The following is a 72,089-nucleotide window of genomic DNA, read 5'->3' on the forward strand; positions in this document are numbered from 1 at the left end:
ATTAATGTTACTGGATCTATTTTTCTGTCTATAAAAAAACTGAAAATAAAATATTTTAAATAAATGAACATAAGAACACAAGAAAGGCCATACTGGATGAGACCAAAGGTCCTTCTAGCCCAGTATCCTGTCTTCCAACAGTGGCCAATGCTAGGTGCCCCAGGGGGAATTTACAGAACAGGTAATCATCAAGTGATCCATCCCCTGTCACCCATTCCCAGCTTCTGGCAAACAGAGGCTAGGGACACCATCCCTGCCCATCCTGGCTGATAGCCATTGATGGACCTATCCTCCATGAATTTATCTAGTTCTTTTTTGAACCCTGTTATGGTCTTGGCTTTCACAACATCCTCAGGCAAAGAGTTCCACAGGTTGAATGTGCATTGTGTGAAAAAATACTTCTTTTTGTTTGTTTTAAATCTGCTGCCTATTCATTTCATTTGGTGACCCCTAGTTCTTGTGTTATGAGAAGGAGTAAATAACACTTCCTTATTTACTTTCTCCACACCAGTCATGATTTTATGGCTCTATAAATATTTCCTTTCCACTCTTCCTACAACATTTTTTCTTCACTGATAACACGTCCCTCCATCTTCATTCCCCACCACTATTTCATATGGACTCCCATGCTGTCATGTCTCCCTTGATGATTCCTCTCTGGCTTGGTTTTATCACCAGTTTCTCTCCTGAATAGAAACTAGCTTACACAGCATAGACATCTAGCCCTCATGATCTCCATGCATAGATCGGAATACTATTTACATGTTTATCTTATACTGGACTGCCTTGGAAACTTCAATATCCATTCTTCATAGCAGTTATTGCTTACATCAGGGTCTCTTTCTTGTATAGTTGGGCACTTAATGCCATGCACTCTACTAGTCCATGAAACACTCAAACTGCAGTTCACTGATAGATTACACAGCAATTAATACCCACTCAGAACCAACTCTCTCTGTGTCTGGGGTCACCCTGCTAGCTCTCTCTCAGCTGATCTCTTGTCCTCTGGCTTTGTATCCAATAGCCTCAGCAAATCACCCAGCTCCTCCAAAGCACAGTCAGCATAGTTACCTTGAGTCACACCTCAGTTCACACTCTAGAGAGTCACTTCACTTTAATGGACGGCAGTTTAGATGAATTTAGAAACAGCTATAAGTTAATGTTCACAGAGTTTCTATTTCATACTCACTGTTAAATGTCTCAGCAAAAGTGATTCTCCACTTCGGAAATTATCTGTATTACAGTAAAACCTATAGGCCCTAACAAAGGCAGGTTGCCTCATACAATGGGACCCGTTAAAAAACATAGTAAGAGATGAGACAGACAAAGGCTAGAAGGGAAAAGAGAGGAAATGACTTGCCCAGGGTCACAGAGTGGGTCAGTGATAGGACTAGACCCAGCTCTTCTGACTCCCTGTCCAATGACTTGTCCCTAAGACCACTTGGGCTTCCTTTAAAGGCCCCTTTATTATTCAGTGGTGATTACTGCACATTTGATGAAGAACAGTTTACTTTTTACAATAATTCAATCTGGGACCACTGCAACCCATCCCTTCCACTTCAGGTTGTTGATAGTGCCACAGCTAATCTTTCTACAATCCTTTTTGTACTATCCACCTACAATTTATTAAGCCAGGATGTTTAATTTTTAAAAAATGACTTCTCACTCCTGAAAGAAATGGAGATGGTCATCCTTTGGAACTCTGCTGTTTCCTGTGTCCCAGAGCCCAGGCTCTAAGACATTATCGTTGTTTGCCTTGGTAATGTAGTTATTGACCGGGTGGTGCTCAATGATTGCTGTGCTGAGTGCCAGAGAATAAGAATTGGCATCTGGAATACGGTTTTTCACCTGCAATGTGTGCACTGCAGCTATACGAACAGTGGAAGGAACAAATGGGGCTGAAAACACTGAGAAGACATATTCCAGTCCTCTGCACTGCACAGGGGTTGAATTTATTAATGATGAAGTGCGCAACTTCAGAAGCATTGAAGTTATATCCCATAGGAAGCTCAATTGTAAAGGGTGCTTCTTTGATAGGTCCAGAATGTAGAATTCAGAGGATCCAGTCCTATCTCAAAGACTTTGTGTTATCAAAAATGAAATGCAAACCATTTCCCATCCTAAACCAGTAACAGAACATAAATACGTATGTCTGGATACCACCAGTAAAGACACTGGGAAGTGTGACAAAGCTCTGTCCTTGCCTCCGTGGGTCTCCCGTTTCCTGGCGGATTTCACTAGCCTCAGAGGCTCACTGTGACCCTCCATGTAACCCTTCTTTCTCTAGAGACAAGGGTCACAGTCTACTGAGCCATTTTCATCATAAGTCAGCAAGGGAGGTGAGGAGAAGTTATCCTTCCTTGCACAATCTCTGTTGTCTCCCAGTCTCAGTGATTAATCAGGGGGCAAAGGTGGGCATGGGGTGGGGGGGAAAGCCCAGGCCCACCCTCTACTCTGGGCTCCAGCCCAGGGACCCTAATAGTATCAGCTATGGTAGCTGACCTTTTAGAAACATGACATGTACAATTCCCTGGGCTACTTCCCCCACAGCAGCCCTCACTTCCTCAAGCTCCACTTCACGCTCCTTCCTTGTGCCTGATATGGTGTGTACTACTCAGCCTCTTAAAGAGCGCAACTTCCTTCCACAGCTCCTGACATGCACCCCCACCTGACTGGCTGGGAGACTTTTAACTAGTTTCAGCCAGCCCCTGATTGGCTTCAAGTGTCCCAATCAACCTAGCCTTCTCCCTGCCTTCTGGAAAGTTCTTAATTGGCCCCAGGTGTCTTAATTGACCTGGAGCAGCTTCCATTTCACTTAACCTAGTACCAGGGATTTGTTTAGCCTGGAGCTAATATATCTATCTCCCACTACTTTTCTATAGCCATCTGGCCTTGCCCCGTCACAGAAGGTAAGTGCAATGTGGTTATGACATGGTGAGAGAATACAAAAATAATTTCTGAGCAGGCTACCAGATGGCCCGCACTGTAAGACTAGTAGCACTTCAGGTACACCTACACTTTGAACTTGGGGTGTGATTTCCAGTTCAGGTAGACTTACCTGCATTAGCTCTGATCTGTCTAGCACACTGTAGCCACGGCAGCGAGAGTGGCTAGCCATCCCCAGCTACCTACCTACTAGCCCAGACAAGCTCATACTAGGGGCCCCTCTTTCCTCCCACCGCATGTGCCACCCCAGGCACATCTCTATTCTTAGAGTGCTAGCTTGATGAGTTATTACACCTCCAGTTCAGAGTGTACACACACTCTTGGGGGCATGGTGCCTCTCTCTCTATTTGTTTCCTCATATGGCTTTCCCATGGTGAAGGAGGTAATCAAGTGATGTGCCTATGGTCACACTGTGCTATTCCTTCTCCTTGTTTCTGAATGCTAAACTATATTAAAGACAGCTTGAAATATATCAGTATTTTCCTGCCATATCATCTCCAGCTAAACAATTTATGTCACTGCCACAGGGGTGTTTTATGAATGGGAGGTGAGGGATTCCCATGACAATCTGTTACAATGATGCGGACCATGCTATAAAATGTTGGTGAATACCTTATTTTTGCATCATTGCACAGTAGAGCCTAACTGCATGAAATTCAGTGTCATCCACTGTATGCATCAGCTTCTCTATCACAGCACTAAAGAGGCAGGTCACTATCTATTCTTTTTAATCTCATCTCATTTATTATGTACTTTTGTACAATGGCTTGGGTGAAAGCAGAAGCTGGACTAGCTGAAGAGCTTGGGTCCCATGTAATCACCAGAGCATGCTGCTGCGGGAGTCTGTAGAGAAAGACAAAGAAGTCATGTCGGAAAGATAAGAGAGAATGGCTTCATCAAAAGGCGAGAGAAGCTGAAGCAGCATCTGTGAGAGGTTGCTCTAAGAAACTGCAATTCCATTTGATGGATGCAAAGAAGGTGAGAAATTAAATGTTTCACTGTTAGAAATTTCAGAAGCAGAACTAGAGAAAGCAATTAAGCAGTTAAAAAATGGCAAGCATCCAGCCTGCTGTCTCTGTCACTGCTGCAAGGGCCACGCATAAGGCTGCTTATGCTAACCCTGTGCCACCACTCCCCTGAGGAAATGGCCCCTAGGGTAGTTGCTATGCTTTATGCTGCCAGCACAGCATAAAGTGGCTGAAATAGGGAACATTATCTGCCCCCTTCACTTCTGGATTCAAGGTGGGTTTTGTTTTGATTTTTGTCTTTTGACAGGATCAGCCCATTTCCACTGTTACATGAAACTGTGAAAGCTTCTTGAGGAGCTAACTTGTTGCCTGTTTCAACCACAGTCTGATTAGTCTACTTCCTTCAGTGCTTAATTTTTGTCAGGATTGAGCCCCGGCACCTCTGGGCTTGGCAGTTCATAGTCCCAGCACCTCTGGACTTCCTGCATCACATATGAATGTAAAAAAATTGCTTGAGCCCCAGCACCTCTTTCATTACAAATTAAGCACTGACTTCCTTCCCCTTACACTGGGCACTTCATCAGTCAGCAGTTCTCACAATCAGTGAGAATGCAGGGTAGATAAGCACTCCTACCATACTGCTTTCTATAGCTTTGAGCCTGTCCTTTGCATTACCATAGTTATGCTCACTTGCCAGGTTTTACTACCAAAGCCTCCAAAATAATCCCAGTTGTGCTGTTATTTTTTTTTTTGGGGGGGCGGGGGTGTCATTTACAGAGCTAGACCAAAGGGCCACAGAAAATTTACCTCAATTACAACATAGCGGTTTAAAAACCTTCTTTAAAAACCTGCAAATAACTTTAAAAGCCCCCCCCCCCAAAGTCTTGCAGCGCTGGCAATATTTTCTTCTCTCTCTTGCTAGGCAGTCTCTCTTCAACGCTGTGCTAAAGATAACATTTTATGCCCAGCTTCCACAAATCAAGGGCTGTGTGCTCCAGTGCCTTGCCCTAATATAGGCACTTTCACCTATGCACAGTGAGTGTAGAACATCACCACTTGTTAAAGAGAGTGAATACTGCTGGGGTGGCATTTTATACTGCCTTGTGCTCAGGTGCAAGTGATTTAGCCGTAAAGCTGTAGAAAATGAGGCCCTCAGAATTGAGTAGCCTCAGCAAAGAGCCACAACATAAATTATCTGCTGAATCAACACCTCCCCCTGCTAATACAATAATAATACCTGTTTTTTATATTGTACTTTTCATCAGTTGATTACAATACAAAATTGCTACTGTCCTTAGTGACCATTTTCCCTACCTTGTGCCTCACAAAATTTCTCTTAGGTCAGTACATTTTAATTCATTTCACTTTCTCACTAAATGCCCCTCTTTACCATATTTGTCTGTATTGACAAGTATGACAACAGATGAACAGCAGCAAATGTCCATACACGCCTCTGAAAAGTAACAGCAGAAAAACACCACAGCCATCATACAATTTAGTACCAGAAGGTTTTAGTGGGGAAAGCTTTTCACTCTGTACATATGTGATATCGAAGTTCTGATGGAGACTTCAGTCCTGCAAAGAGCTCTTTCTGCATACAGCCTTATTGACTCCAACAGAAGCCCATGCAGGCACAGGGATCTAGCTATACAGAACTCGTTGCAGGATTGGCACCTCAGGCCCAGAGCTGATAAGGGACTTAGATGTGGCAATGCTGAATTTTGCAAAAGTCTAACTCTTAGGCACCATGAAAATCACTGGAATCCATAAAGACTGTGTTAGGCCCCTTGATTCCCTATACAATGCATGGGGAAAGCAGGCACCTAAAAGGGTGATCCACAAAAGACTACTGATAGGTGGGGAGCTGCCTACGCTAGCCAGAGGAAGATGGCAATGGAAGATGTGTCCTAAGCTATTCCCTTTTCAGAAAGTGAGGCATCTAAGTCTGGACTGCAGGGAGGTGCCTGTCTTTGTTAGTGAGCCACAACCATGGAACCCCTCTCCTGGAGTTATGTGTTTCAGGCTCCTAAGCCATTTCTTGCAAGACATGATTTAGACACTTGGCTACCACCACACAAATCTTGAGGGAGAAGACGGCAACTTCCTTATGTACCTTAGCCCAGTGCCTATGATCTAGGACACCATGAGTCTATTCCCCCTTCTGCCTAGGAAGGGTAAAGGCTTTGAAGAGGGGTTTCCTACTTCTCTGATGAGAGTAACTGACACTGAACTATGGGCTATTCTAACGTGGGGCTGTGTTGAACTATTAGTTGGGCCACAGAGCAAGTGAGAACCTCTCCACAGCCCAGTGATTAGGGCACTCACCTGAGGGGTGGGAGATCCCTGCTCAAATATTTTCTTCTCCTCAGGCAGAGGGAGTAAATGAACCTGGGCCTCCTACATGCTGTGTCAGTGCCCTAACCACTGACTTAAAAATGATGAGGGAGGCAACCTCTTCCATCAGTTCACCACTCACAACCATTTTGTGTGGAGCTAGGTGTACTCAGAGCACGTCTACCCGATCAGCCCCATAGGCAGTACCGGATTTACCATGGCGCCAATGGCTCCACAGCGCTGGGCCCAAGCTCGGAAGGGGCCCCATAACACTCACTTCCTCCCCTCTCGCAGCGCTGCAGAAGTGGAGGTTCTGAGAGTGAGGAGCCTCGGAGCAGCAGGGATCCAGCCTGAGAGCTGAGAACCCACGGGGCCCTGGGAACTGTAGTTCCTCGGCCAGCTCCCTGCCTATAGAGCTGGCCCTGGAGCAGGGAAGGAACTACATTTCCCAGCATTCCCTTGGCAGCGATCAACGGGAAAGGGAGTGGAAGCTGAGACCCCATGTGCTGCAGCTTGCTGTGGATGCAGAGCTGGCTGCTAGAAGGGGGTGGCACTGTGAATGGGGAACAAGTATGCCCAAGGAGTAGAAGGCTTTGGCCCAGATATCACCCTCAGAAGACTTCTCCAGACTGGATTAGGGATGCTGGTGTGACCTTGCCTGGCAGCCCCCAAAGAAGGAATTGGGTGGACTAAATGGACAGTGCACCTCTCCATCTGAAGCCTAGCAAGGGAGGTATGTGGATCCCACCAGAAGTTAAAATGAAAAGTAAGTGAGAGGAGGCTCTACTAGAGGACCTGGGCAGCTTTAGATACAGAACCAGGCATGTAGAAGGATTTCCACATCTGAGCCATGGAAGCAGAAATTGGCTTTTCCTTTCCAGGTTTATCTAATATTCAGAAAGGGAATCTAGCATCTGCCTTCCAGATTGAAACATCCTCAAAATTCAGGAGTGCTCAAGCTCAATTTAGGCTGCTGTTACTTCATTTCTCCCAAATCAAATATTCCAATCCACTCTAATTGGCTGTAGAAAAAGTAAGATAAAATTGAGCAACAAATGCTGGCATTGTCCCAGGGCTGGAATTGCTATTTTCAACAGCCATTACCATTTTTTTTTTTAGTTTTGCTTGTTTAAAAGGAAGACAGTAATATTGCACTGGCAAATTCCCCACAGAAATGAAGAGTGGAACAAAAGAATAACAAAGACACCTCAACTTTTCCTCATTTATGTAGGACAGTCTTATAATATGGATCCAGACATCCTCCAATCACACAAGCTGAAACTTGTTCCACTTTACTGCAGTTTTGTAACCATGCGGGAACCAGTCCTGTCTGTGATCTGTGCACATCCAAAATTCCTGCTGAATTCAGAAGTGCCTTGCTTTTGTAACCATACTGCCCGATATTTTCAGCCTTTGTAAGCAAAGCAGGTTTACATTTAGTAAGTGGGTGGGAAGCCTCTCAGAAAATGTTAGGTACTGTAGGAAGTGTTGCTTATTCACTAGGTAATGTGAGACCTTCTCACAACAGTAAACCAGTGCAGCATAGAATGCACTTTGCTCCTCGAGTCTAGAATGGGGTCCTTTGCTTCTATACACAGCCTATTAAAGACAACGAAAACACTCCCACTCACTTCAACAGGCTTTGGACAGAACTGGTTATACACGGGGTAACTCCACTGTCTTTATAGGGTCCTGGTCCCACAGCAGGGGGGGCCATGTGAGCTGGTTAGGCAAATTACACCGTTTTTACTTGTTTGTTGCCTAAAGATGTTTTGAAATACCTGGAGAAGAAAGAGGAAAGTATGATAATAATAAAGTTATTCCATTTTAAACCCTTATTTCATATGCACCTGTAACCCTTCTGCCCGTCAGAGTTAGCAGCAACGAGGGCCGGGTTCAGTATCTAGGGATTCCATTCCAACAACACAATGCAAAACCAGCTCGAGCCCCCACCCAGTGACCTGGGACAAATATATACCACCCCCGCTGGGCGCCTCCAAGAGGCAATATTTCCCCTCTTGCAAGCACATAGTCTGAGTGTAGCAAAAAGCCTTTTAATAACAGAGAGAAACAATGTGGCATTATGTTGGGGAAACACCACCAACAGGATTCATAACACAACCCACGAGCAAAATCCACCCCAAGCAAATTGGGGCATGTTCTTTCCCTTTGGTTCTTGAGTCTAGCAACCCAAAATCACCCAAAGTCCAACGACCCAAAAGTCTTTGTCCTTGCTCAGGGCAGGCCCAGAGTTCAAAAGTTTATCTGCAGAGTTTTTACCTCCCAACCTGGGTGGAGATTGGGGGGGAAGGGTGTTAGGGGGCACCTTATGTGGTCCAACACTGGTGGCCCCACCTCTCCATGGGGCTCTGCTCTGCCAGCCGCTCCGCTCGCTGTCCCGCAAACTGCTCTGCTCCGCCAGCCGCTCTGCTCACCGTGCCGCAAACGGCTCCCCCACTACTTAACACAACACTCAGCGATTTCAGCTCTTTTGTAATTTCAGCTTGTAGTAAGGGAGCCACAGTGCTGGTGCACCATTAGCCCAAAGTGAATTCAGCTCAGCAGCCTGTAACTAGACTCCAAATGGAATAAAAATTAGCTCTGATATTCCACAGTGGAGAGAGGAGGAAGTGCAATTAGCATGTAAGGCCCTCAGCAGCAGGGCCCATACCACCAGGTATTAATACCTGTTCCCAGCCTCTCTCAATTCACAGAGTTTTAGAACCCATGTCCCTTGCCTAGCGAGTGCTACTTAGTTGATAGTGAGTCCCTCCATCATAACAAAAGGCCAAGTACAGTTCCACTGTCCTTGATTCCCATAAACAGGGTAATAATTTATTCTTCCTGCCCCAATAACAGAGACACTGGGGATCCCACAGCAGCCAAAGTGACCATTTGGGCAGCTCTGGCCTCATTCTAGGTGGAGTGGGTGTGCCTATGCAAATGAGATCAGCCCCTGAAGTTCTTTTCCACAACTTGCCACACCTCACCACCAGATGTCAGGGTGGAGCTCATCCTGACTCTGCTTACACACCTAATACCCAGGATTTCCTCTTACTTTGCTAGATAAGTAACAATATGAGTCAGTTTAGTGTCCCTGATAGGAAGAAAGCAAAAAGACAGTGGTGCACATTCAGTCCTGAGTTACTGTGAGTGTAATGGGAATACTCGCAAGGATCTGCCCCAAGTGAAATTTGAACTGTAAAGCCGTAGAACTTTCAGGATGGTGTCACGTTTCCCTCACGTGGTTAAACAATTTCAGACCCATTTACAGGCTCCAGGCTGAACAACATTTTAATTTTGGCAAAATTCTACCATCCAGTATCCAGGTGGCTCAGTCTAGTGCTTTGTGTGCTACTCCGTTCCATACAGGTTCTTAGAGCATGCTCATCACCATAGTATCTGAGATAATGTGAGACATTAATGTTCATATTCTTCTTCTTCATTCTTTCCAGTCACCGACTAAAGAAAATAGCAGTGTGCTGGTTTCTATAGTTAAGACTAATTTCATACAAAGAAGGGACACCAATTTTTCTTCTTTTTTAAACAGGAGCTTAGATTCTGAGGGAATCACAAACTTTGTGGGAAAACTTGTTGACATACCTACTCTTACTTCTCTTTGAGGAGATTACAGAGACCTACTGCCCCTAGATTAACAATCCATCAGGTTTCATCACCCATAAGGGAGTGTTTTCAAAGACAGGTTTTAGTTAGCAAGCAGGATTATATGTGAAAATATGCCTTAAGATCACAGCCGCTGAGAAACTGGCATTTGCATTTCTGAATATTTGGCAATGCTTTGACATCAGCATAGCAAATAGCATACCCCATGGTGCTCTTATATTTCAAAATTAGTGTACGATATCTCAAGTCAAATGGCATCTCATCAGATAAACACTTCAGCTTGCTTAAGTGCTCTAAAACATTCTAGAGAATTTTCTTTTTGATGCAGAAAGGCATATCTGATTAGCAACGCCACATATAATTGGGACCTATTATTCTCTTTGTTTCTCAGGTATGCATCTTCAGTTGTTTGCATAACAAAGAAAAGGAATGGTTTGTTTTTAAACATTGTCAGAAACTGACAAAAATGTATCCTTTCATTACTAATTCTCTGGTCTGATTCAAATATGTTTTGGCAATTGCAGTTCAGTCCCTAAGGGGCTCTAGAGCAGTGGTTCTCAAACTTTTTTCATGGACCACTTGAAAATTGCTGAGGGTCTTGGCGGACCACTTAATGATCTTTCCAAATGTTGTTTGTACTGTTAGCTAACTATTGTAAAGCGCTTTGGATAAAAGAACTATATAAAAAAACCACAATTATTAGCTTTTTTTGTTCTAAAAATAAAAAGCACCCAACCCATATTTTAATATCAGTAGTCTTACCTTTCTAATGTGATGCATGTGGCCTCTCTCCCCTGCCATGGCAGCCCCCGAGCTGGGCTGGGAAGAAGCGGGGGGTCTCTCCCTCTCTCCCCCACCGTGGCAGCCCTCAAGCTGGGGTGGAGGGGGGTATCTCCCCCACCACAGCAGCCACATTGCTGAGGCTGGGAAGGAGGGCCATCTTTCTCCAGCAGCTGCAGCCCTAGAGCTGGGGAAAGTCACCTCTTTCTCTGGCCGTGGCAGCCCTACATGTCCCAAATTCCCCCCACTCCCTCTTCTCACCCCACTGCCCCCTCCCACCTACACCCTATTCCCACCAGAGCCACCACCTCACTTCACATGTGTGTCTTCTCCAGGATCCAGGCACCTAATTAGTGGAGCCAGGCCTGCACAGCTTCACTAATTAGCTGGGTGGCCCTTCATTGTCTTGTGTTCAGCCACCAAGGCGCACAACTTAGAGGGAACTATCCACGGACCACCTGAATGGAGTTCCGTCTGCAGACTACAGTTTGAGAACCTCTGCTCTAGAGGATAAAAGTTCACATCACAAAAGCCACACCCACTACATGTACATATTTGACCTAATTTTATAAAACAGTCAGATTCTATTTGGAGAATCTCACAAATAAGTAGCATAGAAGCGAAATCACCTGCTATTCTCTTAGACTGAAAGGCAAGGAGTGTAAACTTTCCCTCTGAAATTCATCCACTTGAGGGTTGTTCTCTTGTATGTGCCAACTTAGAACTACTGTGCCCTAGATTTCTATATGATCAAAAATGACTTTAATAAAGAAGCCATACTATTGTCTTACGGTACTCACTAAATACCTTCAAACCAGGTGTTTGTCACATTTTTACTTAATTGCTGTTTTGAAAATGTTTAACCTTTCATTTTTTGAAAAGAGAAAAGCAGCAATGATTTATTTTTTAAAAATCTTTGCTTTCTTTTAACCAATCCACTAAAATAAAAAAAGGCATTTCCAAGTCGTTCAAAACAATGAAGCAAAGAAACAAAGGGTATCCCCACACAGGAATGGAAAATATTTGCTTGTGGTCTGCAATTGCTGGTATTTATGAAACAGAATATATATACATACATTTATTGACTTGAAGTACAGTCCAATTTTTCCCTCATCTCTATTTGAGAGCCTCAGTAAATATACAGACCATTGATAACCTTGCAGTAGAGGTAAGTCTAGGGCATTATTAACCTACTGCACTAGAAGCAATGGGATTCACCAGACCACTGAAATATAACAAATGGAAGATTAAGATAACAGCTCTGCGCATATACACTTGCTGTGTGGAGACAACTGACTACGAGGAATTCTTTCACGGGTGCCATATGCCCGATACATTGAACTCATGGTTTCTAGTAGCCCCACTTCATGTCTGTATATGTCTGGTACGAATGAAACAGGAGGGTGAAGCTGGGAAATACATGTGTCGCTATATAGTTCATTCTATGTGGGAAGATGTTGAACAGCATGGTAAAGTGATGGGGATTGATTCGGTTACTCTGAAAGAAGCATGACAGAAAATTTCTATGCAGCTATATTGGGTATGATGAGGGGATTTTGTCTGATGACCATGTACTGGCAGCAGCCCTTTGGAGAAACCTTTTCAATAAGCACGGAGGGTCCCAGGCAGCTAATGGAGTATGTGTGCAAGCGGTTGCAGTACCTGGATGCTATAAATGGAGAGGACCGGCTACTGACTGGTGAAGTGGCTTGGCACCCTCTTGTGGAGAGTAATGCCCAAAGCATTCTGAAGCCAACTTCCCCAGTGTATAATAATGAAGGACTCTGGGACCTTCAGTCAATGAACAAGGTGTTAAAAGTCAGCTTGTACCTAAAAGTGAGGTTCTTATTCTGTGGGGTACCCAAGAAGGGAAGAAATAAATATTTGCTGTTGAAAGAATATATTTAAATAAATAGCCTTTTTGTATTGATTTTACATGTTGGTAACCTGACAGCAGTACTCTTTTGAATATTCTATCTGGGATTAGATGCTGCTAGTTCACTTGAGGAATGCCTGGCTGTTGCAGAAGCATAAAGTTGACCTTGTAGGTAGGTTCTGAGAGACAGCGTCCATCCTTTGAAAACCAGATATCTTACCAAAAGTGATAGCTACCTCAAAAACCGGGTTCTCTGCTCTTTAACTGGCAAGAGGGGAGCTGCTTCACACAGATACGACATTACTCTTTCTGCTCCATGAAAAGTTGCTAAGCACAAGGCCGAGTTCTGCGTGTTCTCAACATTGATATGCCTCTATCCTGGCTTTGAGGGGACAGAGTCTATTTTTGCATTAAAATGCTTGGGAATTGGCTGAGAAGATCTTGAAGTGATTTTTGATTAAAGCCCAGGTTAGGGTCAGACTGTGACTGGCCCTTTGCACAGATGCACAAGGAGAGGTAGGTGCAAGGAGCTGGAGCCAGGGCCAGGCATGTTCACAGTCCTTGCTAACCTCCTTGGGTACTAGCCACCAAGAGGGAGGGGATAGGGCCATGGTAGGACTATGGCTAAAAGTCACTTTAGAGTTTAGAGCTGTGCTCTAGTGATTGCTTCAGTACAGTAACATCTCAATGGTCTATTCATGTTCTCTAGGGGATAAAACTATGCTCTACCCACAAAGAAGAGGTTCAAGACCTTTTCTAGTTAACATTTTAACTAGTTAAGCAGGCAATAGTTACCCCAACAGTATTATTCAATGAAAATCTGCACCAAATAAATCAACAGAAAGTAGGGCTTTATTGCACAAACTAAAGGTCAACATGGGGTTTCTAGTTCAGCGACTGTGTTTTTTAATAGGTACGTCTTAAGGATAAAAGAAGCAGTACACAGGTATGTCTAATAAGTCTTTATTTCCAAACAGAAATTGCAAAAATATTCCATTACAGAACAATATGGAACTGGTACAGTGTCCTAAGAATGCATCATAACTGTGAAACCAATGTGTTTTTGACATAAAATCATTAGGCACTTTAAAACATAAAACAAAGTATAAATTAAAATCAACTGACTGATGTCTCAACAATACAACTTCACCTCAGTTTCCTGTTATAAAAGCAAGTGGTGATGCACACGTACAGTAGAGGGGCATTGCATGCCTCCTCCTAAATGCTACAGACAGACAGTTATACATTATACTGTAACATCTTAATATGTAAGAACAGACAATAGCAAGTGCATATCTTAAAGCATAAGAATGTACAATGATAGATTTTTAAGAGACCTTTTTGGAAATAACATTAGCAGAGCCTACACCATCAGCATCATTTTTTCTGGTGAAATGCACAGTCCTAACAGCTCAAAGAATGTGTAATAACTAGTGTGATATTCACATATAAAAGAAACAAAATAAAAGCAAACCCAAACAATACACATTTTGGAGACATTGAAACCTCAGGCAAGGGACAAGTTTTAAACCTTTCTGAGGCCATAGTTATGTGTTATGATGCACGGAATTATCTTGAAAATGAAAATGTATGTTCACTTATAACCTTATAAACTGTCAGGTAGTTTAGAATCTCCCCATTTACCACTCTCCCTTAATTTCAGTCTGTGCATCACATGGACTAAAACAAAAGTAGAGATGGTCTGTAAAGAAGCTTAAATCGTAAATCTGCTTCAACCAGTATCTCAATTTGCAACCATGATTTTGCACCTATCAGTTTTGCAATTGTCTACAGGCACAGTTAATCTCACCAAGATGTCTAACTGATATGTACAATCAGTTAGCTGGATTTCAAAGAGCTAGATTCTGGAACTGGATCTACCCATACACACCCCTGCACCTGTGTCTATCATCTTGGATTCCGCAGTGTGTGAATTCAGGAGAAGGTCTGCAGGGGTGCACTCGGGTGATCCAGCTGCAGATTAGGATGTTAGGCGACATTATTTGAACTCACAAACTATCCTTGCAAATGGGAGGCTAGGTTTTAAAATCTGTCCCTTAGTATGTCTAAGAGTTTTGTATTGGGTCATTCTGTAATAAACTGGGGGAGTCACAGGAAAGGCAAATTTTGGGGGGAAAAACCCAAAGTTTTTTCCAATGGATTAACTCCTATAAATAAAAAGGCAAATGGAAGAAAGATTCTCTCACTTCTGAAACCACCAGGATAATGAAGTCTCTTGGTGTAACATGGGTCTTTATTTGCTCTGACTTTTCTAGAGGAAGTAAATCCAGGAAGCAATTGTTCAAAATGACAGATGAAGAGTTACTTGTTAATGGAGAATTCAATGAGATAATCTCAAAATTCTGCCATTGGGATGCATCACTTTTTTTTCTTCTATTTTTGGAAAAATAGTTTGTAACTTCTCTGTCTCATTCTAACAATTTAATTTAATTAGGTATTTGATGTAATTAACATTAAGAATATAAACAAAAGGGCCAAATATGAAGCAGTTATAAAAATGCACATATAAAACATGTGTAAATTACAAATATATTAAATATACTTCAATTTCACAGGGGTGTAGGAATATTTCTATAACAGATTAAATTTAAAGAAAAAACAGTAATTTTTTTTTACACTTTATTTAAACAGTCTTTTCCCCAATACTTTGCTCTCAGCTAAGCTCAATGATTGGAATATTTAAAGTTTAATCTAATGTAGAATGAAGAATTAGTGTTATCTGGTCAAAGATGATATTTAGTAAACAAATATCTGAGATTTAGCGGAATATGTACAAAAGGATAAGAAAATTATATATTTGACTTGATCATTCAATAGACTCCCCAAGAGATCATGGAGATTCTGCTGGTAGCAGAAACGGGTTATTAGAATTTTGTCCTATTCTATATTAAAATCTGTGAGTTATAATGAGCAAAGGAACATCACTTCCTGTAAATCAAAAGCACAGAAACAAAGGCTCAGACCAACTCCCACTAACGTTAATAGGGCTCTTTCCAGTGGGGCCAACTTTGCCTCTGCTCTCGCCCCTATAATCTCCACTGGTGTTTAGGGACCATACAGGAGCCACAAGGGGCCAGGGGAGAACTGCTTCATCACAAGACTAGTTTGGGGCTGTCCATACACAACCCCACCCCCACTACAATCCCTGGCATAGGGCATGTGGCTTGGGGCAGGACACTGGAAGAGCTCTACTGGGGAGTTTTAATGGAACGCATCAGACGTCCTAACTCCTTGGAAGGTTTTATGCCTGAATGTCAGCGAGTTGCAGGAAGAAATGTAAAGGGTGACTGAGGTTTTGCAGTTGGTTTCTTTGGCTGACAGGTCCATTTTGTATGCGGGCCAGGATACTCATCTAGGGTGGAGGAGAAATGCCCATAGTGGTGTGCACTACCAGGGTTCTGGGAGGCACAGCATAGAATCTAGCCCATTGTCCTTAGCAGGAGTTGAACTGAACTGAGAAGAGAATACAATTAACTAAACTGGTTTAAAAAAAACAAAACAAAAACAACCATAGGCCTCTGATCCTGCAAACACTTACACACATTCAAACAAGTAGTCCCATTACATCCATGAGTTTACTCACAGTGCATAAAATTAAACACATGGGTAAGGGCTTATCTACTTGGGGAAACTGACTAGTGGTATAACACCCTAGTGTGGGTGTAAAGCCAACAGATGCCCATTCTCAGTGGGCAGAATCGAACTGAGGACCTCTGGAGCTCAGTGCATGAGCGTCTACCGCTCAAGCTAAAAGCCAACTGACTGTTAGCTAAGGCTATAGAGCAGTCAGTCTCTCTCTCTCCACCCCCAGCCCCACCCCGCCACTAGAGGGGACAACACCACACCCAGAAGGTGTGTAGGTTACATACTTCCCCTAGCTGAGGAGGCATGTCCTGAGCTTCAGAGACTTCTTCTGAGTTGAAATCCCGGACAAGCTCCCACTTGTAACACCAACAGACCCTGGTTGTCGGCGGGCAGGATTGAACCTGGGACCTCTGGAGCTAAATGCATGAGCCTCTACTGCATGAGCTAAAAAGCCAACGCCCTGTTAGCTAAGACTGTAGAGCAGACTCATTTTCTCTCTCTATGTGGTCTCGTGCCCGTGCCCTCTAGTGGCACCAGCACTCTATTGCACAATCCAAATGACTTTTTTCTGCAATAATTACTCTTAGTGGAGGAATTTGCAGGATCAAGGCCTTCAGTAGAAAAAGTTAATTGCCAAATGTAAACACATCAGACCGTGGAGCTAATAAATTACACACTTTTGTCCACCTTGTGAGAAATGAACAAAAATGTCAAAACATTTTTAAATTATAATAATTTGACAAGCAAAAATTACAAATGTCACATAGTGGCACCATTTTAAGATTGTGCTTTGTTAAATTTAACCAATAGTCCAAAGATTTTCCAGATAAATTTTGTTTGTGTAAACAATTTTGATCACAAGAAGTTCAAAAACATAGCAATCACTATGTCAAAAATCATTCACTTTTCTCCTTAAGTGTAAAATATTCCCAAATTATAATAGTGCAGTTTAATACTCACAAATCATCATCATATCAAATCCAATACCAAACTTCTGAGATACACACAAATTTTCTCCTTTGGAATCACCACCCTGGAATGAAAACAAAAAAACAACAACAACAAGTGTCACTGTTTCTTGTACATAAGTAAACGGTATATTAGATTCAAAATAAGCCAATTTTTTACAGTTCTTGTAACTTAAGCCTGTTTTGCCTCACACATCTGTATTCAGCCTTATGTTAGACTAGAGTCTCAGACATTTGTTATACAACATCAGACTCAGAATCCTCAGGGTGTGGAAAGGACTGATAGTGAGCTATCTAGTTCAAACATCTGTTCTCTTTAGAGGAGGGCTCTAAGATCACTAGAACATCTACAGTAGTGGTTATTCAGCCGTGCCTACAGTTAGGCCACCGCATGGTATGCCTCTATCACCTTATCAGCAGCTCCTATCAGCTAAGCAGGGTCAGGCCAATGGGCCTGTACATGGGAGATACAAATATAATATAATATTTCTATGTCTGTAGAGGTAACTTTCAGCGTTTCAGATTCTTGCATTTCTTCTGGAAGATGGTTCCCTCCCCTTCCTGATTAAAGTTAGCAGAAATTAATTGTAAATAAAATTGTTTCCATTTACAATTTCAGATCCATTACATCTATTCTGAGGCTTGCTAATTAGACAAGAACAATTTATTTTCATCCCCATTGCAGCCCAGCTCCAGCATAGCACTTCAGCACATGCTTACCTTTAAGGTGTGTGAGGCGTCCCACTGAGTTCATAGAGTCGACTCATGAGCTAAAAGTTAAGCACATGCTGAAGTGCTATGCTGGATCAGGACTTATATGCAGTACTATAGCAATGGCAGCTGCTGCTAAGGTTGCATGGCTCCATAAGGTGCTATATAGTCTTCTCTAGCTTGGCTGGAAAGACATTATTGCTTGCCTTTTTATCAAAACTAGCTGCCTTTGGACCATCTGACTATAGCTGAAAAGCCCAACCCCAATTATTAGGCTCCACAACCACCACTGACCTCAAATATTCAAACTGAGGCTCAGATGAAGGCATATTCAGCTGTACCTTTCCATCTGGCCCTACCTACCGAGGCTTTGCTAGCATCAATGATACCCATCCCCTTCCTCGCCAAGGAGCAGCTCAACTCCATCACTCTGCTCAGCCCCTCCTCCTTTTGCCCCTCTGATGGGCAGCCCAGTAATATTAACCTGCTTAGCCACCTCTCCTCCTCTTACCTCTGAGGTGGCTCAGTCCTCCCTGCTTCACTCCTGCTCAGCTTCTCTGGTCAGCCACCCACCCCAGTGAGCAGCAGCTTAATGCTATGTCAGATACCCTTCAGTCTGGAGCCAGTCTCCTTGTCTCTTTCTGGCAAGCAGAACTTCTGGCACGTTTGCTTATCCAGGTACTTGAATGAGGCTTCTGAACAATAAGATTTTTGCCAGACTAATTAATTTATCATTTGACATTTTTTCTTGAAGCCAATTCTTCTTCCTGCTATTTCTAAGCATGGAAAGGGGCTATTTTTCTCCTCTGGAACCTATGTTTATTTGAATCCTCCAGGCTTATCTGGTTTAACCAATGAGCAAACAAGACTGCTCAACCACAGAGCCATAGCAAAAATGACTTAGTTATCCAATACAAAATAATCCAGATCAGTGATTCTCAAACTTTTTTGATACCATGGACCAGCTCACTGCCTTCCTCATCTGTGTCAGGGAGATGTCAGGGACCAGTGCTGGTCCATGGACCGGTCATTGAGAAACACTTCTAGATCATTCTTTTAATATAATTCCAGGATTCTGCTGCATCTCTCATTTTCTCTCTCTGTGACAAAGTCTGCATGTATTCCAGTGCAAATACGTGTGTGCCTAAGGACGTGCCTGCATGAGGGTGTATTTAAGTAGATGGAGCTCCCATACTGCTCTGAACTGATTCTACACATACTAGCCATCAGCTGGTGGAAAATGGTGCCACCCCATTGACATCAGTGGATCTGCGCCAAATTACACGGCTGGAAGATTTAGCCCACAGCATGAAGTGCAATCTTCCCCTCTTCCTGGGGTTTGCCTTTATGGGTGACTCAAGCTGCAATGGAAACATAAACCTCAGGCTAAGCTTTCTTCCTGACTACTCCTTGCGTTTCCTTGACAACACATCAGTAGCCCAAACCATAATTTCCTCTCTCTAATTTCCTTCCCTTATCGCCAGGGTGGGGTTAACAAGCCACACCTGCTACAAGGATTTATCAGGAACCAGTTACCATCTCCCTGCAGGGTTCGTACACCTGCTAAAAAGGGTGGGTCAACAGGAGAATCCTGCCACTTTGCTACAGTATATGAGATCATTGCTCAATTGAGGTCAACAAAACACAGTGCTCATTTACAGCCACAGAGAGAACACTGTGGGCAAGATTATGGCTGAAACCTCTGTGGGTGCCCCAAAGGGGAAGAGAATATAAGTAACCTGCCTCAGTTGCACACACATTCAGGGGACAGACCCAGACCTAATCCTTGTGCTCGCCAGAGTGGAATATTTTAAAAAAAAATTATGAAGACATCTGATTTTTACAAGATCATTTTTTCAATGAAAAGCTTCATTAAAAATTTCAACCATCTCTACAGGATATCTTAATAAAACATTTCACTTCTTTGTTGTTAAAGGATTAGATTCTTTCCTTTTGGAAATACAAGCCATTAAAGTCAAAAAGTTTCAATGTTACGGCAGTGCAATTTACTCCTCAGATTGTTTTTTTTTTTTTGCAGTTTACCATGCAAATCTGGCCACAGAATTGGTTTTCAGATCCTCAATCTGTCAAGCATTGACAGTGTTTAATTCACCCATACATATGCTTAAGCTTTTTTGTGACTCCTATGTGCTCCATTCTGATGAAAAATTCATAAATGGCTTCCTATTCGTTTTCCTAGCTGGCATACTTACTATAATTAAAGTTATATGGCATAGTTATCATGGTTAATATTATATGAAGTGCAAACAGGGGAAACCGCAGGATGTAAAAAGCATAGCAACTGTATGTGTGATTACAAAATGCATTATGTATTTCTCAACATTCCCTATATGCCATTCCTTTTTACAGTTAGAAAGTATAACCTAGTAAAGTGTGTACCTCCCCATCCCCCATTCTATTAGGTATTGTAATGTTATGTATAAGCAATCCTCATTCTGTTTTCTTCTTTTGAAGATGGGAAGATCTGAAACCACTGGAAGAAAATTGTGCTTATTTGGCTTGGCCCAGCAGTCTGAAAGTTTAAAAGGTAGCAATCTTATCGTTATGAAGCAACTGTGAAATATATATTTGAAAGTGCGTTTTCTAAATAGCACTGAAAACCATTTTGAAATCAATTTCACAGTCTAAGCAGAAGAAAAAGTATTTCTTAGCTTTTGAACTTTCAGATTGCTGGGCAGTTTTCTTTTATATAACTTGAAAAATACTGGAGAAAGATTATATCAGTCCAATTAAAATACTATATTCAGGTCTCATTGTAACCTATTTATTGGTGTTTGGACTCCCATCTTTTGGAGAGTCAAAGCCCTAGTGACTAGGAGTCATTTTGGAGAGTCATAGTGAGTAACAGCACGAGATGTTGAGCTGGAAATTTTGACGTAGCTGAAGGATATTGGCAGGTTGTGTTTTGTCAACAGGTCAAAAGAATCTCACAACCAAATCTTTCCACAGTCAACTGTAATTTGCACTCAAGATCTGGGGCCAAGTTCTGTGCTGCATCTCTTAGGATGCAGAACAAAGAAGATGCAGCCCAGGCAAAGAGGGTACAGTGCTTCATGCCTCTATGATTCTGGGATGCTCTGTGGGCCAGTGCAATCCCCAAAGTAAGTTACAGCAGTCCCAAGAGCTGCTGTAACCTATGGCAGCTTCTCCACTTTCATCAACCAGCTGCTCTGCAGACCAGAACTGCAGCAACATGGAGTACTGTAGTCACTCCCTCTCCTTTTGCCAACCTGGCATAACCACTCTGCAGGGACATGTGAGTGGGGGGCACAAGGTTCCATACACCTGCCATATGTTGCCTCTTCTCTGGGTGAATTTCTCCATGGACTGCTTGGCCCTTTTTATGGTCCCGTACACTGTTGGAGCAGTGTAGAAAGGTTTAGGCAGCACCAGAATCTTGCCTCTTCTCTTTCAGGTGGTAGAATGTGTCGGTCTTAAATAAAATAGCCCACTTTTAATCAAAACAGGACACCTTGGGGAATCCATCACAAAACACAGAAGACTGGCGGGCACAGATTTGGGGCAACAGAACACTATTGATAGACTGCGTTGTGACAATCACGGATGGTGCTGCCAATCCTTCATGTATGCAGCAATGCACCCTTCAGAAGTTGACCATGTGGAAGAAAAAGCTGGAGTTGACCTGAACCTTTGGTACTGTACATGTAGGCAAAGCAGTCAATCCTCCCTCTAACTCTCAGACTCTTTGGGAATAATGTGCATATCTGGGGAACAGCACCCGGTTGCAGAAAAGGCAGTTTTGCCCTGAAACTTAAACGGAAGTGTTTTATCTTTGAGGAATCTGACGTACCTTTTTAGTCTGAGTCACATTTACCAAACTGCAGCTTCACAATGCCCTTCCCATGAAGTTGGAGAATCTGGTTGTATTCTTTGGGCATCGCGTGGAAACCCGGCTTGGGCAGTTGGTTGTCATAATAGTGGTGACTGATTGGCATCTCCTCTGTGGTTTTAGAGAAAGGCCAGAAGCCATACAACTTCACATTCTCACACAGTTCAATAGCAGCACTAGCAATCATAAAACCAGAAGATAATCGGTATGCTTTCACGCCCTTAGTTCTCCAGAACTGGGCTAGACTTTTCAGGTACCTGGGATGAAAAAATATCGCCCTCTGTTTTGCTCTGAACTCTTGTAGAGTGTGGTATACTTTGAAAGAAGCAGCTGTGTTGCTTTTGAAGGAAAACGCTGGCAATAAAAGGAAAGCATTTCCATAACTTGCAATGTTCTCCAGAAAGGTCACCTTCTTTTCATTCAGCTTGTTGTATCTGTCAAATAAAATGACTAGTGAACTTATCAGTTTTAGAGGGAAAAAATGCTTGAATTCAATATTCAACAATTTATTATTGCAGGCCAGATTTTCACAACTGCTTGAGCATGTAATCTGTGAGCACTATTACTACATGTACAGATTAAATGGCAGTAACTGTAAATGATATGATCACAGTTTTGCATGTGCTATTATGAAAATCTGGTCTTATATGAATTATTTAATAATCACAAATTCACTATGCAATTTACTTAATTTCACAGGAGTTGCCATACCAAATCAGACCAGTGGTCCACCTAGTCCAGAATCATGTCTTCAAAGGAAGGTGCGAGAAACCCCACACATTTAAAAATGTGCACATTAGCATATACCATAAAAATCTTTATGCAAAGTAGTCACTACATGTGTGATAGCTGCTTTACAAATGTAGGCTGCAACCATGCAAAGACTTGTGCATGTGCCTAACTTTAAGTATGTGAATAGTCCTCATGGAGTTAAAGTTAAGCACACGCTTAAGTCTTTGCGGAATCAGAACCGTAGCTGCCTTTTAAATACTATTGGACTGGTTTTCCAGGCTGATGACACCCAAAGCTCTCACTGACTCAGCACTTTTGAAGATCAGACCATACTTCTAATGACATGAGATCTGGCAATTCAAACTGTTGAGCCCTCCAAAATTCTGCAATATAAGAAAAATGGTCAAAGTGATTTTGCTTTGGGACTTTGTTTCAGCCCTGCAATAGTTTTTACATCTGTACTGTAAATGCCTTGAAAACACAGTTCATAACAGAATGGCTGATATAACTTCAACTACAGTGTTGTGAGAAGAGCCCCACACTTAGCTTGCTAATTAGAAGGGATTAAAATTAGAGCAGTTCTCTAGACAACCCTTTCCCTCTCCTCCTTCTAAGGCACTTCCAGCTTGCCCTGAAAAATACAATCATTGAAATGGCCAAATCCCAAAGTCCTGACTCATTTTTATTGAGTCCTTATGAAGGTTGATGCTGTTAACTTAAGTCGAGATTTGCCTGAATAAAAACCGGAGTAAAAAACTTAGTGGAACATCATGATTAAGCCCAAGAGCAATAAATAGCTTCGAAAGCCACCAACGAAACTACCTTCTTATGCTAAACCTCTGCTTTTGCTTTTACTTGCAACCCCACTGAAGTCAATGGGCAAAATTCACTGCTGGTATAAGCCACTAATACATCTCCATTTACATCAGTAAGGGTTGCGAGCGCATCAAAAGTGGAATTTATTCCAAAGACTCCAGCTATCTCCTTGATTCAATGACAAACTTCTTTCAGAGAGACAAGATGGGGAGGTAATAGCTTTTACTGGACCAACTTCTGATGCTGAGACACACAGAAGCTGGTCCAATAAAAGATATTACCTCACCCACCTTCTCTCTTTCTAATATCCTGACATATATTTCTAATATCTTTCTAATATCGAATATCCTGACATGGCTACAACAAAACTTCAGTTTTCTGTGTATTCAATTGTTTTCGTCTCACTTTTAAGCCAGAGTCAAATTTGTCTGGTTGGTCTGTTTGAGGAATACAGAGAAGACAAACTGTAAGATGCTGTAAGAGTATTAAGCAATAAATATCAACATACCACACTGATTCATTTGGCAGATAAGCACTAGCTAGAACAGCTAATGGCCCAATGTGAAACTGAAGGTTATACAATAATTAGCAAGTTCTAAGCAGACTTTTGTTGTTGTTTTCTTCCCAAGAAGGGGAAGCAAGCAAAACACTTTGGAGGAAAAAAAAGGGAGATCTACTTTGGGTTGGATTCTTTAGTGTTCAGACAATGCATTACAGAAATTTAGGCCCCAATTCAGGAAAGCACTTGAGCATATTCTTAATGATAAGTCCCACTGATGGGCCCTAAATGATAGTCAATAAGCAATAAGCTCAGTTTTTTGCTTAAGGGCTTTCCTAAATCATGGCTAGAATGCCAGCTTTAGAGAATGAACTTGAGATGAGAAATGCTGCTGTTGCTTCTGGTTAGGAACATGTGGTGGGTGCAAACAGAGGTACTGCTCATCTCTGTATTGACGACTCATTTCTGTCCAAAAGGACTTGTTTAATGGGCTTCCATTTGCTTGTATGGCTTTTACCTGGGAATTAAGGATCACTAATGAAGTAATCAGAATGCATTGCCCACCGTGATAGCTTCCCAAAGGGTTTAATAACAAAATCTAAAGCATGTCCAACAATTAAACAACATTTCACAGGAACAAAAATTGGGGTGATACTTACTTCTGTGCTATGATACTTGGATTAACAGTCACGAGATTTGTTTTATTGCCAACATCTTTGCTAACACTTCCTGTGGTTGGGGGAAGGTTACACCTGAGATTTAGAAACAGTTATTTAAACAGAACCCCAGCACAAATGCCCTGCTGTTATTCTATGCAAATTCCTCGACTGCACCATAACATTTATATGTCACCTCCCTCTAAGCACCCGAAAAAATAAATAAATATTAATGAACCCTTACTACATGCCTGAAAATAAGTATTTAACCGGTTTTACAGATGAGTACACTGAGGTACAGAGTGTCACATTTTCTCCAAATTACACAAGTCAGTAGCCAAGCTAACAAAAACCCAAGAAGTCCCACCTCCCAGTTCCCCTGCTCTAACCACTAGACTATATCCTGCCACTATGTCCTTCCAAGATAAAGTAATGCAGCTCCTCTAAAGGTTTTCTGTAGTTTTGACTAAAAACAGTGAGATTAATACTAAAGATGCAATTGGCATAGTGATATTATTGCCTGCCTCAAAGATGAAAATGGAAAAAAGTATCCAACTACTAATGCATTCCAACTACTGATTCAGTAGTAAATACTCAATTTCTATTAAAGGTAAAAGAAAAAAGTTTTAGTCTGAATTATGTTTACCAACACTTATGTTCTTTAAAAACCTGCTACATTTAGGTTTAGCATCACTTCTATTCAAGCCAATCATCTAAACTAGACATGGCAAGGCTTCTCTTTTGTCTTGTTTACAAGCACAGATGTAAGTCAAAAATAAGAAAGGTGACAAAATCCAGTGGAGATGGGTGTGGACTCAGAGGTCTGCCTGCAAGGTTGTTGCTCATTCACATATTGGAAAGTTTCTGGTGGAGAACAAAGTGGAATTTTACTTCCACAACCTGGAGTGAGACTCAAAAGGAATCTCTGCCACCCAAGCTCAGACCCACGGTGTCAGGTGGGCTCGAGAGCCCAAGCTGCAACATCCACACTACTATTTTTTGTGTACTAGCTCAAGCCTCACTAGCCAAGGTCTATCTACCCGGGCTGGGAGGCTTGCTCTCAGCTGCAGGATAGACATACCCTTAGGCACCTCAGGAGGCAGTTAGGTGCCTATAGGGATTTTCAAAAGTGCCGAGGTGCCCAACTCCCATTGGGAGTTTGAGAAGCTATTTAGGTGCCTACCTTTAAAACCCTTTCCACTCAGCATTGCAAGGCCTAAAAATCTTAAAAAACCTAAGCCCAAGGCCCCAATCCTGCAAAACATGTAACCATCTGCTTGACTTTATACCTGTGAGTAGTCCCCTGAATGTCAATTGGTAACATTTTTAAAAGTACCCAAAGTGACTTAGGCTCCTACAACCAGTTTTCAAAGATATCCGAAAATGCCAGTAAGGGCCTAGGGGATTTTCAAAAGTGCTCAAGAAGGTTAAGGTGCCTGGCATGAAGACTAAGGCAAGGGTAAGCATGTAACATTTAATGCTAGCTTGGGTCACAATAAAAAAAAATCTCTTCTCCTGATCAAAAGAAAAATACCCCTCAACCCTAAATGATGCTCAATAAGCAAAAATTGGAGTTTCTCAGAGGCTCAACCCCCAAACTAGAACACATCCAGGTTCATACAGACTCAGATTTTTTTGGCAGAAGGGACCATCGTGATCATCTAGTCTGACCTGCACATTGCAGGCCACAGAACCTGACCCACCCACTCCTGTAATAGACCTCTAACCTCAGGCTGAGTCACTGAAGACCTCAAATCATGATTTAAAGACTTCAAGTTACAGAGAATCCACCATTTCCATGACCTGTGCCCCATGCTGCAGAGGAAGATGAAACCCCCCCAGGGTCTCTGCCAATCTGATCTGGGGAAAAATTCCTTCCCCACCCCAAATGTGGTGACCAGTTAAACCTGAGCGTGCGGGCAAGAGCCAGTAGTTAGACACTTGGGAAAGAATTGCTGGCATTCCCTGAAATCGCAGGTGTGTGAATACATGTGCACTTTTCTCTACTTCTGCTCTGTTCTTATACGCACTCAGAGTAGCAAAATTTACAGAGCAGAACATGATGCGTGGCTATTGTGTTGAAAAATGGGGCAGACAGGCTGAGAGGATGGGGATGGTGGGCATGTCCATGCCAACTAACCATAGCACAGCCATTTGGTTTACTTTTTGGCCTACCAATCTTGACAGAGTCCCTTCAAGCACTCTAATCCCAATAGTGTTTAGGAGCTCTTACCTAAATACAAAGTCAGACTTATCGATTTCAGCTCCGCAGCTGGAGTTTTTCAGAATGCCCCCATTTCCAACCACTGCACAGTGCTTAAAAGGATAGTCCAAAAGGGGTGGGGACTGAAAAGAACAAAAAGAGCATGAACCGAGTTTGGGGTAGGGTGTTTTTTTTTTTTTTTTTTTTTGGCAGTTCTAGTATATGGAATCAGAACGAGAACTACTTGCAGGCTAAAGCTAGTAAATTGCAGAGAACGCACACAGAATGCGGTACAGGTCTGCCACAGTCAGAGGTAACAGAGGTGCAATGAGTAAGAATGGACTGTGAGCTGCTATCTTTGCTTTCAACAGTTTGGGGAAGTCACTTTGCATTGTTAAAATTGAAAAAAAAAAAGATAAATAACTTGCTTTGTTTGTTTCTTTCCTCAGAACATATTTGATATATGTTTACCATATAACACTCCTGTTATGGACAGTATCCCCTGAGGGACACAGGGTATGTCTACACTGCAATGTAAGCCCAGGGTTAGCGGGACTCAGGGTTAGTGGGACTCGAGTCTACTGACCTGTTAAGGAATCCTGGGTTTAAGCATCTACACTGTTTTTAAAACTATGTTAAGACTTTTCTAACCCATGCTTCAAATTGGGGCTCTGGCATCCACACAGCTACACACAGACCTGAGCCAAACCAACCATATCCCAGAGTCACAAGTGCTGCTCTAGCCCTCTGACCGTGATGGACTGTGGGAAAACAACTTTACTGCCCACCCTTCCTATTACAGGAAGTCTGAACAGCCTGAGCCTGTCGAGCAGTCATTGTGGTTTGTGCATTCCTAATGACTGGAGCCAGTGGCATGGAGGAGACGCCTTCTGAAGAACTTCTCTTGCTTGTACTTTCACTTTTGTGACTGGCAAAGCATCCATGAGGCACTGGTGGACATTTCAGCAGCATTTTCTGTCCCACCAAAGGTACCGGACGGATTTCCTGATGGAGTAGCAGGAGGAGTACCCTGGCATCGCAGACTCACACTGGCTGCTGCTGCTTGGTACAACTGGCATAGCCACTGATGCCCCATATGTAGACCAGAGCTTCTGGCACAGGGCCATGAGCACATTGTCATGAATACCTGGGAGGACCAGCAGTGGGTCCAAAACTTTTGCATGAAGCAAGCTACATTTCTGGAGCTTTGTGAATAGCTTACCCCAACCCTCCTGTGTAAAGAGACAACTGAAGTCATCCTTGCTGGTCCAGACGCAGGTTTCTATAACTGTCTGGAAGCTGGCTATTCCAGACTGCTAGAGGTCTGTTGCCAACCAGCTTGGGGTTGGAAAGTTGACTGTGGGTAAAGTGGTAGCAGAGATCTCTGAGGCAATCAGGTGTGGGGCTCTTTGGTGGAGGAGAGGGTTTCAGCGAGGAAGCAGACACTTGGAAAGCGGCTCCTGGAACAGAAGCGGCAGCTAAGGGAGGACAGAGCTCAGAGAATGGTTTCAGCAATTCCTCCTGCCGTTGCTCCAGGCTTCCATCCCTCTTCTTCTGGTACTGGACCTGCTGGTCTGCTGTGTCAAGAACATTGATCATAATGTATCATGGAAATGCTTTGTTTGGAATGGCCCGTGAGCAATTCCTGATGAACAGCAGGCAGTAGAGGTGGAGTGGCCTGAAACAGGACAAGAAACAGAGGGATACTGTCTAAAGTAGTTCAGTGGAGGAGCACAGAATTAATTCTTGTGGAATCGCAAGGACATAAAACGATACATTTCGAAACTGAACCGACATGTATTGTGAAGGGGATGCTTCAGTCCATATTCTCTCTGGCCACAGCCTGGTTATTTGCAGTTACAGCACCATGGTTAAAATTACAACCGTTTTCTGTTTTATAAACATTTTATAACAAGTGGCATATGGAGCACATATGTGGGGGAGGATAGTGCCCTTGCTGCAAAGGCTTCCCCATCATTTCAGGCCTTTCACACTTTGGAGGACATAAAACTCCACTTGTGGTGCCCTATTGCCACAGGGAGATGTTATTCCAAGCTGCTGGTGGGAAACCTGCAGTGTATGCAGCAGAAGTAGTCAAATCTACAGTGACGGAACAGCACATCTGTGAGTGGAGTGGGCTAGTCAGCTACTGAGGTCGCCCTGGAAAATATACCCTTCCCACAGTGTAACTGCATATCTGGAGTTCCTGCTTCAGGAAAAAAGTTATCAGTAACCAGGACTGGGTCTGAATCCACGAGGGAATTAACAGGATGCTGTGTTAGCTCACACATGGCTGTGCCCAGTTATTGCTGCATACGGAACTCCACAGCCTTCTGCCTCCCTGCACCCACCACAGTTCTGGACAAAAACTGACACCCCACTTGCACTTGGGAGAAATAATTTGGTGACCCACAGACTGCATTGACTACCTATGACTGAAATGGACTAGATTTGGAAATAGAAAACCGTTTTTTTCCCCTCCTTCTCCTCCCCCCCCCCGACAGTTTTCACTGTTTCCAGGTGGCTCCACAGAGCAAGGAGGAATGATTACGGAATGGCAAATTTCAAGCCCTTACTACTGAAAGGAAAAACATGCATGACCCTGACAAACATCTGTGACTACAGTGAAAATACCCTTTACAGCTGTTTATGACTGACTGTTTGAAATTCCCAGTCTCCGTTTTGAACTCCACCTGATTGGAGGGGGCGGGGGAGAGAAAGGGACACCAAGGTGCTGTGATACAATCCATATTTAGTGAACACACACTGGTAGCCAGGGCTGATCATAACTTGGGCATTGCTTCTAGAGCAGAAATCCCTCCCAATACTGTAATAAACTGTAAATCAGAGTCATAAACTTACCAGACTCCAGGGTGGCTTCTGTCTCCACCAGGTTTGCTGTAGACTCAGCAGTGGACTGTTCTCAGAGGGGGAGAAATCAAACAGCTCTTCTGAGTTGGGACCTTGAATTTGCTGTTGATCCTGATACACAGCCTCCTCTGGGATTGGTTTCATAAACAGTCACTTTATGCACCTCTCTTGAAGCCTGCTGCTGGCTCTCATCAGTCCCCATCCTGGATTCAGGGGCCAGCAGGGCACCATCCCAGCTCACCAGGTTATCATTCATGGTTGGCTCCATGCTGGGTGCAGTGCCCCGCACACGGTCAAACTCCTCATAAGACATCCATGATGTTAGCAAGTTGCCCGAGGTGTGGTTCTTGTCTCTGGTCTTCCAGTACTTGCTTTTAAGCCTCTTACTACGCTCCCTGCACTGAGCACCCATCTAAAGCTGCCAGTTTTTTTTAAAGCTATCTGCTGGTACACATGGTCATTCCTGGTACATTTGCTGAAGTTCACCGTTTTACTGGCCTTGCACCAGAGATTCACCAAAATTGGGCTGTGCTCCCGTGACCATGAAGCAGCACGATTTACAAAAGTCTTGCCCTGCTCAGTCTCCATTGCAAACCCAGGAGGCTCTGACAGTGTGCTGGGAGCTTGGTGTTCAGAAGAGAAGGGGTTAACGCTGACCTGAGCTGCTACCGTACGCCAAGTGGGGTGACTTCCATTTTCAATAGAGTCGACTGGAAATTGTTGAGATAGCAAGGACTAAGGAGGTTGGCCCATAGAATTGTGGGACACTTCTGGTGGACTCCCAGGACAAGACTGAAGCAAGGCTGCAGCTACACTGCAAAGCAACAGAGCTTGAACCTGGGGTCCTGGCTTGACTTGTGCTCAGACCCTGCAGCCCTGAGAGTCCTGGGACCCTAGGTCCATGCAGTTGCAGTGTAGATGCAAGGGTGGTGTGTTATATTTGATCCTGAGCTTAAGCATGGAACTGCAGTGCAGATATACCCTTAGTGGGACCATGTATCTAGGGAGACCTCCAGGAACTGCTAGTGCCAGGGGGAAACTCAGGTGCCTAATATTATCCTTCCCCTTTTCTCAAACTGGCTATGTGTGCTGGGAGGGAGAAGGAGAGAAACAGGAGAGGGTGCCATACAGGAAAGCAAGAAAGTGTGTGAAAGCTGGTAAAATGCCAGTCCCTACAGAAATTTCTCTCAAGACAACACAATAAAAGGGCTTTGTCTGGAGAACAAAGGCACCTCTTTGATGTTGGAGAAAGAATTTGTTTTTTGTCACTCAGTTTCACTGCAGAAACACATTGTATTTGCAGGAGACAGACCCGAGGCTAAACTAGTCTGGCTGGGATAGCCAGTGCATGTATCTCTCTGATATCTGCGGATATGTACAAGGCTTGATTATCCTCTCACTTACCCTAGTTTTACACCACTGTAACTATCTACTTTAATGGAATTACTCCCGATTTACATCGGTGCGAGAGGAGGATCAGGTCCATAGTACTTGAGCATACATAAGAAGAAGGTGAAGAGGTGTCAAGAGGAACCATTTGTCAGATACACTCAGGAAGGGAGAGGCACATGTGATCCAATGGGCAATGTTCCTTTCTGTGCTCCATCCACAGAGGATGAGTGTCTCTAACAGTCTCTTTAGCTCAACCTGTAACAGTCATGTTTTCAGTTCTAGAGAGGTCTGGTTCAGTTCCTGAGATCTGTCACACAGTAACCGGGATTAGCATGGAATAAAAGAATACAAACCATCTATTGAAGACTGAAACTTTTCATAATCACCTGAAACTAGGTGTGAGAAGAGCAATGTTTAATTTACACAATGGCCTTCAGTCCATAGACCTGATCTGTTGCCCCTGGACTAGAAGTACTGCCGAGGCACATCTGGCTGCTGAGAGAGGTTGCAATTTGCAGTGTTCTGCAGTAACCCCTGTGGGCTGAGCTACCAGTGGAGTTCATAGATACTAACGGTACGTCTACACTGCATCTGGCAGCGAGCCTCCCAGGCCAGGTCCACTACCAGGACTTGTGCAAGCGTGCTAAAAATAGCTGCATAGACACTGTGGCTTGGGCTCTGAAGTCTGTGGGGGCTGAGTGGGCTTGAGAGCCCACACTCCAGCCCAAGCTGCAACCCCTACACAGCTATTTTTAAATGCATTGGTGCAAGCCCTGCTAGTACAAACCTGTGGACCTGAGCTGTGAGGCTCTCTTCCTGGTTCAGTGTAGACATATCCTAATGGGAGTTCCAGCCAGCCCCTCTCCTTTGCACAAGAAAGTTATCAAGAAATAAGGAGAGAGTGTGGGAGTGTGTGTGGTGGGTCCATCCTCTGAAGAGCCAAATAAAACAGCTCTAGTTCTGAAAGAAAGAAACTGTTCTTACCTCAGGCAGCATCCTAAAAATGTCCTCTGTGATGAGGAGAGTCTTTTTATTGTCCACCTCATAACTCATGTTACTTCCCAGCGCAGTATTGTTTTGAGAAGCAATAAAGTTGTGAACAGCATCACAGCAGGAAGCTAGTTCTAACCTGCAAAAGACCAGTGTAGCTAATGAACGATAAGGAGGTGGCAGAGAACTAGAAAATAAAGTCTGTTTTTAATTAATTTAGTTACCAATAAAGCTGTGTGAACCTTTCAGAATGACTTTTGTACTGGTTACAAAACAAGTCAGGGGAAAACAGCTCAGCTTTGTCAACAACGATTTTACGGTTTGTGGCAAACCCAGGAAGCCCTTCTCTTTCCTTGTTTTTCCACTCCCTCCACCTTTCAGGAAAATAGGCCACAATCACGCTTATTATTGTTATAAATTAGTACTACAGAAGCACTGCGGCCTCATCAGAGACCATGGCCCCACTGTGCAAGGTGCTGTACAAACATATAATAAGAGTTAGTCTCTGCCCTGAAGAGTTAACCAGATTTCAGCAAAAATGTAAGAGGTGGGTGTAACAATCAGAAGGGATGGAGAGAGAGGATGTGGGAACAGTGAAAGGAGACACCTGGTTACGTAGCTCAGCTATGAGAACAGCTAGATGGTTGAGCTAGTTAATGAATGATTAATGTCTTCCACCACTCAGCACAGTTCTGCTGTGCAAGATTTAGCAGATGTTAAATAAATAAGATAGATATCTTCCGTGTTTGGTGGGTGGGTGGGTGTGTGTGTGTATGTGAGAGAGAGATAAGCCAACAAAACATCTAATCAATAGGGCAGCCTCCATTTAAATGCCTTGTAGAAGGATGGTCTCTTGATTGTCCAACTCATAAAACTCAGTTTATTTCTTCAAGGGGCATGTGTAAATGCTAAGCAATATTATTTTGAAAAGCAGTAAAGTTGTGAACAGCACCATCAGAACTCTGAAATCTGCCATTGATCCTGCTGCCCTTTGTCTTATTCTGGGATCTGATACACCTCACAATGCATCATGTTCATGATACTGGGGAATCATTTTGGCCCAGAACTTCAAAAGATACTTCGGAGCCTAATTCCCACCGAGGGTCTGGGCCTTTATCTCTAAACACTTTCACCTCACACTTCCAGATTGTCAGCCTGTGGTCAGCAGTGATAGCCTTGGAATGTCAGACTGAAGGACTAGCGGATGCTGCACCTGGACACAACATGGGCATCTCCCAAGCAGTAGAGGCAGCATTGATGTTTGTTGCTGACTGAGAAGGAACTTGGGCAGGAAGTGCAGATTTTAAAGCCTGGGGTCTTCAGCATAGTCCCGTACCCCGTGCATGCGTATGAGAGGGGGGCGTTTATAAGTAAACAGATTCCCCCAAAAGTCCCAAATCAACTCTAAATAATTACTAAAATGAGTAAAAAACTATGTAAAAACAGTAAAACAGCTAAATACTATAAAAAAAACTGCACACAATTACACTCTTTTTAAAAGGTGCGCCACACGCAAATGAACACTAGTAGTTCCTGCATGATCCAGGTCAGAGTGAAAAGGAACTGGAGACGTGGTCGGTCTGCTCCACCCTTTATCGCCTCGGACGAAACCATGAGGCGAGACAAGGGCGCATTCATGAATCAACGGACACTACTTTCAAGTTCTCCAGCTCTGGACGCATGGTGCACATGCGTCATCCTTCAATGGAATACTATAGGGACCATCACTCAAAGAAGAATTAGGTGAACAGTTCTCTGGTGTGCTCTTAGAGCACCACTACCCTTACTCAGAGCAGATAGTATGGTTACAAAATAGTCTGATATTGTCTAAAAAGGAGTTATTAATCCTAGTGTAGAGAATCTCTACAAGACCTTGTGCGCTGCTTAAGCCTGATTTAGCCCTATGTTCATGGTCTAAGCAGTGAAAGGGGCTTTATTGGCCTCTCTGCAACAGGGTGATTTGGTTTTTTGAAAACAGTTTATAATTGGAAATTTGAGACACTTATCTAGAGTTGGACCGTTGGATCAATATAATTAACTGTATTCTCTATGGGAAATTATGAACACAATTAAATATTTTGCTGCTTTTAAAATAATTATTTTGTAATTTTAAATTGAAAGACCAGCTGATACATTTACTTTTAAAAGTCTGATTTTTCTTAAGTTATCTGTGAATTGTTGCTAGCTGCTGACCCCCAACAAAATGATGGTTGCAGTTATCTACAACCTACCTGGATGCAGATTATCTTTCTGTGGAGAAAGCAGGATGTGAGGAGGCAGTGCCCTCACAAACAGAACTGTAGCTCAGGGAAGGACAGGTTCCTGATGAGGAACAAGAAAGAAAGTAAGTTGCCAGGAAAAGGGCCACATGTAGGGAAAGATATGGAAGGGAGGGCCAGAGGCCCAGAGTGGGTGCACAAAAATGATGGAGAAGGCCGAAGTGGCTGTGAGGGAGAAGACATATGAGAACTCCATGGAAGGAAAAGTCTCTCAGTGGCAAAGCTGAAGGGTACAGCGACCAATATGGAGACGAACCAGCGTGCAGTTAGCACTCAGACTCTGGGGAAAAAAGATATTGGGAGAGTCTGCAAGGCAAAAGCTACATGAAAAGTTGTTAGCAACAGAGCAAGCATTACAAGTAGCCATAGAGACATGCAATTTCAGAAGGAGAAACTCAGAAACAACATGGAAGAGAGGGGTAAACTATTTCTTATGGTAGGTGACCTAGAGCAGGATGACCTGTGGAGCCAGCTCCAGAGGAGAAGGCATCCATACCTCTGAGGGATGTAGTCTTTAAGGGGAGGGTGTGTGACTGGGTGTCCACACCACCAAGGCCTAAAGGGGTATATTAGGCCAATTAACCTATAGGCTGCATCTGCAGTGCTAAGGCCTGATTGCTGATGAAGGATAAAGGTCTGCAACTTGAATTCCATTGGCACAAATGAATAAAGCCTAAAATCACTAAAGCAAAGAAATTGTGAAGCTGCATCTTGCTCAAAAGAAATGTGTAGGTATGAAAAACAATTATAGCTGTGGAGGTACCCAGCTGGGTTCTGTAGCTTGTTGTACTAACAATATACCTCTTACATGAAAAATCTTTGAAGAATGTTAATGTAGTAGTTAATATTCAGGTTACCTAGGGAACCTGAGACTAAAAACTCTAGATAGAGAAGCCTGTGGGGCAAAAGCAATCCACCCTACAGTAGTTTCCAAAGCTTTAGGAATGAGCCTTCTGGGAAAAAGCAAGGCTCTTTCACCCATCTTTTTAATGTTTGCTGTTTCACTGTAATATCCAAGAAGAGTGAAGTCTTGGTTTGGTTAGAACAAGCATAGATTGATGTAAATCTGTAAAAGCAGGAAGAATTCAGGTGGTCTTTAAAGCGGAGAGGTTAAGAGTTAGGCTAGTGGAGTTGCCATGCTTATGTTTTAATTGATGATAAAGAACAAGGGGAATAAGGCTGAATTTTGAGATGAATGGTCTCATAGGAAAATATTTCTGATCAAAATTCATGTAGTACCAAGTATTGGAAACCGTAGAAGTTTAGACACACTTTTCCTTATTTCCTCAGTCACTTGTCATCTGCATTCCATTCAGCTGTGGTAAAACTATATCACAAGATACTACAGCTGTTGGTATCTCTCTGCCATAGCGAGCTGGAAGACAGAATAAGAAGTAGGAACAGCTGTGGGGATGGATGATATACCCAAGCATGTGACACAATATGCCCCCCATTGGATGCACAAAGGCAATAACCAGAAGACAAGTGCCAGGTGTGCCGTGCACTCCAGTGGACAGTTTGAACTTGGTGGAAGTGTTTTTAGCACAGTGTAGACAGACACCCTGAAGTGGAGAGAAAGAACACAACACTTTTATTTACCTATGAGGCCTGGGCAAAAATTCATCATACAAAGGTAGGTAGGTAGGTAGGGGTGTGTGTGGATTTGTTTAGTGGCAGTCATTGACTTTGAGAGATGTGAGGGAAGGACAATTCATCACACAGCTGTCGGAACACTGACCACTGGTTGAGAACGAGGACAAGTCCCACACAAAGCTGCAGGTAAAAGTCACCACTGAGCTCTATACAGTACGAGCACTCACTGGGACAATGCTGAAGGAGAGCATTTGGACAGGGGGGAAAAAACAAGAGTAGTAGCAAGAAAACTATAGCCAGCTTATACCCTGTGTTCAGATCTGCAGCATAGAATTGCCAGCTGTTACCTTTTGGCCAACCACTTAAGTAAATATTTCTCCCTTCGATCCATACCTGTTCCTTGTACTAATTCACTGCCCCGCCCCCTTGTTTGTCTTTGGGTCCACTAGGCTGGAGTCATCTGTGGAAGGCAGTAGAGCTATGATACTAGGAGAGATGCTTGCTCAACATTAGGCAGGGCTGTTTTCTAGCAACAGAGGAATTGTCGTACTGGAACCGAGCAGTGATTTATCTACTCTAGTACCAGTCTCTGACAGCCGCCAGTACTAGATGCTTCAGAGGAAGGTGCAACAAAGCTCAGAGCTCAGTTATGGAATAAGCTATGCATGGGGGAAGCTTTTTTCAAATCTCATTAACTCAAGAGTAGTTTATGCCTGGAAGCATAAAGATTTACATCTCTTATAAAAATGTATTTTATTTTATCTATTCTATTCTTCAAAGCTGCAGGGAAGTGAAGTGATCCTGTACAATACTAAACATGCCTGTGAGGTTGGTAAGCACTATTTCCATTTTACAGATGGGCAAACACAGACACAGAGAAGTTCAGTAGTTCGCCTGTGGATACTGTGGTCTGGCCATTAAAGGACTCCAGTGGATTAGGCACGTGAATGGCAATGTTAATCCTCCTCCTGACAGTAAGTAGCTGCATGACCTGATTCATGTCACATACCTCTCTAAACTGAGTTTCATCATCTGTGAAATGGGTGTGACTCTATTTACCTAGCTCATAGGGAGGCAGAACGGAGCAGTATTTGTAACATACGACACAAGTGACATGTACTATTCTGATAGAAGCAGAACTCAGTAGTTCCTTGCTCCCAGCCCTGTGCTCAGTGCATTGGGCCAGTAGCCTATAAAGCAGGAACACGTGGACAAACAGAAATATTAATTTAGACGTAGAAATAGACAAATGTGAATTTATAAGCAAAAAGCAGAACTTTGACTTTTCATATGCTTCAGCATGAAAAATTTCCACTGTCCCCAAATTCTGTGAAAAGTCTAAATACCAGAGTGCAACTCCTTTCCTATCCAACATTACACAATGTGGTGCTATTCCTCCCCTTCCTGGCTCAAAAAACATTTCAATAATCTCTTAGAGCTCTGTTCCCCACACAACTCTGCCAGTACATCATCATTTCTAAGCTGCTATTCTAGTTCCAGGTCTCTTGCTCAGTGATTGATAAATATACCAAAAATTGTGTGGTGGGTTTTTAAGGTGCACACATTTAGTTAGGAAGCAATGTACTGAATCTTAAAGGAAAGCATATTTCCTCTGATGTGCTAAGGGATCAGAACTTCTGCAAGATTCTGAAGTGCTGGAAGAGCAGGATATCTATAAAATTTTAATATCCGGCTTCTTGAAAAGAACAGAAAGGAGAAGAGATTGAGATAAAGAGAGAGTTACTTGAACACATACACCCCACGCATGATAATCATCCAGCCACCAAAACAAGTTAACTTATAGGTCAGTGATCACATTATATATACATTAGATGGGGGAAGGGAACTTATTTCCTAAGCTTTTAGGAATTAATACAACTGTTACAGTAAAAGTCAATGGGCCCAAATTTCAGTAAGCCTACCCTAACCTAGCCCTAGGGTAGAAGGCCATATAATTACCTTAAGTTTCCTAGAAGGCTAGTGCATCCCAGAGTTTGCACCTCTGCATACTTCTGCCCTGATCTTTGCAAGCTGACAAAACTTGTGAGCCTTTGCTGCTCATTGTACATACTTCTGGTCAGGAGAAAGAAAAAAAAAAAAAAGACGGCTAGAGCAACAGTGAGGATGCTCATAGACTCCTCTTATGCTGTAACAAAATGACAGGATAGAAGGTACCATGCTAGATTCTTCTGGAACTTATTCCATTTAAGGGCTAGAACAGGAGTGGAACGGGAGGTTCTGGTGGAGACAAGCCTGGAACAGGGAGAGGTTGCTCTGGGATACATCTGCCTCACTGGCAGGGCAGAAATAGTTTGTAGAGTGGCAATTGGGCCGCTCTGAAGCGGCTCTCTAGGTAGTAGGCCATAAGAGAAAAGCATCAGAGCACAGCAGCCTTGACTGTGGCTGGGGAAACAGCAGATAACCACAGCCTCCCCTCCAGCCTGTTCTGCAGGCATATTATTCCTGCCCACCCTGAGTTATGACTGAAAGGGTCTGAAATTAGCATGGCTGATTTTGCCTAGAGACGTGAACTTACATAGCTCCTTATTATGCTCTAACATCTTTGTGCCTGAGGGGCCTGATTCAAACCCAACTAGAATCAATGCAAAGACTCTCACTGGACTTCAGCGGTCTTTGGTCAGGGCCTTAGCACCGTACATTGTATTGGCTCAGCTACAGGAACAGTGTTGGTTAGTTAACCAATGCTTCACGACCAGCTATGGGAGCATACCATTTCAAATTCTCCACAAAAGGATGTTTCCACCCCACACACCCAACAATTTTTCCTTAGCATGATGCAATTGACTTTAGTCAAACTGGATATTAAAATCCCAGAGCTACCTAATTCTAAACAGCTGTAAGGGAGGTCACATTTTTAATCATCTTGCCACATCATTGTAGAATAATGCGATTGAAGAGTTTTTCCTTCTTGAAAAATCAGTATTAGCAGAATGAAGTTGTGCTTCACTGAACCTGAAGTTGTGCATTTCTAACTGTAAGATCTTTGGGGCAGGGATTGTTACTCACTGGCCCTGATTCAGGAGAACACTTGAGCACATGCTTACTTATATGCAGTCTTGAACAGGGATGGATTTAGGCATGGGTTTACTTGGACTCTGGCTACAATGGGAACCCTAATCTAGCATCAATCCTGATGGGGGCCCTCCAAGCATTTCTACAAGAGAAACTATAAATAATAGTTTAGAACCTTGAATTAAGAAATGTATTGCACATTTACAAAGCCTCTCAGATACCAGAGTGGCAGGCACATTAGAGATGTCCAAATAGATATCACTATGCGACCGCTTTTCATTTAAAATTGTCAATTTTCTTTCTGGAGCTGGGAATTCTTTATTTGGCTAATTCTAGTAAATTATCCAATTGTTCACTCCCAAAATGTAGAGAAAATTGGAGAAACTAGATGCGTTTAGCTCTTAGAATATTTCTGTGTAATGTATTGCACTGAGCACAAAGATAGTCCAAGCTCCAGAGAGATAACAGAATCTTACAACCATGTACTACGTACAAGAGGCACTGGTTTATTTGGTATCAATTTCCTGGGGAAGATCTGCACCACACATTTATAAAGCGAGCCCTCAACAGATTGCTTTTTTAAATTAATAAAATTAAATTACCTAAATTTTGTATATTCTTCTGGTCTTCTTTTCCATGTGCAGTTCTGTATTTTTGTCACTATCTGAAGATAATAATCTTCAGAATACCTTTAAAAAAAAAGTATCAGAGGCTAGGATATATATAATATGTATTTAGTTACAGCTATAAACTCAATTTCTCAAACATTCAAATGATATAGGTATTAATAATTTTTTATAGTGCATATAAACAAATAAATCCCTTTGAGTTTCCATGACCCATTTTACCTCTTTGTAATACTATTATTGTGGCCTATTAAACCATCTTCTTTTATCTCTTTGATACATTATTGAACTTCTATTTTCAGAATTTTTCAATACACCTACAAGTTTAGAAGTTGAATATTTTAGGTTCATTGGACCAAAGTGATCTCAACTCAGCAGTCCAAATTAATATATAAATCTCTGCCTGTATTATGCCTGAAAGCCTCTTTTTCTTGTATTCAAATGCTTTAAACTTCAATGATGTTTTCAGACGTAGCTGTTGCAAACCAAGAAGTAGCCTTGCAATTCTCCTTTTATTCATTTATTTACTTCATAGATTCTTCCAAGATTAATTTTATTATCCAAGACTATCAATATTTAAACATGAAAGTTTGTTTGTAAAAATCTTAAGTAAAAATATCAAATCTGTATTGAATACACCACAGAATCAACACTACCAGAGCATACGGAACCAGAGGTTTTTGCATACGGTAAGGAACCTTTTAAAAAAAGAGATTTAAGTTAGTTCACAGATGAACTACAGCAGAACATTTTATCAAAAGAAAGAAGAAAATTTCTCCTGTTATGGATCTTTGCTAGGACAGATTCCATTTGTGCTTTTTTTATGTACCTAGAACCTAACGGAGTTGTGTATATTTATTCCCTAAAAACAAATCTGATTTATGGTTTGTGGTTTTTTGGTTTGTTTGTGTGTTTGTAACGTGACTACTAATTTCACAGGACTTATATCTCCAAAGAAAACCTGTACCCAGTGTTTTTAGTGAAAAGGATTATTTTTGGAATCACAAAGGATAATTAGAGTGCCACAGTTTTTATATGCAAACGTTTCTGAAAATTGCATCTTTCCTTTTGTTTGCTTGAGAAAGGAACAGAAGTTGTTTACTGTGTAACGTTAACTTTCTGGTCAGGTTTGCCAGACTTCTAATTACTACCTATTTGCAAATGGAAAAAGAAAATGCAATCATTTAGGGCCCAATCCAAAGACCCACTGAGGTTTGACTTCATTAGGCTTTGGATCAGGTCTTTAAACATACACAGTGTAGCATACATGGTCTCGAAATAAACATTTAAGTGCAATGAAACAGGACATGTTTACCAAAGCCCCAACTTATTAGCATATTTTCATATCATTTGCCCTCCGTGAACAAATAAAAGGCCACGACCATGACCTTGCAGATATTTAAGCATATGCTTTCTTAGTATGTAATAGTATGCGGAGTGGGAGAGGGGTGGAGAGATGGCATATGCAAAATTAATGGGATACTTCATTTTCTGCACAAAGAGGGGCAGAGGGGCCAGGAGGAACCTGAGCCAGGTTGATGTCAGAGTCTATACTCCAGAGTCCACAGTGTCTACACTAGGAAAATATATAAAAGATTTTTCTCTGCACTGGTGCAGTTTCACCAGTGGCAGCCAATGATGAAAGCTGTAATGAGGAGGAGATGCTGGTGTCTGTCTATACAACGGAACAACTAGTCTCCTATGGGCAATACTACAGTCACTATAGGTAATTCAGTTTTTATAGTAGCTCATTTCTAGACCTTTTTCTGAAGAGAATCCACTTGTTGTGATTGTGTATTGGTTTGTGAGAATGTGAACTAATCAGGAAAGAAAACCCCAAAGGAAGATCTGCTTCTCAGATTCCGTCAAGCAGATTTAAAAAAAAAAAAAAAAAGCAGCCCTAGATTGAAGAAGTCTCCCTCTCGTTTTTAGCTGTGTATGAGAAATCTTCTTGTCTTACTAATTTTTGTTTTTTTTCATTTAGACCAAGAATAAATCCAGTGGATGCTAAAACAGCCAAACACTAGTTGCACATTTTCAGTTTGCGGTTTTATGGTTTTGCATTCATGTCAATGAGAATTATGTGCAAAAGATGAGCAGACGCTTCATCTTCTATTTAAACCAAACATAGCAGAGAGCAAACCAAACACCTACCTTTTCTTCTTGATAGATGAAGACCAAATGTAGTCCTGCATCTCCTTACATTTTGAAGCCAGTTGAAGTTGGTAAATTGCATTTTTGTGAGTTGTTCTGTTGGGGGAAAAAAAAAAATGAAGAAAATCTTCAAAAGACAGAAAACACTCTTAGCAACCCCACATTTAATTTGCTGTGACAATGAGATTAATAACTGCCACAGATTCTGGAAAAACATTACCAATGAAGTCTGAATAACTTCTATTGTGAGGTTTCTCTGCAGAAGGGGAGGTGGTTGTTCTCACCAGCAACAAATTTGATTTAACATAATCTCAGTTCATATCAGTTGCCTTGTGCCAATTCCAATGTAAATCAGAAATGTAATTAAAAAAATAAATGGGACTCGGAAGCAGCTTGAGCATTACATTTTGAAGATATATTAAAATATTTTTACAATAAATATTTAACAGAGGGTGGTTTTCCAAAGCTGTTGCTAAAATGCAATACTCAGGAACAACCTACAGTTCAAAGAAAACTGGGTAACTCGGGGAGGCTACGTAACTGGATGTTAAAACTTTCACCTCTAGGTCGCTAGTTTTAATCTAGTGACCCAAGATTGTTTTCCTCTTTATTTTATAGGGTAAGATGATGTATAAAGAAAATGTAGTCACATGAACAACATTTAGTCACCTTAAATAACTGTTCTCCCTCCCCTCCGCCCCTGAACATCTAAGTATGCCTCTTGCTCCCATGTTCCTGATAGACGACAGACCCGTTAGTTATTAAGCCTCTTTGGGTACGGCTACACTGCGTTTTAAGACCCACGGCAGTGAGTCTTGGACATAGATGCTGGAACTAGGGGTGCTGGGGATTCACACCATCCTTGGCTTGAAGTGGTTTCCATCATATACAGCGTTTACAGTTCTATTCAATGACTTTCAGCAGCCCCACTATAAAAATCATTCCAGCACCTATGGTCTCAGAGCCTGGCCCTTCAGATTCAGACTATGGCACTAAAAACAGCTGCGCAGACATTCGGACTCAGGCTCTGAAAATCACCCCTGGCTTCAGAGCCCAAGTTCCGGCCCATGCCTGAAGGTCTACACAAGCTGCTTTTAGTGCCATAGCTGTAGACCTGGGCTCCGAGACTCGCGGTCGTGGGTTTTCAAATGCAGTATAGACGTACCCTTTGAGAAAAGTATCTTCTATTTCTCTTCGCTTCACTCTGGTATCCATGCAAATAGTATCCTCCTCTCTATCATCTCTTGCAACATTTTTCTTCCCTCTGACATGAGGTTTTTTGCTCTACTGACCATAATTTCTCATTCCTCTTTACTGATTCAGTTCATACACTCAACTGACCAACATTAAGTTAACAGGCTTTTGTTGCCAAACATTTCAACACTGACTCTGTAAATTCACCTTCTGGCATGCTGGGCCCTAAATTATCCCCTTTAACGATACTAAACACATTTGCTAGACCTAGGTGAAGATATTCTTATTCCAGCATAGAAAACCAGTCTAAACAAAAATAACTCTTCTTAAAGAGTTCCCTTCTGTCACAGGAAAGGCCAAGACCCTGTCTCAATAGGCAACTGGAAGGAGAAAGTATCCTCCGTGCTTATTGATACTGTATGAATTAAATTATATGAACACCCTTTTTAACAATCAGGTAGTGTGGGCCAGATCCTTAGTTGTAAATCTGGCCCTTTGAATGCACAATTTGTTCACCCCCTACACCAAAACTCACACTGGGCAAGAGTGGCTTCATTTCTGGAGACTGTGTAGCTCTGACACTCGGAGCATACTTGCACAAATCATGGTTAAAGGTGTGTAGCTTGTGCACAGATGCGGTGTCATTTGTTCATGACTGCTTATGTGTGGGTGCTCTCCTGAGCAACCCAATCCAGCTCTCAGAGTCACAGCAGCCAGACCACTGCAGTGCATACATACTCCTATTCCAGTGATTAGGATGTCAAGGGCTTTGTACATTTCAGCCTCAATGCTGATGAGCCAGGAGCGCTGATGCTGTTCCTGTGCCTGTGTCACCATCAATGGGATGTGTAGGGGCCCAATCCTGTCCTTGGGTGCACACCAGGCTCACAATGAAGTCCCTGGGAGTCCTGCACCCACATATTGAAGTAGAATTTGGCACACAAATACTGAATTAGGGGCCAATCCTGCAGTTCGTATTCGGGCAGGACTTACTCAGGTAAGAATCGCAGACCAGCCCTTACCAGACTAAGCAGGAGCAAACAACCAGTAACAACATTTTGGTACTAGGCTATGACAAGCACTTCCATGACCAGGCAGTAGGACAGAGAGGAAGTAAGAAGCCTTTCCTCCCCCAGGACAGGGCACATAAGGGCTAGGCAGAATTGCCACTGTTTGCTTGGAGACCACAGGAACAACTCACCTAGAAAGCTGCTGTGATGGGGAGAGGGAACATACGGCATGCCCAAGAGGGAAGTCACAGACTGCACTTCTCCCTGGACAGAGAGAGGGCATTCCCCCAGGAGTACATCCAGGGTTCTCCTTGGGGAGCTGCAGCTCTGCACACACTTTATTGGGGGCTGTGGCAAAATGCCACAATCTAGCTCTTAGAGGTCCTGTATAGCTAAAAAAAAAAAGCAAAAAAACCCAAAAAACAAAACAAAACCCACAGACAACAGCTGGTATTACTTGTTATCAGCTCAGTGGCCGATTTTGGATACGGTTTCTTAGGTTAATACTTCTTTTGGAAGAGTGGCATACAAATATAAGGGCATCAGGTTTTCAGGGCACTGAACTCAGTACAGCATGTATATAATTGACAATAAACGTTCTGTCAATACAGTTCTCACACACACAGGTTTACAAGTGGGTTGAAGGTACAAAAGAACTAAATGAGGTCCCTTTTTTCCTGGCTCTCATAATAGCTCGGCACACATGCTTCAGCAGATTTTGGTTAGCCCAGATTTATAGATGTAGATATTTCTTTTAAAAAAAGAAAAAAAAAAACACAACCAGAATGACACCACGAAAAAATAAGTGAATACACTGTTCTTCTCTTTTGTTTCTGTTCCTGCTCTGGTTGCTAAAAATTACTCTTATATTGCAGGAGTTCAAAGCACAAATGGGGACACAGTCTACGATTAATTACATAAAAACCATCTTGAAAAGAGAAATATTATCAGCCAAATGCATGCTACTGGTGCAAACGGTCATGGCTTATAACCAGAGATATGGGACTGGATGGAAGAGTGAAAATGGATGGAAGAGGAACTGTGCTAAGGACAGATCTTGGAATATTCAATAAAACCTTGTGATTCATCTACTTGCTTGGATGTTATCAACATGAAAGAACAGTCAGAAGTGTTAGCACACTTACAGCATATGAAGGGGGAAAAGCTGCTTCTCCAGAAAGAATGAAGAGGAAACATACATTGCAACTGGGAGATGTAGTCTCCGGCTTGAGTAGACATACATGAGCTAGGTCTGCTCAAGCTAGTGTACTAAAATTAGCAGTGTGGCCATCTCAGCACAGGTGGCAGCTTGGGCTAGCCACTCAGGTAGGTACCCAGGCGGGTCAGGCAGGGTTGTACTCAGGCAGGCTAGCTAATGCCACTACCTATGTAGCCTTGGCCACACTGCTATTTTTAGCACACTGGCTCCATCAAAGCTAGTGCAGGTATGTCTACCTGAGCTGGAAATTAAACCCCCAGCTGCAACGTAGACTTGCCCTGAGTTGTTACTCTACCTCTGTAAGGGAGCACTTTTTAGGAAGACATCCTCAAAAGTCAGCCAAGGAGAACTGAAGACATAGGTGCCACTTGTCATTTCAGTTAAGCTGGTGTAAATCAGAACCTCTTCCATTTATGTACATGGAGTTTAAGTCTGATCAGCCTAATCAGGCCCATGTCTGTTATATACCGACTATTTGTATCCACAGGTACACAAAGCATTAGCCCCAGCAGCCTCGGAGTTCAAAACAGGACAAAAGTGATCTCCAAATACAGAAACACATACAGCCACAGAGGATCCAACAGCAGCTGTGTTTTTACACAGAGACCCTCCTCATCACCTGCTGACAGTGGTTTTTCAGAGATACACAAAAGCCAATGGTAATCAGTCATACTTTGCATTAGTTGGTTTCCACATAAAGTAAGGCTGGTTCAAAATTACAAACTCAGTTGATACACTACCATTGGCTTGTGGCTAGTACTTAAATGCTTGTTTGAAGCCTGTTCAAACAAGTTCTGAAAGCTGGCCTGCTAGGTTTCCTGTCGAGAAGAAATCACCTTCTGCCAGAAAGAGCCAGTCAGAAAATGGATCTGATATGGCATTGTTTCAGGTAGACTGACCATCTGAGGCACATCCCATCATAACAGTAACACATCACTATGCAAGAACTGATGTTCTTTCAAGGAGTGAACTTCAGCTCTATACAGAACACCAGCATGAGGGCCTGGGCCCTATTTGGTCCCACTTAAGCCTTGAGGCCTTTGTGCTGAGCCTCTGCACAGGAGTGATTTTCACATTTGAGTGAGAAGCTACGCACACAAAATCAACTTCAGTTTCCATATTGCTACATTTCCTGGTGCTAGTGGATATACTGCATGAAGTTCATTGGTCCCAGCAAGAGCCTTTTGACTAGATCATTGGCCTGCTTTTAGTTTATAGCACTTGAACCAACAGAAAGAAATTGCCTCTAAATGACAGCATAAAGCTTTTACTTTTTATCCTTATAATCCACACTCACATTAGGCCACCAAAGATACCTCTTCTGCATGTATTTTGTTTATAAAGCATGCATTCAAAGCTCATGGTGCTGTACAAAATTTTAAAACAATGGAAGTCTATAGGTCCCAAAGCCAATTTTAGTATTATTGCTTGTATAGCAGTGACTCCTAGTCACGGAATGGCTAAAATTACTCCTGTTTTGCCATGAGAGATATCTTAATTCCCAAAATAGTAGGGGGTTTACACTGGAATAACTAAGGTCTGCAGGTGGCATTTCAAGATTCTATTGCACTATCCAGAGATGTGCAGATTTCTGACTTGAACAAATAATTTAGCCAGTCAGTAAATGTTTCATGGTGTGACTAACAGAGATGATCTAAAAATTGCTTGGCCTAGTGAATAGACATCTCTGGCTAATACTTAGAACTGTACAAAACCAACTTTTCTGATGAATTGGAAACTAAGCACCAATCAAGCTGGTTTCATCCAGGACTAAGGCCAAGTTCCACAAACGTTTCAACTGAATCTGTGGCTTAGGGCAGAAACCATGCAATATCCAGAGGTTTTAACCTTAAACCAGAGGAAACTTGACTCATCACCCTAGAGCCAATATCCTCCCAAGGTGGGATCCCCAACCCTGAAGGAGGAGAAGACACCTCTGGTAGTGCACATTTGTACTACAGTACAGGGTTTAAAAGCAATAGTGTTGAATGTTTGATTTTCCCTGAAGACTTGGGATGCATTTGCGGCCAGTACAGCTACTGGATAAGTCTGTTACCGTGTCTGGGGATGGAGTGGGAATCCTCCAGGGACATCTCTATGAAGCTCTCATGGAAGTACTCAGAAAGCCTTCGCAGAAAGTTTCTGGGGAGGGCTCCTTATTTCGTCTTCCATGGTAGGACACTTTACCACACCAAGCCAGTAGCAAGTAGTCTGGAATCATTGCAGCACAAAGCATGGCAGCAAATGGTCCTGGGTTTTGGTCACATTCAGTCTATATCTTTCTGTGTTAGCCTCAGGAGAGTGATATCATTCATGGTCACCTGGTTGAAATAGGGGAATTTTTGTAAGGGAACAATAAAAGGACCCCATTCATGCTGGGCTGTTTGCACTTGGCTAAATGGGATCATCCCTGAGAATAGCCACGCAGTGGGGGGAGGGGTGAAGGGATCATCCCAAATAGCCATGCGGAGGGGTGGCAGGGAGACATATGCTACACATCCACCTGAAAACCGCAGCCCCTCCTTTTAAATGGCAAACTCAGCTGGCATTGCGTGCTATGGGAAAGGAGGGTGCTGCAGTTTGAAAAAAAATTCCCACATGTTATGAAGGCGTTAGGAGCCAAACCCGTGTACCCTTTGGCTTACCATGGCTGCCTGGAAACCGAATTCTGTTGCCCAGCTGTGTGTAATGTGTCACCATACCGGCAGGCGCTCAATATAAAAGGCAAAATATGACCTTGTACCTAAAGCACATGTGCTGTCTGCTGTGAATTGCTTGTTTCACTGTGAAAGAGTCTCCCTTTTGTTCTCAGAAATGTATCATCTTAAATTTTACTCTCCCTTTTTATCCCCCCCCGCAGGTACAAATGTTTCTATGCTCTCCCATCATCACCATCTCTGAGGTTATCGCAGATTAGAAGGTGAAAAAACCACACTCACAATGACATGTTTTCCGAGCTCATGCAGTTCTCCTGCACTGATAGGGCACAGCTGAATGCATGGAGGCATTCAGTGGCAGAGTCCAGGAGAGCATTAAGTGAGCACGATGAGAAGAGGCAGCACGCAATGCGGAGGCTAATGGGGGAGCAAACAGACTTGCTCAGGCGTCTGGTGGAGCTGCAGGAAAGCCAACAAGAGCACAGACCGCCACTGCATCCACTGTACAACCACCTGCCGACCTCCCCAAGTTCCATATCCTCCTCACCCAGATGCCCAAGAAGGTGGGGTGGGAGGCTCCAGGCACCCAGCCACTCCACTCCACAGGATGGCCCAAGCAACAGAAGGCTGTCAAACAGTTTTGATTTGTAGCATGGCTACAATAAGCAATGTGGCCTTGTCCTTCCCTCCTCCCCCACCCTACTTGGGCTACCTTATCAGTTATCTTTTCCCCTTTCCCCCTCGGGCTTTTTTTTTTTAAATTAAGAAAGAATGCATGGTTTCAAAACAATAGTGATTTTATTTCCTTTGCCAGCTGTGATCGAAGAGGGGGAGGGTGGTTGGCTTACAGGGAATTAAAATCAACAAAGGGGGTGGGTTTGCAGCAAGGAGAAACACACACAGCTGTCACACCTTAGCCTGGCCAGTCATGAAACTGGTTTTCAAAGCCTCTGATGCGCAGCACGCCTACCTGTGCTCTTCTAATGGCCCTGGTGTCTGGTTCAAAATTGGCAGCCAGGCAATTTGCCTCAACCTCCCACCCCCACCATAAACCTCTTCCCCTTACTCTCACAGATATTATGGAGCACATAGCAAGCAATAATAACAATGGGAATATTGGTTTCGCTGAGGTCTAACCTAGTCAGCAAACAGTGCCAGCGACCTTTTAAACATCCAAAGGCACATTCTACCACCATTCTTCACTTGCTCAGCCTATAGTTGAACTGCTCCTTACTACTGTCCAGGCTGCCTGTGTATGGCTTCAAGAGCCATGGGAGCAAGGGGTAGGCTGGGTCTCCAAGGATAACTATTGGCATTTCAACATCCCCAGCAGTAATTTTCTGGTCTGGGAAGTAAGTCCTTTCTTGCAGCTGCTCAAACAACCCAGAATTCCTAAAGATGAGAGCATCATGCACCTTTCCCAGCCATCCCACGTTGATGTCAGTCCCTTGTGATCCACCAGTGCTTGCAGCACCATTGAGAAGTACCCCTTGCTGTTTACATACTGGTTGGCAAGGTGGTCCAGTGCGAAGATAGGGATATGCGTTCCGTCTATCGCCCACCACAGTTAGGGAACTCCATTGCACCAAAGCCATCCACTATGACCTGCACATTTCCCAGAGTCACTACCCTTGATAACAGATCATCAGTGATTGCATTGGCTACTTGGATCACAGCAGTCCCCACAGTGGACTTGCCCACTCCAGATTGGTTACTGACTGACCGGTAGCAGTCAGGTGTTGCAAGCTTCCACAGGGCTATCGCCACTCACTTCTCAACGGTCAGGGCAGTCTCATCTTGGTATTCCTGCATGCCAGGGCAGGGAAAAGCAACTCAGAGTTCCAGGGAAGTGGCCATACGCATGTGAAAGTTTCACAGCCACTGGGAATCATCCCATACCTGCAAGACTATGCGGTCCCACCAGTCTATGCTTGTTTGCCAGGCCCAGAATTGGCATTCCACTGTATCAGCCAGCCCCACTGCTGCCACGTAGTCCCAATTGCCACATCCCATGCTTTCAGGAACATCTGTGTCCATGTCCTCCTCACAATCGTCCTCGTGCTGCCGTCTCTTAGCCAGGTTCTACACATACTGCAGTATAATGCGTGAGGTGTTTACAATGCTCGCAACAGCAGCGGTGAGCTGAGTGGGCTCCATGTTTGCCATGCTATGGTGTCTGCACAGGTAACCCAGGAAAAAAAGGCGCAAAATGATTGTCCGCAGTTGCTTTCGCAGCGGGAGGGATGGAGGGGAGACTGAAGAAATCCACCCATGACAATGTTTTTGCCCCATCAGGCATTGGAAGCTTAACCCAGAATTCCAATGGGCAGCGGAGACTGCGGGAACTGTGGGATAGCTTCCCACAGTGCACTGCTCCAGGAGTCGATGCTAGCCACGGTAGTGAGGACGCACTCCACTGACTTAATATGCTTAGTGGGACATAGAAATCAACTTTATACAGTCGATTGTGTAAAAATCAACTTCTATAAAAATTTACCTAATTTCATAGTTCATACAGATCCTTGGTTTGTTAAAGTCTGCTTTTTTGAAATCCATTGTCCTTATTCTGCTGCTCTCACTCCTTCCTTTTCTTAGCATCATGAAATCTATCATTTCATGATCAGTTTCAAGCTAGTTGCCTTCCACCTTCAGATTCACGAACTACTACTCCCTGTTGGACAAAAATAAGTCTAAAATGGCTGCCTTCGTAGTTACTTCCTCCACCTTCTGAAACAAGAAGTTGTCCCCAATACGGTTCCAAAAAACTTACTGGACATTTTGTGTTTTGCCGTATTACTTTGTCAACAGATATCTGGATAGTTAAAGTCCCTCATTACTACAGGTCATGTGTTTTGCAATTCCGTTATCCAGAAATGCTTCATCCACCTCTTCCTCTTGGTTTGGTGGTCTATAGTAGACCTCTGCCAGGATGTCACCCCTGTTTTTCTTCACTCAGATTTTCCACTGGTCTGCTTCTTACCTTCTTCTGAACCTCAGAATGAGCGTATATATTCTTGATGCACAATGCAATATCTCCTCCCTTTCTGTCTTCCTTGAACAAGCTGTACTCCTCTATACCAGTATTTCTCCAACCAAGTCGCTGTGATGCCAATTAAGTCATAATTTATCTTATGTACTAATACTTCCACTCCTTCACATTTCTTCCCCAAAATGCAAGGAGTATGGGGAATAAACAGACACCACTCACACCATGTGGATCCTCCTGCCACATTCCCAACAAGTTAAGACCACGGTCAAGACTCCTAGCTGACCAGGTCCCCCCTAGGTGCAGGCAGAGGAATAGTTAGCAGTAGCACTGGCAATGTGCCATTTTTCTCCCATTGCAGGTTCTCCCTTGTAGAGTACCAAGTTAAGGGGGAGAAAATAAACCCATCTACCCACACTCTCTCCATCTGCAGGGAGCTCAGCTGGCTAACTCCTTTAGTCTCCCATTTGCCTTCATCAGCAACTGGCAACATCTGTGCTTTTTAAGGCCAGTCCCCCCACACACACACACACACACACAGCTGGAATGGGTGACTCACCCCTTCTCACTCAGCCCCTGCTGATCAGTGGCCTAACCAAAAAATTCCACAGCTCTCATTCAAACAGGCCTACTCAAAATCAGATGCTCACCCACCTAACTGCAGGGCAACCTAACCCAAACAGCCAGCAACTAAGCCTAGATTTCACATACACCAAACACAGCAAGCCAGCCCCGTGTCCTACCAAACTCAATGGCATGTTCCTAGTCTCTCCCCTGCCCAGGTCTGTATAGCACAGAGACTTATTAACTAGATGTAGTTATTTATTCCCCTAAATCAATCAATAGCAATAAGAGAAGTGCTCCTGAGATAGTCAGCTGGTGAGTAACTCCCTTAGTCTCTCAGGTGCCTTTGTCTTCATATTACTGTATATGTGCCTCTTTCTACCAGATTTGACTACTAAAAACTGGCAGCCTGTTTGTGAATATTTGTGTGTCTTATCTTCTCCCTAGTAGACACATTTAATTTTGAATCTTTCACAGTGTGTTAGTTGGGGATATTAGAAACCAATAATCCACTCTTCCATAATAAGGGTGTTATTAAACTGTTAACTCTGCCACCAATTTAAGTGAATTTGATAATGAGAATACATTGATGTTTTTAAGGTTCATGACACTTTGATTAATAAGGCAATACACGATCTAGATGCTTTGTGAAATGGACTGTAAAAAACACTTTATCAAACCACAGGAACAACTATTTGCCTTAGAATATTAATAATGGTAACTGTGTGAGAGGCTGATCTTTCACTCCTTTCTCAAGCAAAATTCCCATGAAACTTTAGCTTGGATAAGTAATGTTACAGCAGGTCCTAAATAGCCTTTAACTCAATGGCACTTTGAAATTTGGTAGCCCTTCTGTTGCATATGAACCAGTGTCATATTTAGTATCAATATTTTCTCTTTATAAAAATCCATAAACTAGTCATAGAACATGGCAAACAATATTCGCAGTCTGCTAGACTAGTGAAGAGAATATAATAAGGTAATAATACTGAAATGGTGTGATAGCAATACACACTCGACAGAATGACAGACAACAATTTCACTTTGGCTAGGTAGACTGGAAGAGGCTGAGAAACCCCTCGGTGGCAGAACATAAATGTGTCCTGGCAGGAGCTTACAATAGAGCTTCTATTCATTTAGACATAGCAGACACACTAAGTATGTCCTGGAAATACACTTCAAGTGTTTCTGCACATATCATTGAAGGGGGAAGTTACAGAACATTAAGACAGCAGAAAAATAAGTAGAGCTCCCACCCTTGCTGACTAATCTAAACTGCAGCTTATTACTAGGTTACAATTCATAACCTTGGTAATCAGCCTATCCCACTCTCCACCCCACTGATACAATAGTTTGACAGAAGAACGTACTGGATTCTATAGCATAGTTCATTATTATCACAATATAGTTATTTATTCCCTAGTCATGCAAAACAATCCGTTATTGTAGAAGGAAAAAAAAATGGAGAAAACAAGGCTGTGATATGATGTATTAATTAATTCTAACTTATCCTCACTGCAAACCTCCTTTCTCCCTTTCTCCTTACTCACAGCTCTTTTAACACCTTCACCAATTATCCGACCAACCCAACAATGCAGGTCAGGTTTGTAACAAAACAGACTTTTCTGTCAAAAAGATAACGATGCTCAAGAAAATATTAAGAGGTGCTTTAAAATTTGTGCCACGTAGCAAGTGGTGGCTGGCCAGCTCTTTGCTGCCCTGTTATCATTTCTATTAACCTAAATCTCTGCATTAGTTGGGTTTTGAGAAAGCTGTCTTCCCCTCCTCCTGCCTGGGCTGATCTTATTTATCTGCTTCTTATTCTAGTTGGTCTTTAAAGCAAGATTACTGCTACCAAGAAGGGAAGAGGTTGGTGTGAGACAGTGGGCGTGGGGAAGGGATGTCTGATTAATAGCAATGGAATGATAACTTTAATAATGGAGAATCATAAGAAAGGTTTCCCTGATGTTCTTCTAACAGTGAGATGTATTAGGCTCTGAAATAATCTCCCAAGAGAAGTGGCAGAATCCCCATTGCTTAAGACTGCAAAAACTAGACCAGGGCAAAGCACTAGAAAATGTCCTGTAGGGAATAATTCTGCATTTTTAGGGAGATTGACTAAGTGAACTAATAGGTCTTTTCCATATCTACCTTCTATACCAGGGTTGGCCAAAACTACTTACTGGCCCTCCGAGCCACATATGACAATCTTCAGAAGTTTGTGCCTGCTGGGGCTTGGAGCTTCAGCCCTGTGGGAGATACCAACCAGGACTCAGGGATTCAACCCTGCTCCTGCTGAAGCCCTGAGCCCTGGCAGGTGTGCCCCACTGGGCAGCAGCCCTGAGACCCGCCCCCTGCAACCCTGCTGGACAGAAGCCCCTACCCCACCACCCTGCTGCACGAGCTCCCCCGCACCCCTGGGTAGATGAAGGATAGGGGTGGGGGGGAGATGTGGAGGGAACCATGAGCTGCACTTTAGTGGTAAAAGAGCCACATGTGGCTCACTAGCCACAGTTTGGCCACCCCTGTAGAAAGTGGGGTGGGAAGGTGAGTCCGCAGTAACAGAGTACACTGGCCCTTTAAAACTGAGGAGGGGAGTCTCCAGGGACTATACTGCAAAGACAGTTGTTGTGAATCTCCCCCAGAGACAGTGATAATCCGCATGGCTGCTTTGGGCTGTGCCTGCCACATTTCTGCAAAGAGTCTGGATTCCCAGCAGGAATATGTGCAAGGAACAAACCCCAGGGAGAGGTTGTGTTCTGTTTTTGGGGTTTGATTCAATACTTTAGTTTGGTTGCCTTTAGGACTTTGCCACCAGACTTCCAGGGAGGAGTTCTCCAGAAGTATGCCGAGGAAAGAGACACATGCCACTTCGGGGAGGGGCCATAATGTTTGTTTTTAGAAGAACTCCATCATCATGGCCCTCTAGGAACCAGCAGTTGGCTGCATCCAGCATCCATGAGGTCCCTAACAATGATCTGACTATCAACACTTGCCTTACAACTGAGATTAAAAACCTGTCACTGATCTTCCCACATGCCTCCTGTCCCCTCTATTTCTTTGCTCTGGTTGTGACTGTGCTAATAGCAGGTTAAAAAAAAGACTAGATTCCCATTTGCTGAAGCACTCTGAGTCTGCCATCACTTCGAATTCAATGTGACTCCATTGCTTAGCACACAGAGCTGAGTGGCAGGAAAGCACAACACAGAAACTAGCAGGGAAGAGGAAGAAAGCAACATAAGGAGTTAAGAGGGGGGGAAAAGAAAACAAAAACGCAACAGAGTACATAAAGTGGAGAAGAGATAGAAGCAACAAATACATAAACCTCAACAGAGCAGAGAGCATGCTGAGAAACCACTTACTAGTAATTGAGAGCAGGAAGGAATGAGAAAGCAGACAGAGAGGGAAAGAACACAGAAAAGGGAAACAGATGACAAGAACACAAAAGGTGTTCACACAGACTGACCATATGCTCCACATTGTCAGCATTGCATATTTTGTTGCATCTAAACTTTAAAAAACTTAAGACATTTGGAACATCTAAATTCGGGGGGGGGGGGAGTGAGGGAGGGGGGTTCCTTGGCAAGAAATACTGAATGAATAGTAGCACTATCTCCATTTGTATTGACTGGGGGGAAAGCATTTGACTTATGAGGAGAGGCTGAGGGAGCTGGGATTGTTTAGCCTGCAGAAGAGAAGAATGAGGGGGGATTTGATAGCTGCTTTCAACTACCTGAAAGGGGGTTCCAAAGAGGATGGCTCTAGACTGTTCTCAATGGTAGCAGATGACAGAACGAGGAGTAATGGTCTCAAGTTGCAGTGGGGGAGGTTTAGATTGGATATTAGGAAAAACTTTTTCACTAAGAGGGTGGTGAAACACTGGAATGCGTTACCTAGGGAGGTGGTAGAATCTCCTTCCTTAGAGGTTTTTAAGGTCAGGCTTGACAAAGCCCTGGCTGGGATGATTTAACTGGGAATTGGTCCTGCTTCGAGCAGGGGGTTGGACTAGATGACCTTCTGGGGTCCCTTCCAACCCTGATATTCTATGATTTGTAGTTTGAACCAAAAATTTCAGTTAGACTCTTTGGGTGGAATCCTGGCCCCACTAAAGTCAATGGGAGTTTTGCCACTGACTTCAATAGGGCCAAAATTTCACACTTCAAGCTTAAAAAGGCAATTGCTAAACTCTCTCTAAATCATTGTGTGGCTCTTTAGTCACTGTACCTGTTGATTTATTTTTTTTAATATATATATATATATATATATATATATATATATATATATATATGCGCTAATTAGAACACCTGTAATGTTAATATGGATAAATTAAGTAAAAAAAAAAAAATCATGAAAAAAAATTCTAGATAGTACCAGCTTTTGAATGACTAATATATCAATTCTGCTACCCTTACCCATGGTGAGTAGTACCTTATGCTGTGAGCAGTCTGGAATGACACCAAGTGACAAAATATGGTTCTTGGTTATAAAAACCATTCAAGCCCTGCACTTATTAAATGACTTCCCCCATCCCCCACAGTTTATTTTATTGACTATACCCTTATCAAGCATTGTGATATAAATTAAGGGGCATGATAACAAGGATCCACAAAATGATTCAGAAAGAGCATGGCACTTGGGACTAAACCACGAGACTACGTTTGGAAGAAGATGCTACTCAGTGTGAGTAAGGGATTTCAGAATCTGGCTCTAAGCTTATGTATTTTAAAGGAGAAATCCACATTATGAACAAAGTGTGTGATGATTTAAAAAAAAATTAAATGAACAACCCTCAGACAGACCCACATTTTTGAAGAAAAAAAATATGCTCAGAACAAATTATAAAGCACTCTTTGCTTTGCTACACAAAACCAGCCAGATTGAGATTTGATGATACCTAGTATGGAGTAGTCCTTTTATTACACTGCAAGCCAATTTTCTTGTTCTAATATGCTTTAGACATCTTTCGATCAAGACCTTATAAAAGCAAATGGTAACTGTAGGGAATTATTTCTGTATAGAGCAGTAATACCACAATCATAAATAATGTGAATACTAAATAAGAAATAAATAGCCTGTACCTGTTCTCGGTTTGAGTCGCAAGCTGGACAGATGTTAAAGGGGACCTGAGTTTTCTCAACCCTTTAGGTGTGATATCAGTAGCTGATTTTGTCTCCTCCTCCCAGCTCCTAGTAAGCAAGAAGGAAAATAAAGTTGTCAAACACTGTAATGAAACGTTACCGTGCGTGAACCGTTCCCCCTCCATGAATCATTAATACACTGCAAAGCCTCAGAGCCAAAATAGCTCAGGAAAAGCCGAGCGAAGGCTGTTCTGCTGTCGTTGTGGCTAGTGTATAAAGGGGATGAGGAAGTCAGACTCCTTTTTTCCCCCGGCTGCATTTCAGAGGCTAGAGTATCTGCTCTCTGGAATCCCACCTCCTCCTGGCATGGAGCCCACCTTCCAGCCAGGTATCAATATCATCCCCGCTGCTGCCTGCTTCCAGCCAAAGCCAAACTCTGCCCCACCTACACCTGGGAGCTGGCTTTCAACGCCCGGATTCGTTTGGATTCACCCCGCTGTAAGCCTCTCTACCTGGTGCTGAGGGACCCGTCTGCCGTGAGCCAAAGGAGGCACAAGAAGAGAAGCAGGCTGCTGAGCATAGCGATTAAGGCGATGACTGCCCGCATCTTGTGACTGCTCGGAGCAGCTGCACGGCGAGTCTGAGCGGGAGCAGCGCCCGCTGCAGCTAAGCCGGCCCCATAGTATTTAAGGGAGGCGGTGATAGCAACCACAGGGTCTCTCTGCCCCGCCCCACCCAGTTCCGGTGTGTGGGGCCCAGTGCCGCCACTGAGCTCAGCCCACCCGCCTGAAGCAGCCTCCTTTCCCCCCCGCAGTCACCAGGGGCTGCACCGCAGACCCGCTGGGGGTAACAGTGAGTGACGGCGTCCTGTCCCTGCCCTGCTTCAGCTCCCCCGGGCAAGCATCAGTCCCCCTCTCGGGAGGGGCGGTAGCTCCCAGGCAGGGGTCCGTGCACCTGGGGTAGGGGGATGCCAGGTAGCCACAGCAAAAGGCCAAGCTGTCAGGGCACCTTCCCACAGGGCACTGGCAGGGTAGGAGAGCTGCCCCTGGCAACCTGAGTGCCGGGCTTGCGTGTCTCGCTGCCCTCTTCCAGCATGGCGAGGAGAAGGGCAACTTGCACCTGACGGTGCTTCATGTCAGGTGCTGGGTAATAACATGAAAGGACGCTAAAGGCCTGGCCTCCTCCCAGGTGCCCCCTCAGGGCAGTCCTGCAAGTGGCCCCTCCCCTCAGTCTCTCTTCAGTCTGCAAACAAATTCAGGGTATATAAACAGCCCTTTGTGCAGGGCTAGTTTATTAGCAAAATGCTCACTACCATCGACCAGAATGCCCCCAGCACACTCCAAATGGTGTATTCAGCCCACCAGTCCACTACCAAACACAATGCCAGCATCTCTCACCACACCTCTCCCCAACCCTGCTAGCTGAGGTATTTCTCTACCCTGCTTCCTTCTGGGGTAGGATTCCAGCCCTTGCCTGGAGACAACAGCTGGCCCACCCAATCTTTCTTCCTTCACTGATCTCAGCTCTCTGGCCTGGCAGAGTTTGTGACCCCCTGACTGCCTTCCACTTTCACCAGCCTGAGCTGGCTCCACTGCCCCACCCAGTGAATTCTCACCCCTCCCTCCTTCAGGGGCATCCCTTTCCTGTAGCTCTCAGCCCAGCTCTACTCTTTGTCTCAGCTCTCTTTACTCTCATTTGTAATCCCCAGAGTCAGCCCCACCCTCCTCATTGTACCAAACAAGGGTGCTCCTGGTGTGGAAGAGGAGAACTGAGCCCAATTTCATGTATTGGGCCAGCTTCTCAATTACAGATGCCATGTGTCTAAAATTAAAGCGGTTCTTCATTAAAATAACTTTACAGAAGTGCTTTAACTGCTACTAGCGCTTAAGCCATTGACATGCAAACTTATTTCCTGGTACCCTCCTGCAACCTGATGTTCTTCTCCCCAGGTTCCATGCGGATTGTTATTAGGGCTGTCAAGCGATTAAAAACAATTAATCGCACTGTTAAAGAATAGATTACCATTTATTTAAATATTTTTGGATGTTTTCTACATTTTCAAATATATTGATTTAAATTACCACACAGAATACAAAGTGTACGGCGCTCACTTTCTATTTTTATCTCTTTACCATGAAAGTTGAACTTACAAATGTAGAATTTTGTACAAAAAATAACTGCACTCAAAAACAAAAACAATGTAAAACTTTAGCATCTACAAGTCTACTCAGTCCTACTTCTTGTTCAGCTCGTCACTCGGACAAACAAGTTTGTTTACATTTGCAACAGGTGTTTGCACTGTTGTAGCTAAAGATTCATATGCCCCTTCATGCTTCAACCACCCTTCCAAAGGGCATGCGTCCATGCTGATGACAAGTTCTACTTGATAATGACCCAAAACAGTGTGGATTGATGCATGTTCATTTTCATCACCTGAGTCAGATGCCACCAGCAGAAGGTTGATTTTCTTTTTTGGTGGTTCAGTTCTGTAGTTTCTGAATTGGAGTGTTGCTCTTTTAAGACTTCTGAAAACATGCCCCACCTCATCACTCTCAGATTTTGAAAGACAATTCAGATTCTTAAACCTTGGGTTGAGTGCTGTAGCTATCTTTAGAAATCTAATATTGGTACCTTCTTTCACTTCAGATTTGACAAAACACAAAGTGTTCTTAAAACAAACATGTGCTGGGTCATCATCCAAGATTGCTATAACATGAAATATATGGCAAAATGCGGGTAAAACAGAGCAGGAGACATACAATTCTCCCCCAAGGAGTTCAGTCACAAATTTAATTAATGCTTTTTTATTTTTTTTTAAATGATCATCATCAGCATGGAAGCATGTCCTTTGGAATGGTGGCTGAAACATAAAGGGGCATATGAATGTTTAGCATATCTGGCACGTAAATACTACAACAGTGCCATGCGAACACCTGTTCTCACTTTCAGGTGACATTGTAAATAAGAAGTGGGCAGCATTATGTTCCTAAATGTAAACAAACTTGTTTGTCTTAGTGATTGACTGAACAAGAAGTAGGACTGTGTCGACTTGTAGGCGCTAAAGTTTTACGTTGTTTTTGGGTTTTAAGTGCAGTTATGTAATCAAAAAAAATCTACATTTGTAAGTTGCACTCTCACAATAATGAGATTGCACTACAGTACTTGTATGAGGTGAATTGAAAACAAGAAATAGTATAATTTTTACAGTGCAAATATTTGTAATAAAAATATAAAGTGAGCACTGTACACGTTGTATTCTGTGTTGTAATTGAAATCAATATATTTGAAAATGTAGAAAAAATCTGAATATGTTTAATAAATTGCAACTGGTATTCTATTCTTTAACAGTGCAATTAAGAGTGATTAATCACAATTAATTTTTTTGAGTTAATTGTGTGAGTTAACTGCAATTGACAGCCCTAATTATTATCTTTTTCATTTTAACTGTTGTTGTGTATTTTGTGCAGGCATTTGGTGACTTGTGGAGGCCAGAAGTTACTAGTAGGTAGCCCACTGTTACGGTGTCCAGTTTTCGACCGGAAAGTCTGGTCGAAAAGGGGACCTGACAGTGTTCGGTCAGACCTACAGACGAGACACTCAAAGTCCAGTTACTGTGGGCGGGGGAGGCAGGGAGGTGCCAGGTCATCACGCATGCCAGCTCCCACTGCAGCCTCCTACCTGTGTCGGGCAGCTGTAGCTCCCAGCTCCAGCTCCACAGGTGAGTCCCTCCTGACCCGGGCAGGGGGATAGGAGAGGAAAAGGAGAGAGCGATAGGGGGAGGAGCCTTGGGAGGAAGAGGTGGGGTAGGGCCTCCGGGGAGTTGGGGGGAAGAGGTGGGGCAAGGGATGTTCCTGCACCCTTGCTGGAGTGTCCGTTCTTTAAATATTACCAAGTTGGCAACCCTACCCATCGTAGTGACATGTCCTTTACTGCCAACCCATTGTGGCCTGTTAGGCCTCTTAGTCCTTCAAGCGCGCAGGTCTCCCATTTCTTGTTTGTGTTATTGCTGTTGCTAGGAGATTTACTTCCATCCTGTAGCCTTTTATTTTATTTAAAGGGAATTTTGTAATGTGGTATTATACCACCATGGGTATATGATTATATGTGACATAACATGTTAGCTAATCATAATGTAACCCCCAAGGATATTACCTAGACTCCTGGGGCTCTGTCTGCTGGCAGCTCAGGGAGAGGCACGCTATCTCGGGTAGGGAGGGGGAGCCAAGGCAGACTCAGAGTCTGCCCGGCAACCAATAGGTAGTGAAATGCCCTTCCCAGGGAGTTCAGGAAAGGGGAGAAGCCATTTCTGAGTCAGTTTGGAGCCAGTCAGGGCAAGAGCAGGACTGGCTGTGTGGGGAGCTGGTGAGTCCCAGGCCTGCATTCAGGGTTCCCCCTGAGAACTGGCCTCTAGGGACCTGAAAGCAAGATCCCTCAGCTGGGCTTGTTCTTCTCCACTAACGATTCCCAGTTTGTAGAGTTTTGCTAGGAAACTTCCCCAGCTAGGCTGAGTTGGCCCTCCAGCTCCCCAGGTGAGACCAGCCACCACATGGTCAGCGCTGCTCTGTCTGCTAATCCAGGGCTGCTGCCTGCTCTGTGTGTGTGTGTGTGTGTATATGTGTATATACACGCTGGGCTAGGAAACTATAGTTTGGATTTTAGTACAGTTGTGTAATCTGCACCTTGAGTCCTGCACCCCTTTGTGAGGAGGGGAAATCCTGGGACTGAAGTAGCCTGACTCCTGCCTGAAGAGGATCCCTGCCAGCAGAGATCAGCCCCTCTGCTGTGACTGAGGAGTCCAGAGTCATCTCTGAACCTGAGGATCATTCATGGAGTTTGGGAGTGCACCATCTTTTAGTCAGTCAGGGAATTTGTTTTGGGGACCCCCTACTCCCTGAACTGTGTCCTCAAGCCAGGGAGTAAGGGTTTGGGGATTTTTATAACCTGCTGCATATTAAGCCTGTGGACTGAAATTCCACTTGTGAGTCCTTTGGGCTGTACCGAACCCAGTCAGCCACACTGCTAAACCACTGCAGAGAAAAACTTTGTGGTTATAGTTCATTAAGGGCCCCAACAAATTACAGGTACCAATTGGACACTAATTTTACATTTGCAACATCAAGTCATGTGGCTGGGGAAAGTCACGGGTATTATCAGCATGGGCACCGGTGACCCTAAACATAGTGTTTTACCCTGTAATGTTATATTTGTTTCTTGTTTAATATAATTATTTGTTGAATATATTATATGTGTTTGTGTTATTTCTTGGAAGTCTCCAACTATCTGGCAAGTAAGTGGGGATTAACTTGTGGTTGGAATTTTCCTCCCAAGCTGCCCTGGTGACCCTGCCAGGAAGGAGCAAGCAGGGTGGAGGCACTGCCAAATAAATTCATAGGGAAAAATAAAGAAAATACACCCTGCTGAGTGGGTGGCAGGATCCAGAAGAACCCAGACCTGTCCGTCAGAACCTGTAAGCAGATTGGCATTAAAGACGGTAACCGGGTGGAGAGGGGGCGCTACATTGGAGGCATTGCTGGGATCCCATCTTTTAAACTTAGACCTTATATACACCCCTGCTGCCTTCCTGGGAAATTAAGTATCTGTAATTTCTCAGTATGGATTACCAGAAGAGGCTTGTAACTTGGTGTGAGCTGGAGGGAGCTGACCCTGAACTTCACTTCCCACTCACTGATGTACCCACTGAATGGGAAGTTTGGCAATCTCATCTTCAATTTGTCTGTGTCAGAGAGTGGGGAACCTGTGTGGTTCAGAGTCAGATGCAAGCAAAAGGGGAAGCTACTTTATCCCTCCTTGTAGAGAGCAAGATTATACTGTCTACTGTATTGACCCTCCATGTAATTCTGCCAGATGGAGAGAAGGAAGCATGAAAGGTGACCATACAAGCACAATCATGTTTTCCCTCCCCATCTCCCCCACCATCTGAAACTATCAAATTTCAGTTCAAATTGGGAGACTTCCTTAGGCAGTAGGGGAAGACCATGACTGAAATAAGGACTGTTTTGGGAAGTAGTCCTATGCCTCCTCGCAGTTCTACAGACCAAATAATTTTTGCTATGGGACAAGCAATAGGGGAGTCCATAAAGACAGCATGTGAATTGGGCCCTTACAGAAACTTAAAGTTCTCTTCAGGCATTAAACCAGTGCCTGTAGGGGAAGATGACTGACATTTGGAGGCATCAACTAAATCAGATGCAGGAATGGCAGTGTAGTGAGGCTGAAAAGAGGAAACGTGGCAGAAAGCCTGCAAGGACCTGCAGGCTATGTAATCTGTGCATTAAAAGCCATCAAGCCGATTGCCACTGTTGATGACTATCGGCGATGGAGGATGCCTTTGGGAGCCTAGAGACAGGGGAAGACCTCTACTTTCAATTTTGGTCCTATTGCCAATAGCCAGGTAAAAAAATCTTCCTAACTTCATAGATTGGAACCATCCCTTCAACTGTGCATCTGCCGTAAAGGCACTGAGAGGAGCCAGGAACACAGAGTACGACTAGAACAGGTCATATGAAGTGCCATTTATGACAACTTTATAATTATGAAATTGAAACTTGTAGACTGATTGGACAGTCCTCCAGAATTCCATCAATTGCTGCGAGAAGTCCGGGGGGCGGAGGGGAGAAAAAACAACAAACAAACAAACTGTTAGAGAGAGGAATAAGAACACAGCGAGCAGGACCATTGCTTCTAACAAACTGAAGAATGACCCTTTTCTGTCCACCACCGAGGACCTCCAACAACAGCTTAAAACCCTGACAGCACAGCTCACTGAATTTATGACAAGGTGCCTCAGGGGTCACCTAGCGAAATTCTTCCACCAACTTTGATGGAAAGGAAGTACCCTCCTTTTCACCCAGGGAGAGGGGACCCCAACAGAGAAGTGCTAAAGAAAATCTTGGCGACCCTCCCAAGGAGCAAGAAATTCTGCTACTGATGTGGTGAGGATGGGCACATTTCCACCCAGTGTGACAACCCAAGAAACGAAGAGAAGGTAACACAACGAAAAAGGGAGCTACAGGGAAACTCCAAAGGATCCCAGTAATGGAGCATACTGGGAGCCATTACAGTCAAAGCTCCACTCCGTTGTGTTAAGAACAGCCTTCCTGAAGCCTATTCCCAGAGGGATTGATAGGCCCAGCAGCGGTAGTTAATGTGATGGTAGAAGGGATTCCTTGTAGGGCCCTTGCTGGACAGTGGATCTCAGGTCACCATCATTACTAGAGAATTCCATTGGCAATTTCTGCCTCAAGTGAAGATCTATCCTCTAGAGGAATTGGCAATATGGGGCTTCAGCAATGCTAGTTACCCGTACGATGGCTATGAACTAGTGACTCTAAATTTTCTTGCAGAACTGGCTGGATGTCTCCAGGATTGAGATACTCTGGCTTTGATTTGTCCTGAGATGCAAAATTCTGATGGCATTCCCATATTGATTAAAACCAACAGCAACATGTTCCAGTCATTGGCCACTGTTTGTGGTCGTTTGGGCCAGAAGACCCCAAGCATGGTTCACCCTCCATGGCAAGAGCTGACTCTGGGCTCATCCATGACACATTATGACCAGGATAGCTCTGCCAATAAGTCACTAGGAAAAGTTGTAAAAGTATCCAAAGCTGTTTTGTCCATACCCCCACATAGTGAGATTGACTTGAAAGAAAAACTTAAGCAGCACAGTAGTAGCCTTCCTCATACAGTGATGATGGAGAACCTTTCTGAACCATCAGACCACTATGGAGGTTTATTGTCCTTACTACAGATGGAGAAAGCTGGCAATAAAACCAACCATCCCATAGCCATCAGGAAAGAAATGGTGTTGGCACAATTTTATAGGGTAGAAAGTCTCGTGAGCCCTGCAACTGCTGCCAGAAAGCCCTATAAGGCATTGGATTCTGATCTTTTTGATTTTGGTGATTCTCCTGCATCTCCCAGTTGGAAAAACTGGTTGAAAAAAATAGCTAAGTAAAAGACCTAATATGTTTTCCACTGAGGAATGGGATGTGCCATTAATGTGGAACACACCATTCATTTGGCAGATGACAGGCCTTTCAGGGAGAGGTCCCGAAGACTGGCACCTGCAAACATTGAGAATGTGAAAAAGCATATCCAAGAACTATTGGAAGCAGAAATAATTTCTGAATCCCATAGCCCCTATGCATCCATGCATCCCCCATTGTGGTGGTGCAGACTGTGCGCATGTGTGTTGACTATCACATACTGATTAAAAGAACCATCCCAGATCAATACATTGTACCCAGGGTAGATGATGCCTTAGCTTGCCTAGCAAGAAGCAGATGGTTCTCTGTCTTAGATTTACAAAGTGGCTACTACCAGATCCCAATGAGCTCTGAAGAAAAAAAGAAGAGAGCTTTCATTTGCCCTTTGGGATTCTACCAGTTTGAGAGGATGCCCCAAGGTATCTCAGGAGCTCCCGCTACATTCCAGTGTTTGATGGAGAAAACAGTGGGGGGATATAAATTTGTTAGAAGTGCTGGTGTACTTGGATGACTTAATTGTTTTGGGGAAAACTCTGGAAGAGCATGAAGCTCGACTAACAAAAGTGTTAGACCGCCTGGAAGCTAGTGGGTTAAAACTGTCACTTGATAAATGTCAATTTTGTCAAAACCAAGTAAAATATATAGGCCATGTTGTGTCAGCAGAAGGTGTGGCAGCTGACTCCAAGAAGATTAAGGCATTAACCACCTGGCCTATACCCAAAGACCTGAAAGCCTTACAATCTTTCCTAGGCTTCTGTGGATGTTACTGCTGATTTGTAAAAAAATTACTCCTCCATTGTGAGACCGTTCACCAATTTGACAATGGGATACCGCCGCAGCCCCCCACCCCCCAACGTGGAAGAAATCACCTCAGCATAAGCTTGTGAGTCCTCCTGAGAGGTATTTCAAGGTAAATGAACCCTCTGGTGACCCTTGAACTGAGAAATGCAACAACACATTCCATGCCCTTATTAAAAAACTCACCACTGCACCAGTGTTAACCTTTGTAGACCCTACCAAGCCCTATGAACTGCATGTAGATGCTAGTCTTGATGGATTAGGAGCACTTCTCTATCAAAATTATGAGAATCAATGAAATCCCGTGGCCTTTGTCAGTCGAGGGCTGGCTGCATCTGAAAGACACTATCCCGTGCACAAACTTACGTTTTTAGCTCTCGAATGGGCTGTTGGGAACAAACTTCATAGTTATCTATATGAAGCAATCTTTGTAGTAAAAACAGATAACAACCCACTTACTTATGTGAAGACCACAGCTAAACTAGATGCTACTGGTCAGCGATGAATGGCTGCGTTGGCTGCTTATGACTAAGCTGCAGTACTGTTCGGGTCACACCAATGCAAATGCAGATGCATTTTCCCGTCGCCCTCCTAACCCACTCGAGGAAAAGTCTGAGTGGATAAAAATGTCTTCTCCTGCTATTCGTGCCACCTGCAAGACCATAATAAAAAAAACTGCAGTCCCCTTCTGTAAATGAGGAAAAATATGCTGACACACTGGGGTTATCTGATAAGGCTATACCTACAATTTATGCAAACCTCGTTGGGCTAAAACTTTTGAATTGCCCCAGTTAACTCCGTCTGAATTGAGAAGAGCTCAGTGAAAAAATTCAAACATTGGTCCCGTGATGGAAGCTGTGGAAAAGGGTGAAAAACCCATCTCCAAGGCTAACTTTCCCCCCGACACAATTCTCTTAAAAGAGTGGGATCGTTTAGTAATCAACAAAGGCTTGTTATTCCAAACCATCCAGACTATAAGGGGCCAGGTGTGAAAACTGGTCTTACATCAAGAATACCAGGAGACGGTGTTGAAGTCTTTGCACAATGACCATGGTCACTTGGGGGTTGTCATAAATATAAAGGCAAGGGTAAACACCTTTAAAATCCCTCCTGGCCAGAGGAAAAACCCTTTCACCTGTAAAGGGTTAAGAAGCTAGGATAACTTCACTGGCACTTGACCAAAATGACCAATGAGGAGACAAGATACTTTCAAAGCTGGGGGCGGGGGAGAGAAACAAAGGCTCTCTCTCTGTCTGTGTGATGCTTTTGCCGGGAACAGAAGAGGAATGGAGTCTTAGAACTTAGTAAGTAATCTAGCTAGATATGCGTTAGTTTCTGTTTTGTTTAAATGGCTGATAAAATAAGCTGTGCTGAATGGAATGTATATTCCTGTGTCTTTTTGTAACATAAAGTTTTGCCTAGAGGGATTCTCTTTGTTTTGAATCGGATTACCCTGTAAGGTATTTACCATCCTGATTTTACAGAGGTGATTCTTTTACTTTTTCTTCTATTAAAATTCTTCTTTTAAGAACCGGATTGCTTTTACATTGTTCTTAAGATCCAAGGGTTTGGGTCTGTGTTCACCTATGCAAATTGGTGAGGATTTTTATCAAGCCTTCCCCAGGAAAGGGGGTGTAGGGTTTGGGGAGGATTTGGGGGGGAAAGACGTTTCCAAGCGGGCTCTTTCCTTGTTATATATTTGTTAGACGCTTGGTGGTGGCAGCAATAAAGTCCAAGGGCAAAAGGTAAAATAGTTTGTACCTTGGGGAAGTTTTAACCTAAGCTGGTAAAAATAAGCTTAGGGGGTTTTCATGCAGGTCCCCACATCTGTACCCTAGAGTTCAGAGTGGGGAAGGAACCTTCACAGGGGTATACAAGACTTTGGAATTGGTCAGAGACTGGTTTTATTGGCCCAAAATGACAGGAACTGTGGAAAACCACTGGAAACAATGCTCTTGGTGTGTTAAGCGAAAGGCAGCTTCTATGGTGATCATCACTACAAATGCACCCATGCAATTGGTGTGCATGGACTTTTTGTCACTGGAGCCTGATTAAAAAAAAAAAACCAAGAATCCCCCTCCCACCCCCAACTCCAGTATACTGGTAGTTACTAACCATTTTACAAGGTGTTCCCAAGCATATCCCACAAAAGACCAAAAAGCCAGTACAGTGGCCAAAATTTTATGGGATAAATTCTTTATAACTTATGGTTTCCCTGCCCAAATCCATTCTGACCAGGGAAGAGATTTTAAAAGCAGACTAATTCACAAACTAACAAAACCCCTGGAAATAGGGAAGTCCAGAACCACTCCTTACCATCCTCAGGGAGATCCACAACCTGAGAAATTCAACCGGGCTTTGCTACAAATGTTGGAAACTGCATCCATCCCAAAAGACCAGATGGAGTGAGCAGGTCATTTACCTTGTGCATGCCTGTAGCGAGGTGACGACTCACCGGTGCGGCACCTCCTCCTGGTTATCTTGGGAATTAGTTCTTTCCAGCCTCAGAGCTCCCTTTTCAGGTCAGTGTCTTGCCTGCCGCTGGCCCCCGTGTCCTCTTCCGGACCCCAGTGCCCTTTACCTCGGGTGCTGCCCCACCAATACCCCACCACGCTCTGGGTCTCCCCTCCTAGGGGAACCCCTACACCTCTCACCCACCTTGCCTCAGTGGCTACTGCCAGTTGTCATCTAGCCCCCTCTCACTGGGGCAAACTGCAGTCTGTCATTGCCATTCATCATTGGCAAGGAGGTTGGACCAGCTGCCTCTGCTTATTCCCGGGCTGTATCCCTGTAGCCCCAGTACCTTTGATAGGCCTTCATCCTGGGGAATTTACCAGGCTGGAGCTCCCCAGCTCCCTTTTCCAGCACTGCTCCATCTCAGGTACCCTCCTCTCCCAGGCAGCCAGGTCCTTCTCTCTCCAGCTAGAGAGAGACTCTCTCAGTTCCTTCTCACAGCCCTTTTATAGGGCCAGCTGTGGCCTGATTGGCGCATGGCCCCAGCTGTGGCTGCTTCCTCAATCAGCCTCGCCTTTCACAGTCTCTGAGAGAGTGTATTGCAATGGTCCTACATTGCCTGGTCGTATTGGAAAACCCGGGAAGTGGGTGGGCACAAGCCCACCCACTGCTAAAGGCCCCTCCCCCAGCCTAGCGGGAGGGACCACTGGACCCAGGGACCAACTGATTATGGGGGACAACTAATGAAAAACAGGGACGGGAGTGAGGGTCAAAGGTTCAAATTAAGGATGCCGGATGAGGACACCGAGCAGAGAACCCCGGACAGCGCCCACTGTTCCTCAAAGCTGTCGAGGGAGCTAGCGGACGCTGCCCAGTAGAACTCTGCCCGGATGCGTGAAACTAGGGAGGAACGAAAATAGGCCCCACAGTTGCAGACCACCTCCTCGTCCAACATCCTCCTCCTGGTATTGTAGATGGAGACTTTGGCCAGAGCCAGGATGAGGTTGACGAGGAGGTCTCGCGACTTCGTGGGGCCACGGATAGGTTGTGCAAAAAGGAACAAGTGTGGGGAAAAGTGCAGCCAGAACCTCAACAAGAGGTTCTGGAGGAGCCGGAATAGGGGCTGCAACCTGGCGCATTCGAGATAGTCATGCGCCAGGTTCTCCCTCACGCCACAAAAGGGACAGGCCTCAGGTGTAGGGGTGAACTGCGCCAGGTGCATGCCCGTGCTCACAGCTCCATGAAGGAGCCGTCAACTAATGTCCCCAGCGGGCCGTGGGACCAAGGTGGAATAAAGGCTGGCCCACTGGGGCTCCTCACTCTCTTTAGGTGGAAGATAGTCCCGCCATTTGGTGTCGGGGCGGGACATGAGGGTGAGGAAATGTAACATATGGAGCATGAGAGTGTACAGATGGTTTCTGGGCGCGGTTCGAAACTGGACCGGCTGCAGGGTGTGCAGCCGGCTCGGGGTGTGGGAGCGGGGAGGCCGGGGGGTCTCGCGGAACAGGGGCCCGAGAAAAATGTCCGGAGGGCCAGGGGTGAGAAGTGGGCGGGGAACACCCTCTCGCAGGGCTCACCATAGGAAAGCAAGAGAATCGGGTGACAAGGCGGCCGTCACCTCCTGGAGTACGCGCCTAGGGGTCGGAAGGGTGGAAAGCCCCATGCATCGTCTGAGCACGGGGCTCCACCCAATCCCCACTGTCGTAGTCCAGGAGGTCTCCGACTCTGGTGGTTTCTGCTAGGACTAACCTCCAACACACCGCGGGAGACTCTGCCACCTGCACACGGAGATCAAGGTTGTGTAGCAGGGGCTCCGCGAGGAGGTCCTCTCCCTCGGTGGCCACAAATGACCTGGTCGCCGAAAAAAGCTTCCAGGTCCGGAGGAGGTCCTGGTAGAAGACCGGCAGCTCGGAGAGGTCTCGTGGAAGGCCTCTCAGATGGAGAAAAAAGAGCTGCCAGTCTTAGCGGAGCCCTTGGAGGTGGCGGAGGAAGGTGTGCACCAACATACTCCACGCCGGACTACCTGCACTATAAAGGAGCCTCTGCAGGGCCTGGAGGTGGAAGACATGGTTGCCTGGTAGGGACTTCTTCCTGTTTGTTTTTCCTTTGCCATTGGTCTCTTATCTGTCTTTACTGCTGCCTCTGCCTTCCCATTGCTTTGGGGGTACCCAGGAGAAGAAGTCTTGTGTTCTATTTCCCATTTGGTGCTGGATCATTTGAATTTTGCTGCAGTATACTGTGGTCCATTGTCTGGGCATAGTTTGTCAGGTATGCTAAACCTTGCAAAAAGAAGCCTTCCTGATCACAGTTCTTGCCTGAGTGTCCTCCAGATAGTCCACCTTCCAGAAATTAGAGTAGTAATCATAGGACTGGAAGGTATCTCAAGAGGTCCTCTAGTCCAGTCCCCTGCACTCATGGCAGGACTACGTATTATCTAGACCATCCCTGACAGGTGTTTGTCTAACCTGCTCTTAAAAATCTCCAATGATGGAGATTCCACAACCTCCTTAGGCAATTTATTCCAGTGTTTAACCCCCCTCACAGTTAGGAAGTTTTTCCTAATGTCCAACCTAAACCTCCCTTGCTGCAATTTAAGCCCATTGCTTCTTCACCTATCCTCAGAGGTTAAGAAGAATAATTTTTCTCCCTTTTCCTTGTAACAATCTTTTATGTTCTTAATAACTGTTATCATGTCCCATCTCAGTCTTCTCTTCTCCAGACTAAACAAACCCAATTTTTTCAATCTTCCCTCATATATCATGTTTTCTAGACCTTTAATCTACTGAGCACATGTAATTCTTGTCATGAACAGTGAACAGATCTGTTCTGAACTTTTTCCAGTGTTGGGCTGGGATTTCATGGGGCTGTAGAGCCTCCTAAATTTGTTGTTGATCACTGTAGTCTCTGCATACCTCACACTGTTTCATGTATGCTCTCAGTTGGGCAATCCTGCCTGACTAGTAGGTACACTTTTTGGCTCATCTCAGGATTGCCTCTATATCTAGTTGTGAAGCATGGATCTGTCTCATGATGTCAACTCTTAAATCTGGGGGATTACTGCTCAGTCCACTTTAAACAAAATCTTACCTTGCACACACAGCTCATCCCTCATGTGATGGTAGGGGGTAACCTCCTGTGGCACTTGCTCCTAGCAGTCTGGTCAGCTCTGGAGTATGAATCATTTTAATGCCTGTTGTGTCCCGTCTTGTTCAGTGCTTTGTTGGATTGCCATTAGAGATGCCAAGGCATTGTTGCATGTTGATAGACGCTATTTCCTGTTCCACAGACCCATCTGTGTTGTACTCGGGAAGGTATGCCCTGCTCAGTGTATCTGCCACCAGCAGAAAGAGACTGTCTGGGCAGTATCTTACGCCCATATCATGGTGCTGCAGTCTCAGTAGCACACATAATAGTGTCTTGGGTGCACTCAGCAGTGGCTTGTTCATGGCTTCTAATGGCTTGTGATCAGACTGCACATCCACCCTGCGCCCAGAGGTGAACGGATGGAATCATTCCAGGCCAAAGACCACAGTCAGTAGCTCTTTTTCTAGTTAAGCATTTCCCCTTTCTGTGCCTGTCAAGGGCTTTACTAGAAAATGCTATGAGCTGCCGGCGACACATCAGTGCTGCTCCTAAGCTTCCTTCTGAGCATTACACGGTAGCTCTAGCTGCTCCATAGGGCATATTTAGGACTGGTGCCTTGCTTATGATTTTTTTTTACTCTTTCAAATGCCTATTCTTAGGTCTCTGACTATTCCCATGCTGCTTCACGGGGTGTTAACTGTCTGAGAAGTTTACAGGCTGCTAACAGGTATGTGCAGAATATGGAAAGATAGTTACCCATCCCTGGACTCTCTTCACATCCTTTGGTCTGGGCATTTCCTTAATATCTCTCAGTTTATCAAGATCCTGCCAGAGTCCCTCAAAAGTCAACAGATGTCCAGCGTAGGGAACCTTAGGTCTCCTCAGCTTCCGCTTGCCTGCATTCAGCCTAATATTCTGCTCCCAACACCTGGTTAGCAGTTGTCACAACTTGATATCATGGTCCTGGATTGTCTCTTCCTTGCCATCATTTTAACAGGGTGGTATTTTTTTTTTTTGAAGCAAAAGATGTTTTTATTTGCATAACACACTTACACAGTAAAAACAGCAGCATATGCAATGTGTAACACAGCAACCAATCACAATTGTTTTCTCATTAGCTTCAGGGGAGGGAAGTGTTCAAGCTTGCCCGGGCCCAGAATGGGTGGCTTCCTCGACTCTCGTGGTCTTCCACCCTTCTGAGTTACCTGGTGGCCCAGAGCGATGGGGCTTCATCAACTCTCGTGGTCTTCCACCCCCTCGAGTTACCTGGCGCCACACCCGAGTGTCACCAACAATTCCCTCCTCTGAAAGCACCCAACAAGAGGGGCAGGCTGTGGGGTGGACAATCTGGGGGGAGGAGGGGGGTCACGTGCACCCACGTGTGAAAAGACCCCTCTAGGATGGTGGTGTCTGCAGCAGCAATGGCTGGGGCTGGGGTCCCTTACTCTCTCCCCCAATCAAAGGGTCAGACAAAGGGACCCGGACGGGGACACCAAGCAGAGAACCTC

General features: G+C 43.9%; 1 protein-coding gene and 1 pseudogene across 1 annotated transcript; one reads left to right on the forward strand and one right to left on the reverse strand.

The window, feature by feature from the left end:
• Positions 1-11,859: 11,859 nt before the first annotated feature.
• LOC140906175 (ubiquinol-cytochrome-c reductase complex assembly factor 1 pseudogene) lies at positions 11,860-12,560 on the forward strand (annotated as a pseudogene).
• A 989-nt stretch (positions 12,561-13,549) lies between these two features.
• On the reverse strand, positions 13,550-56,860 carry ST8SIA6 (ST8 alpha-N-acetyl-neuraminide alpha-2,8-sialyltransferase 6). Its single transcript, XM_073334133.1, has 10 exons — positions 56,749-56,860; positions 56,237-56,344; positions 41,529-41,624; positions 39,351-39,437; positions 31,838-31,982; positions 26,621-26,733; positions 24,391-24,483; positions 21,646-22,118; positions 17,095-17,167; positions 13,550-16,002 (listed from the first exon to the last, which is right to left on the reverse strand). Exons 1-8 carry the CDS (start codon positions 56,841-56,843, stop codon positions 21,650-21,652), a joined length of 1,206 nt encoding a protein of 401 aa, XP_073190234.1. The 5' UTR covers positions 56,844-56,860; the 3' UTR covers positions 13,550-16,002; positions 17,095-17,167; positions 21,646-21,649.
• Between the last annotated feature and the right edge of the window lie 15,229 nt (positions 56,861-72,089).

Source organism: Lepidochelys kempii, chromosome 2, assembly GCF_965140285.1.
Source record: "Lepidochelys kempii isolate rLepKem1 chromosome 2, rLepKem1.hap1, whole genome shotgun sequence".
NCBI lineage: Eukaryota > Metazoa > Chordata > Testudines > Cheloniidae > Lepidochelys > Lepidochelys kempii.

What these genes read in the sequence shown, in the direction of transcription:
- ST8SIA6 (XM_073334133.1), bottom strand. Translation starts at nt 56,843, where the DNA reads ATGCGGGCAGTCATCGCCTTAATCGCTATGCTCAGCAGCCTGCTTCTC. An exon ending in GACGGGTCCCTCAGCACCAG is followed by an intron (nt 56,345 to 56,748) that starts GTAGAGAGGCTT and finishes CTTGCTTACTAG; the next exon opens with GAGCTGGGAGGAGGAGACAA. An exon ending in GCGACTCAAACCGAGAACAG is followed by an intron (nt 41,625 to 56,236) that starts GTACAGGCTATT and finishes TTCCCCCAACAG; the next exon opens with AACAACTCACAAAAATGCAA.